At 44.4% G+C, this 72089-nt stretch overlaps 1 protein-coding gene and 1 long non-coding RNA gene across 2 annotated transcripts; one reads left to right on the plus strand and one right to left on the minus strand.

Annotated features, from left to right (window-relative positions):
- Positions 1 to 4357: 4357 nt before the first annotated feature.
- On the minus strand, positions 4358 to 24655 carry MRPL20 (mitochondrial ribosomal protein L20). Its single transcript, XM_073602959.1, has 4 exons — positions 24498 to 24655; positions 22760 to 22870; positions 10676 to 10753; positions 4358 to 4905 (listed from the first exon to the last, which is right to left on the minus strand). The coding sequence occupies exons 1-4, from the start codon at positions 24582 to 24584 to the stop codon at positions 4732 to 4734; spliced, it is 450 nt and encodes a 149-aa protein (XP_073459060.1). The 5' UTR covers positions 24585 to 24655; the 3' UTR covers positions 4358 to 4731.
- Positions 24451 to 39152, plus strand: LOC141111032 (uncharacterized). Its single transcript, XR_012236364.1, has 3 exons — positions 24451 to 24831; positions 30197 to 30389; positions 39092 to 39152. It is a non-coding gene; the product is annotated as an uncharacterized lncRNA (long non-coding RNA).
- Positions 39153 to 72089: the final 32937 nt, after the last annotated feature.

Genomic DNA, 72089 nt, shown 5'->3' on the forward strand with positions numbered 1-72089 from the left:
TTGGGACCTGAACCTTGTTTTGTTGGCCTTACAAAAGCATTAATTTGAAGACATTTGGGATAGTCTCCCCTCTCCACTTTGTCACAAAAAGTGACCTTCTTGGTGGCCATCACTTTTGCCTGTCAAGTGTTTGAGCTTGCGGCTCTTTCCTGTAAGCAGTCCTTTTTGGTGTTGTATATAGGGACAAGGTGGTGCTATGCCCAAGGCTATTTTTCTTCCCTAAGGTGTTTTTTTTTTTTTTTCTCACTATAATGAGGCTAGTCTTATCTTCCTTTGTGCTCTCATTCAAGAGAGATGGCCCTCCATTGCCTGGATGTGGTCAGGGCTATTATAGTTTATCTCTTGGCCACAGCATCTATTCGGAAGTCTGATGCTTTGTTCATCATTCCAGAGGAGTCTAGACAAGGTCAAGCTGCCTTGTCTTCCACCATTTCAAAATGGATTTGTAGAAAGGTGATCCAGGTCTATGCTCTTGCAGGCTGGAAGGCTCCAACCATTACAGATCCGGGGCTTTTCATCACTCTGCTTCTGTTGTTTAGGTTTGTAAGGTGGCTACTTCATCATCAGTTCACACATTTACCAAGTTTAATAAAGTTATCGCTGACACCTGCTTTGGCCGCAAAGGGGGTTGGTTCCTAGGTCTGCTATTTGGTTGTAGGCCCACCCTTTCTTCTGAGGTAGGATAGGAAGTGAGGCATTTAGGCAGTTTTTACCTGACGCTGGGTCCACACTATTTTCACATGCGGCACATAGCAGGGGTCTGGTGCATCCCCGTTCACGGTCCGATTTCAGGGTGCTAGTTGTAATCCCAGAATCTAAACCTCCCATTCAGGCTCCACATCTAATTTCGGTCTAGATCTTGCCGTCTTGACCTCTGTAACATTTCCACCCCACCCCCCCTTTTCTGACGATCTCTCCGCTGGCTTCTACACACCCAGCAAAAAAAATAAATAAATAAATCCAAAAACCTAATAACAGAACACAGTCGTCTACATCACCAATCTTGGTCTCAATATATGACCCAAACAGTCCACCCAAGAACTCCTGCTCTCTAGCTCCCTGGTCTCCTCCTTCCATGCACTCCTCTTGGACTTCTCCAGAGCTTCTCCCATCCTCTGGAATTCTCTACTCCAATCTGTCTGGCTATCTCCTACATTGTCCGCCTCTAGGTGATCCGTGAAAACTCATCTCTTCAGGGAAGCCTCTACCTTTTGTATCACTTGCCTCACCATTGGAAATTGTAAGCTGGTCAGGAGCAGAGCGCTCTCATGACCCTCTTGGCAAACGAAATATTTGAGGGGCACACCCTAAAAGATGCATTAAAGATGGTGCAGCCATAAGACCATACAGCAGAACAAAAATTATTACAGCGCACACATGCAAAAAAGACATTTACCTCCAGCAAGGCTAGTTTAAAACACCTAAACATTTTAAAAAAATATGGGGATTTGGTCATACCATATTGCTATACGGTGCTTAAGCCCACTTACTGCGACAAAGTACTCCATGATTAGTGGGTCCTACACTATCCATAGATTGGGAGATCCTGCTTCTCTGAACCATGAGAGCAATACACTCTTCTATACGGGAGAACTTTGAGGTCTCCACCCATGACACAAGTGGACACTAATGAGAGGTACTTATTGAGGGAGTGGGGTGCTCCTCACCCAAAAGGATTGTCAGAATACATACAATAGACAAACAAAATTTTTGTTCTGCTGTATGGTCTTATGGCTGCCCCATCTTTAATGCATCTTTTAGGGTGTGCCCCCCCAAATATTTTGTTTGTCTATTGTATGGATTCTGACCAAAACCTTTTGGGTGAGGAGCACCCCACTCCCTCAATAAGTACCTCTCATTAGTGTCCACTTGTGTCATGGGTGGAGACCTCAAAGTTCTCCCATATCGAAGAGTGTATTGCTCTCATGGTTCAGAGAAGCAGGATCTCCCAATCTATGGATAGTGTAGGACCCACTAATCATGGGGTACTTTGTCGCAGTAAGTGGGCTTAAGCACCATATAGCAATATGGTGTGACCAAATGCCCATATTTTTTGATAATGTTTTTTGAAAATGTTTAGGTGGTTTAAACTAGCCTTTCTGGAGGTAAATGTCTTTTTTGCATGTGTGCGCTGTAATATTTTTTGTTCATGACCCTCTTGGATCGCATCGTATTGTAACTTTAATGTCTCCTTTTATTTTGTAAAGCACTGTGCAAACTGTTGGTATTTTATAAATTTGGTATATTAATAATATAATAATCTGGTTTACTCCCTGTGAAGAAACGCCTGTCAACATCCCAAAGGGCTCATTCTCAAGGGCAGCTAGGGGATAGTAAAAGCAGGTAGTTGAACTGTGGTGTCACCCCCCCCCACAAGTAGGGTACGCCGTTACTTAGGACTACACACAAATATAAAAACAGCATGCTGCTTTTAGCAGGTGGTACCACTGTTGAACACAACCAACTTAGCATAGTGGGTTGGCATTTTCAGTGTTAAAGCAGGCAATGAGAAGCCAACATATTGTCTGCTCATTGCTTTTCAAACACCCTCTGAAAAGCGACCCAACATGGGCACAGCCCATTACTTCCAAAAGGCACTCAATCCATATGAATGAGACAGAGCCACAACTACGTGCAATGCATGTGGTTGCAGTGCAGTGGGTCAGCATTTTTAGGGTTAAAGCAAGAAAGGAGGCGGCAACATACTGCTTCCTTACTGCCTGTAAAATGCCCATGAAAAGCAATCCAATACGTATTTTTTCAGAGGGGGCAGCAGTATAATCACACAAATGAACAAGCCCTTCGAGCCCATTCACACTTAGTGCAGGTGTGCTATGCTGTGCATGCATTACCGTGCTTGTAAGTGCGGCTCCCCCTAAATACTTACCTGAACCCGATCTCCGTCCAGCACTGTGCACGTCTGCAGCAGTCTCCCCCCTCTCCTGGCTCAGCTGAGAGTAGCAGAAGCAATTGGCTTTTGCTGCTGTCAGTCAAAACCTGTGAACAGAGAGCGGGGGGCGGGGCTGAGCCGGGCTGTGTGTCTGAATAGACGCACACAGCCTGGGTTGGAAGCATGCCCGCACGAGTGCCCCCATAGAAAGTGGCTTCTTAAGGGTCCACTGAGTGTGGGGGAGGGGCCAGGAGCCCTGGGTGGGGTTGGGAACGACCCAAGAACAGTAGGATCGGGGCTGCTCTGTGCAAAACCATTGCACAGAGCTGGTAAGTATAACATGTTTATTATTTTAAAGAAAAAAAAAACCCCAGGTGGTTTACAATCACTTTAAAGGCAGCACATGCAATTTATTATTATTATTATTTTTTTTTTTAAATGTAAGCTGCAGTCCTGCTTTAAAAATTCTTCAGCACCAACCTAAAACTAGACATTGAATGAAAAAAAATCTGTCAACAGACTGAATGAAAAACTTGAAGGATTCCACCATCCACACAAACAGGGTGGACAGAGAAATCGGTCTATGGCTAGCTTAAAGTTATTGCAAAGGTTGGGAAAAAAAAAAAAAAAAAAAAAAAAACAACAACACTAAAAACAAGCATGTTATACTTCCCTACTCTGTACAATGTTTTTGTAGAGAGCAACCCCAATCCTTTTTTTGGGTCCCCCACCCGTGGTCCTAGCTCCTTCTACCTTCAGGCATAGAATGCATGAAAACAAAAAACCTTCTCTCTTTAGAACCACTTTAGGGCCACTTTCACACTGGTGCAAAGAAAAATAATATTGCGTTTTTAACAATTTTTTGATGCGCTTTTGGTGCATTCCCATTGAATTCCAATTTTTCCAAATGCAGCACACTGATGTGAACAGTTAGATTTAGATTAGATTTTAAAGAGGAATCATTTTCATGGGCTTTTGTCAGGCTGGAAATGATAGGCAGCTGAGAGGACTAGCTCTAGATCTCTGTGATAACCTCCAATTGGCTGTCACAGTGATCAGTAACTATACAGTCCACCCCTATAGTCTTTCTCCTCTTGAATGGAGAAAAAGATGTATTATATTTTTTCCTCTAGCAAGGAGAAAAAGACACAAAACAAAAGAAAAGTGTGTGTAAAAAATAAAATAAAAAATAAAATAGCTAGAGCAGGGTCAGTGTCAGGGTTAGGCTCAAAGGTCAAGATCAGTGTGTTTTAGGTAGTGCTAGAGGAGATCACTAGCTAGGCAAGCCTGCTATAACATGCCAATAAGCTGTGCATACTATTTTTTTTTCTTCAGAGCTACTTCCACTCAAGATTTATTTGGACCATGGTCTTAAAAGGGGTCAAAATGACTGCCCAGAGCTGGGCTTCAAAGCAGAAAAAGTGCAGAACTGCATGTAACAAAACAGCCTGGACTGTAACACACTACTTGGCCCTTTAAGACATTTTATTACTAATCATAGAAAGAGATAGATGCACAAATAAGTAACAAAACCCTGTATGCCATCATCTGACATGCAATGTATTTGTTTGGCATGTGGTTCACTCCAGACGAGGAAGCCCACATAGAAAGTGGTTCAGTTAACCAGTTAAAACAAAGTTCAATTCAAACATATGCAGGTGTTTCCTGCACTGGGGAACGTTTTGATGTCCTGGGTTGGGAGGAAAAACAGAAATCTGTAACAAAGAACAGACTCCTGCGAGTTCTTACTGTCCGTGCATCAGTACCAAAGAAATAAACACCTTTAACGTGATCTCTGCAGCAGCTCTGTCCAGTTTATAAATACAACTCCTTATCCTGAACTAGCGATAATGGACCACACGTGAAAATATTCCTTTAGGCTCCTTCCCATCTCCAAGGGCAGATGCCAAGCCTTCTTCACCTCTTCTTTTGGCCAATGCCGCCAGTGATTTGAATGTCTTGGGTTCATATATAGCCATGTCGGAAATCACCTTTCGGTTTAAAGCTACCTGACACTGAAAGATAGGAAAAGAAAATGAAAAACTAAAAACAAAAACAGTAACAGATGACAAACAGGCTATACCTTCTATTTGAAGAACACTCTGCAGTGTTAAATTGGTAGCGATAAACCGCTGCAGCTGAAATATTGCTGTGGACACTTACCACATGCTTTTCAACTTTCCCCCTTAAAGCAGGATTACACTCCGCAAATACTTACCTCAGTCAGCGTCAACACCCTCTCGTGCTTCTTTAGCGTTCTTGATTGGCTAGTGGGGAATGGAGTAACTCCCACGCATGCAGACAGTAGTGCATTCATTTCAGTGTTGAGGTATGCTGGAAATGTACAGTGAACTAGGTGATGAGCAGCTCAGCATACACTCTAAGGCTACTTTCACACTGGGGCGGTGGCTTTACCGCTGTTATAGTGGTGCTTTTCGACTCTAGCTGGGCAATTTTAACACCCGCTAGCGGCTGGATAAAGGGTTAAAAGCGCCCGCAAATCCCTTTGCAGGCGCTTGCGCAGCGCTGCCCATTCATTCCAACGGGAAGGGGCGGTGTATTCACTGCCCCAAAAGATGCTGCTTGCAAGTGTGAAAGCAGTTGAGATTTCACACTTGGGTGGCTTGAGAGGCGCTTTACAGGCGATATTTTTAGCGCAAAAAATGCCTCAGTGTGAAAGGGGTCTAAAGGAGACTGCAAACAGGCAGGCAAGATTGCAAAACTGTAGTTTGTTAACTTTAGCATATTTACCGTGAGGGGAAAAAGTATTTGGTCCCTTGCTGATTTTGTACATTTGCCCACTGACAAAGAAATGATCAGTCTATAATTTTAATGGTAGGTTTATTTTAACAGCGAGAGACAGTACAACAAAAATATCCAAAAAAATGCATTTCAAAAAAGTTAAATTGTTTTGCATTTTAATAAGTGAAATACGTATTTGATCCCCTATCAACAAGACTTCTGGCTCCCAGGTGTCTTCAATACAGGCAACGAGCTGAGATTAATCTCAGCTTGTTCCCTGTATAAAAGACACCTGTCCACAGAAGCAATCAGATTCCAATCTCTCCACCATGGCCAAGACCAAAGAGCTGTCGAAGGATGTCAGGGACAAGACCTACACAAGGCTGGAATGGGCTACAAGACCATCACCAAGTAGCTTGGTGAGAGGGTGACAACAGTTGGTGCGATTATTCGCAAATTGAAGAAACACAAAATAACTGTCAATCTCCCTCGGTCTGGGGCTCCATGCAAGATATCACCTTGTGGAGTTTCAACGGTCACGAGAATGGTGAGGAATCAGCTCAGAACTACATAGGAGAATCTTGTCAATGATCTCAAGGCAGCTGGGACCATAGTCACCAAGAAAACAATTGGTAACATGCTGTGAAGGACTGAAATCCTGCAATGCCTGCAAGGTCCCCATGCTCAAGAAAGCACATGTACAGGCCCATCTGAAGTTTGTTAATGAACATCTGAATGAATCAGAGGAGAACTGGGTGAAAGTGTTGTGGTCAGATGAGGCCAAGTGTCGTGGTCAGATGAGGCCAAGTGTCGTGGTCAGATGAGACCAAAAATCGAGCTCTTTGGCATCAACTCAACTCGCCATGTTTGGAGGAGGAATGCTGCCTATGACCCCAAGAACACCATCCCTGCCGTCAAACGTGAAGGTGGAAACATTATGCTTTGGGGGTGTGCGTCTGCTAAAGGGACAGGACAACTTCACCGCATCAAAGGGACGATGGACGGAGCCATGTATGGTCAAATCTTGGGTGAGACCCTCATTCCCTCAGCCAGGGCATTGAAAATGGGTCTTCCAGCATGACAATGACCCAAAACACATGGTCAAGGCAACAAAGGCGTGTCTCAAGAAGAAGCACATTAAGGTACTGGAGTGGCCTAGCCAGTCTCCAGACCTTAATCCCATAGACAATATATGGAGGGAGCTGGAGGTTCGAGTTACCAAATGTCAGCCTCGAAATCCTTAATGACTTGGAGAGGATCTTCAAAGAGGAGTGGGACAAAATCCCTCCTGAGATGTGTGCAAACCTGGTGGTCAACTACAAGAAAACATCTAACCTCTGATTGCCAACAAGGGTTTTGCCACCAAGTACTAAGTCATATACTTGTTTCACTCACTAAAATGCAAATAACATTTATAACAGCTCACTGTTAAAATAAACCCACCATTAAACACATTTTTTTTTTATATTGTGAAAGAATGTTACGCCGAGTAAATTCAAAACAAAAACAAAACAAAAACAAAACAAAAAGAAGGGGAAGAGATCAATATGGACATGAATAAAACAAAAATATACCCACGATGGACCCCCCCCACCACAAAAAGCAACAAATGTAATAAACAAAAACCCAAAACACAGGCACAAAGACATAATAAATAAATAAATAGACAAAAAAAAAAACAAAAAAAAAAAAAAAAAACACACACACAACAACACATCACATACCAAAAAAAGAGAACCAAAACTAAGTAACAGAAGGGGGGGGGGGAGGGGGGAATAAAAAAAAATAATAAAAAAAAAAAAAAATATTATATATATATATATATATATATATATATATATATATACACATACACATACACACATATATATATATATATATGAGAGGTGGAGGGAGCACATCATTCTCCGAGTCATCCTTTGCCCCTTTTGTTTGTTGGGCACCCCCGCCCCCCTGTTTGTTTTTTTAAGCCGATTCCAGTGTTTCTCATTAAATTTGCCATTGTGGGTTGAGATTACCCTCTGGTGGATGTATATGTAACTTATGATAGGATTTAAAATTTTTCTTTTACTTCATAGATACCCTGCCAGTAGCATTCACTCCCGATGAAGTGAATTGTTGTTCACGAAACGTGTTGAGATTTGTGATGTTCTTTGTTTAATCACTGAAATTGTATGAAAACATCTCTTAAAAGTGGTTGTAAACCCTTTACAGCCACTTTATACTACAGGCAAGCCTATAATTAGGCTTACCTGTAGCTACACTGGATATCTCCTAAACCTGCATGTTTTAGGAGATATCCCTATATTTGCATGCGCCGACGTCATCGACACATGTGCACTTAAAGTGGAGTTCCACCCAAAAGTGGAACTTCCACTCATCAGATTCCTTCCCCCCCTCCGGTGACACAGTTGGCACCTTTCAGGGGGGAGGGGGGTACAGATACCTGTATATTACAGGTATCTGTACCCACTTCCGGCATAGATAGCCGCAGAATCTGCGGTTATTTACGCCACTTCCTGCGCCCTCCCCGCTGCCTGCTGGGAAACACACGGGTCCCAGAGGCAGCAGGGACCATCCGTATTGCGCTGCGCGACTCGCGCATGCGCAGTAGGGAACCGGGAAGTGAAGCTGCACGGCTTCACTTCCTGATTCCCTTACCGAAGATTGAGGCGGCAGCACCCGAGGACGGAGAGACGGTTCGGCCTCGGGTGCCGACATCGCGGGCGCTCTGGACAGGTAAGTGTCCATGTTTTAAAAGTCAGCAGCTGCAGTATTTGTAGCTGCTGACTTTTAAAAAAAAATTTTTTCGGCAGCGCTCCGCTTTAAGCAAACTGAAGCAATGGCATGTTCTACTGTACTGTAGGTTGCTTCAGTTGTACTGTGCCACCACCGGCGCCTCCCGCACGCAAGTAACGTCATTGCGACTCCGGCCAATCACAGCGCCGGAGCCGCAGTACCCGCAAGTAACCCCCGGGAGCAAAGTCGGCCGCCGGAGCGGTGAACAAGGATCGCTGCGGGAGCTTAGATCTAAAGGTAATTCATAATATGCATACTAGCTCATTATGCCTTTGTCTTGCAGGTTTTTTTTTTTTTTTTTTTTTTTTTTTAGGGTTTACAACCACTTGAAGGCTATTTGGTGGGATACTGTAGATATGGAAATCAAATTATCCTTTATGCGGTCATCATGAATGTAGAGTTAACTGGAATACATCAAATCAGCTTTCTGTTTTTAATGAATCCCCTAAGGGCACTTTCACACTGGCAGCACCTGGGCATTGGCGGTAAAGCGCTGCTGTTTTTAGTGGCTCTTTACCGTCGTTTTTGATATCAATAGGCAGGAGCGCTTTAGGGGCGGTGTATACACCAGTCCTACAGTGCCTCAAAGATGCTGCTTGCAGGACTTTTTTGAGCGTCCTGCCAGCGCACCGCTCCAGTGTGAAAGCACTCAGGCTTTCACATTGGAGTGAAAGGAGAGGCTATTTTTAGCACTATAGCGCCTGTAAAGCGCCTCAGTGTGAAAGGGGTGTAAGCATGTTATGGGATTTTTTTACTTTTTGACTAAATGGCTATTTTATGTTCAGCTTACCCTGTTGTTGGTGATGTAGCTTGTCAAAGTCCCATTGCCAGTTGAATTTGTTTTTAACTTTAGCTTTACTTTACAGTATAACGGGTAATCTAAACCCAAGGACAAAAAAAATAAAAAAGTAATATATTGCAGCTTACCAAACCTTCGATGTAATGGCTGCATTCATTTTTTTTTTTTTTTTTCCAGACTAAAGATCGTTTTCAGCAAGCACAGAAAATGATGCTGCCAGAAATGCAGTGTCCTTGTCACTTCCTCTTAAGATAAACTGATAGATAGATATCTATCAATGTTATCTTTCTTCCCTAAACTACAAATCCCCCCTCCTTTCCCATCAAAGCCCAGGTTCACACTGAGCTGCGGGAATAAAGCCGTGCAAGTTCTGCTGAACTCGCATGATTTCACTCCTGCATGTCAGTCCCGATTTCGGCTGTGATTTCACAGACATCTGTGCGGGTTTCTGGTGGGGGGAGGTGTAATGAGCAGGGAGAGGATTTGTATACACAACAGAACGTATCTGCGAGTCAGATGCTTTCCCATAGAAGATAATGGGCCTGCAATTCGCACCGCAATGCCTAGAAAAACACACTTTTTTTGGGCAATGGGGATGCAACGCACATATGTGAACCAGACACATTGGAAAGAACAGATTTTAAAATGCTCTGCGAATTGGATGCGGTGTAAGCCTAAAAGTCTTTTGGTATGATCAGTCATATTTTCAATATTAGTGCTATGCATAGAAGTTCTTAAAGTTTTACCTATTAACATACATTGAATAAATTATTCACATATGCGTATATGAAAAACATTTTCTTCAACATTGCACCTGAATGCAAGTGACTGCCTTTATACATGTACAGTTTCTGTAGCCTTAGGATGCCAATACATGTTTAGCGTTCATCTAAACTCAAAAAACAAAAATGTAATATATTGCAGCTTACTAGTTCTTAGTTGTGGTGGCCGTATTCATTTTTTTTTTCAGGCTTTATCTTTTTTTTTTTTTTTACCTGGTGATCATGCCAGCACCACAGTTCCTGTCCTAAAGTGACAATGTGCACTCACCCCACTGTATTCATAAATGAGCAGCATTGTCACCCTCGGCTGTTCTGATTTGAACTACAAATCCCTCCTCTCTTAATTTCCATTTTATAGGGAAGCATTGTTTTGTATTTAGCAGAAGTTAGCTGAGAAAACTCATAACAGTGTTTGAGATTTCAGTTCAGTGCACAGAACAGGATGAGAAGAGTAGAATCAAGAGGTATTTTTCTGTACTTGCAGAAAATGTACTTAGTGTAAAAAATAAGAAAACTAATGCTGCAATCACATCAAAGAACCGATGAGCTGTAGTAGCTTATATTTTTGTTGTTGAGTTCAGTCTGTAAATGCTTGTTAGTAATTTTGTCTGAAAAACTCACACCTTTGACCAGCTTTAAGATATTTGAAAATCAAAGACTCACTTTTACCAAATTACCAACAAAGTTATGGTACTTCATGCCATGTTCCTGAAGGGCACCAGTAATTCGTGTTATCCACATCTGAAAGATATAATACCATGATTAGTATGCAATGCATGCTATATCCATTCTTTCACTGCATACTGCACAATCTAATAAGGATATTTAAGTCAATAAAATTTTTTTTTAGCTTACACAAACACAATCTAATTAATTTTCGGTAAAATGCCAAGTAAATAAATATCACACATGTCACGTTTTAAAGTTGCATACGCCTGTGGAATGGCGACAAACTATGGTACCTAAAAATCTCCATATGCGAAACTGTCAAAGCCTTTGACCAGTTTAGAGTTAAATAGGAGGTCTGGTGCTAAGAATTACTGCTCTCACTCCGACGTTCGCGGTGATGTGTGGTGCAATCACCATTTACATGTGCATGTAGGACCTACATATGTGTTTGAATATGTGCATTAGCACAGGAGGTGGGGGCACTAACGTTTTTTTATTATTTTTTTTTTTAAACTTTTTTTTATTTCCTTACATTTTCAGTTTAAAGATTTTTTTGATCAACTTTTTTGCCTACACACGGAATGAACAACATCCCCTGTGCTAGCATGGAAAGTGACAGGTACTCTTTACTGAGAGATCTGGGGTCAAAAGCATTAGATCAAACAGAGATTGGTTTGCTCAGATGCTTTACAAGCCGGTAAAGGCTTGTAAACATCAAACTGAAACCGGAAGTGACAAAAACCGCGTCGCCTCTCGGCTCCTTACATCAGAGAGGAGCCGGGATGGATGTAGCTTCCTCCTCTCATAATTCACAAGGGTCCCAAGCGGCAGCAGTCCCGTGCTCCACAATTGGACAGGAGAGGCCAGTGAAGGCGGCAGCATGAGGAGGGGCCCAAATACATGCCTTGTAGAAATGATTGAGTGGCTGTAGAACTGCTTGGATCACTTCTACATTAAAGCCCATCACTGGCTGAAAATTTTAGCACAGTGGTGTAGTGGGTAGCACTTTCACCTAGCAGCAATAGGGTCGCTGGTTCAAATCCTGACCACGACACCATCTGCCTGGAGTTTGCATGTTCTCCCTGTGCCTGCGTGGGTTTCCTCCGGGTACTCTGGTTTCCTCCTACACTCCAAAGACATGCTGGTAGGTTAATTACACCCTGTCTTAAAAAAAAAAAAAAATTGCCCAAAATACGTGTGTTTGCAAGCGCGTCGGGACCCTAAAGGACTGCAGATGGACACCGGCAGCAAAGCGCCCTGAGGCGATTCAGTTCGCATAGGTATCGCTATACAAGTCATTCATTCAAAAAGGATGATGGCTGCAGCTACCCAACTTTTGATATTTTCAGGAAACTAACCAGGAAATGGGGAAACGCGTTGGATTATTTTGGCCATAGGTGTGTTGCAGGGGTCAACATAGCCACTAATAATATTCTGTATCTGGTGCACCATCACCAAACTCCATATTCCAACTACCTCAATATCAGCAAGTAGTTTATACAGTATATAATATACTCTTGTACAATAGTCCACCTTAAAGCGATTGTAAAGTCTTGTTTTTTTTTCTATAAAAATAACAAACATGTCATACTTTCCTGCTCTGTGTAGTGGTTTTGCACAGGGCAGCCCAGATCCTCCTCTTCTAGGGTCATTCTTTGGCTCTCCTGGCTCCTCCCTCCTGTCAAGTGCCCCCACAGCAAGCAGCTTGCTATGGGGGCACCCAAGCTGAGCCACAGCTCCCAGTGTCCATTCATGACACGGAGCCCCCCCCCCCAGTTTGGCCCTGCTACCTCTCCCTTCTCAATGACAGCAGTGGGAGCCAATGAATGACCGAGGCACTCGTGGACATCGCTGGATAGAGATGGAGCTCAGATAAGCATTAGCGGGGTGCTGGTGTGGCTGCTGCACACAGAAGGATTTTACCCTATGATAGCAATAGGTAGTGACAGGTACTTTTTTTTTTTTTAAAAATAATTGGGGTCTATTAGACCCTACATCTCTCCTAGCCCCTCAAAGCACCTGATCACACCAAGATGGGTGTGATAAAACTGCTTTCCCAATGGCGTGGTTTATATCCGGCAAAACCCAAGTCATGAAATGCTTGTTGCTCGTACCAGGGAGGACATGCGAAAAATGCCTCTCATGCAGCCGGCTCACTGCATTTGCATTGGGAAGTTGGGCCACAGCACCGTTTGGAAACAGGAGGGCTGGGATGATCTCTTCCTGGAATTTTAGGAAGGTTCCAGTTCGTCCTGAAGCTTTGTATAGCACATAAGCATTCAGCAGAGCCAATTGGAATAAATATACAGACACTTTTTTGTACCAGCGTATGGCCTTACGGGCAATTAAGATCGGCGCCAACATCTGGTCATTGAGGTCCACCCCTCCCATGTTAATGTTGTATTCCTGGACACAGAGGGGCTTCACAACAACACCAGTCGTCGTTGGAATTTCGACTGTCGTATCTGCGTGAAGGGAGGACAGAGCAGGCTCTCTCCCTCCATCTAAGTCGGGACTCTACAAGCCAGCGAGGGAAGCCCCGGCGATTAGATCGCACAGTGCCACATGCTCCAATCTGATGATCAAACAAGTGATTCCACAATCAAAAAAGTGACTAAATAATAAGTCCCACACAATTTTACCAGCACTCCCTATGTAGTCTGGGTAGTTTTCCGGCTCCAAGTGACTATCTCTTCCCTCGTAAACCATAAAACTATATGTATAGCCTCTGTCGCCCTGTTACAGAGCTTATACATCTTGACCCCATATCTGGCACACTTGCTGGGAAGATACTGTTTGATAGACAAGCGGCCAGAAAATGTAATCAGAGACTCAACGCAGACAACTTGATGGGGAGTAAACAAGGCTGCAAACTGTTGAAGTGGTTTACAAGGGGGCCGAATTTTGTGGAGCCAATCAAATTCAGGGTCACTCCGAGGACGACAGAGTTCATTGTCATTAAAATGCTTGAACCACAAGATCTGCTCATATCGTGTCCTGGTCATGCAAGCAGAGAACACGGGCATATGGTGAATTGGGTCAGTGGACCAATATGACCGCAACTCACTTTTTTTATGCCCATGACGAGGGATAGGCCCAGGAAGGTCTTACATTCGGATATTTTTAAAATGACATTGGCTGTATGGTTGGGGTCATTGTCCTGCTACAGAATACATTTGGGGCCAATCACAAACCTCCCTGATGGTATGACACAATGGATAAGTATCTGCCTGTATTTCTCAGCATTGAGGACACCATCAATCTGGCAATGTCGAAGACTGTAGATGCAGTGGTCAGCTAAGCCAAACTTAATGCAGCAGATTATCCATTTAAGATTCTGGTCTCAACTGTGCATTCTATTTTTAGATCATGGATCTATTTTTAGATTCTGGTCTCAACTGTGCCTCCACCAGTGGTGGTGTTCTGTGGCCTTTGTGTCCTTTGCGGTCTCCTCTGGCGGTTGGCGGTCTTTGTTTGGCATGGGAGCTGCGATATGCCAAAGGAGGAGATTCCTGTCTCCTACTGTCCCCCCCCCCCCCCTTCGTCCTATGGACCTTGTGGGGGGGCCACCAGCATATCGGCGTCATGTTCCTACACCCATTGGGTGGCATCCGCGATGCACTGTCACCCAGTGGCAGTGCAGTTTGTCATCTTGGATGGACGGGAGTCCACTGCGCATGCGTACTCCCATTAGGCAGCTGACGCCCCAATCCATCCTCGCATGGCGTTGGGGGTGGAGCGGACTGGACTACTTTGGGGATATAAGTCAGGGGTGAGACATGGCTGAGATCACTTCCTTCACTCACCAATACTATGCACACCAGAGATTTCCATTGCTGTTCAGCTGTTTGTATATCAAGGTAAATACACTCTCCCCACCCTAGCACTCACCTGGTACTTTATCTGCATTCCCTGCACTTTTTTGTTTCATTTACAACACTGCTTTTCACACAACCCTTTCCTCTTTTCTTTCCCAAACATTTTTTCAGGATTTACTTTCTTACCCATGGTCTCTATGTCTGCTCCATTATTGGATCAGGTTAGTCCACATATGTTTTTTCCAAATAATTGTACAACTTTTGTCTACTCTGCTTTTTTTAGTAAGGCTTGACACATATACTTATGCTAGAGTACACATGCTCTCATACAAAAATACTATTACAATATACAACTTGATGTTCATTTTATTAAATTTGGCAAATCAATGAGACATATACATCTATGTTTACAGCTGATATCTATCAAGCTACATTCTGAGACAATTAGGACCATCCACCATCACCTATGCCATGTCTGCCGCCTGGCATCCCCCCTGGGAGTACCCATGTCCGTCTTCTCCCCCTCAGCTCCCATGCCACACTCTGGCTGCTCCTGTCCATTTGGGGGTTCAGCAATGGAGACTCTGGTTTCGTTCATTGGTAATTATTGGGCCGTGTTGCTCTGGCCCATTCTGCCATTGTTCTTTCATTTACCACTGCGAGACATTTTTTTGTCTATTTAGATACACCTTATCCGCATCCACCCCTGATGAGCAAGCAATGATCTCACGAAACGCGTGTCGGGTTTTCTGATGCGTGCATTTGTATATACTGCATTGTATTACGTTTGTATCAACTTTACTTATTCTCTTTATTATGTGCAAATCCATTGGCTGAGCTAATATGCTATATTTCATGTATGTACATTCATTTTAATAAACATTTATACTGCTATTACTCGTTACTCAGTGGATAACTGTGACCACCTCATTTAAAGTCCCAGGGCGACTCTTCTTTTTTGTATATGTATATAGGGATGGAGGTGTATCACTGGTGATTGCAGACCTTTTATTTTTTTTTGCTCCTATGGATCTATTTTTAGATTATGGTCTCAACTGTGCGTTCTATTTTTAGATCATGGATCTATTTTTAGATCATGGATTTTTAGATTCTGCTCTCAACTGTGCATTCTATTTTTAGATCATGGATCTATTTTTAGATTCTGGTCTCAACTTTGCGTTCTATTTTTAGATCATGGATTTTTAATTTTATTTATTTTTTTTTTAAACAATAAGTTTATTGAACATTACTAAGCAGACAAATAATCCAGAAGTACATTGGAAACCAAAACAGGGAACAAACAAAAACCGGAAGAAAAAAAAAAAAAAATATATTAAATCACATACAGTGATCCTATATCATTGGCAAATATGGATGTTGAAGTCAAGCAGTGCAGTAAATGCAGAGAATATCTAATATATACACAAAGCCTATGTCTAATGTATCCAGATTATAGGAATACAACCCTCAGGCAGGATAGAGCAACCCGTCGGAGTCCCCGGGCCAGGGTAGTTTAAATCTAAAACACTCAGGGGTCTGTTGTAAATGTCTTGTGGTTTCACTCCAGAGTTAACTGTTTAGCCTCCACCCATGTTGCCCATATTTTGTCAAATTTTTTGGGGCAGTTCCTGCCTAGGTAGGTTAGTTTGTAGAGCGGCAGGGCCTTATTCACCAAGGATTTCCAAAGTTGACTAGTAGGCGGTTGAGGTTGGTTCCAGTGGAGTATGATCGCCTTTCTAGCGTAGAAGGACGCATAGAACACAAAAAAGTTTTTTCCTCTGGGGGACCTCAAGGTTGTGGCTTATGCCAAGTAGAAGGGGAATAGGGCTATACGGGACTTTCAGTTTCCCTACTAGATTGATATCATCCAGTATCTCCTTCCAGTACTGCACCAGTGCAGGACAGGAACAGACAACATGACAAAAGTCAGGCTCGTCTGAGCCACACCTGGGGCACAGAACCGTGCGGTCGTGGTAGATTCTCGCCAAGGGGACCAGAGAGTAGTGGGCTCGGTGTAAGAATTTAAGCTGGGAGAACCCATCTTGTGCCGAGATCATCAGGGGAAGGAACAGCTGAATATCCTCCTCCCAGTCTTCGTCTGCCAAATTGGGAATGTCTTGTTGCCAGCGTTCAAAAAGATGAGAGACCTTAGATGTATCTAAATTGGCTAGTATATTGTATAGGGTAGAGAGTGTTTTCTGATCATCAGAAGATCGGAGCACTGACTCCAGGTCAGATGTTTGTAGGAGTACCGGGGAGGGGAATTGGGAACAGAAAGCATGGCGTAGTTGTAGATATATAAAAAACATATGGTTTGGGAGGCCTCGACTTTGTTTAAGAGCGTTGAAGGTGGTCAACTGTCCCTGAGTAACTATGTCCGCCAATGTTTTAATCTCATGTCTGGCCCACAGGATCGGGTCTGGGATGGAATGGAAGTAAGGTAGTCGGGGGTTGCCCCACAGAGGGGTTTGGGGTGCCCATGTATTAGGTTTCCCAGTTTTGAGGTGCACAACATCCCACAATTTAAGGGTCGTACCCATAGATGGGGTCACTTGCGGGTTAGACCTGGGGCTCCGATACAGTAAATGCCTTAACTCAGTAGGAGCCAAGCAGCGCTGCCTCCAAAGTAGAAGCAGGGTTGGGTGGTGTCTCCGAAAGCCACCATTTGACCATAACCAATACCGCTGCCCAATAATATTTAATGAAGCAGGGGAGGGCTAGGCAGCCTAATGTTACAGGCAGTTGTAGGGTCGCTGCAGCTATTCTGGGGACCGACCCATTCCAATTAAATGAGGTAATGATGCTATCCAGTCTCTTAAAAAACAGATGGAGGTATGGGTACAGGTGTCTGTCTGAAAAGGTAAGTGAACTTGGGCAGGATTGACATCTTCACCAAATTAACCCGTCCCACTAGAGTTAGAGGCAGGGATTTTCAGGTGGCACATCGCTGAGTCAACTGGGAAACCACTGGGTTCAAATTGAGGGTAATAAATTGTTTAAGGTCTCTGGATTTCTACCCCTAGATATCTGAATTGGGAGACTCTCCGAAGTTGTACCCCAGGCATCTGTGGAGCCGAGCCAGAGTGGAGAGGGAAAAGAATAGATTTTCCCCAGTTGACCCCTATACCCCAGAGAGGACAGGGAGAGCACAGTGCCCATGCGTACCCTAGCCGTCTGAGCCTTGTACACAGCCCTGACCCAGGAGAGGAAGACGGGCCCCAACCCAAATCTGCGCAGGACCTCCCATAGGTATTCCCATTCGACAGAATCAAACGCTTTTTCAGCGTCCAGGGAGGCCACTACCGCATTCCGGCCCTCTCCGTCTCCAGAGGCCAGGACCGTGTACAGCCTCCTCGGGCTGATATCTGTTCCCTTACCCCGCATTAATCCCGACTGTTCCTCATGCACCAGATCTAGTATTTCCTCATTCAAACACTTGGCAAGAATCTTGGTTAGGACTTTAGCGTCAGTATTAAGCAGGGAGATAGGGCGAGCACAATTGAGGGTCCTTCCCGGGTTTAGGTATCACAACTATAATGGCCTAGGCCATGGATGGGGGAAGGGTTCCTTCTTTCAAAGTTTTTATGAGCATTGTGTGCATTCTAGGTGCCACTTCTTCCATATTTCCATATATTGTTTGTAGAATTCTGGGGGGAACCCATCCACCCCAGGGGTCTTACCTGTTTGCAAGGAGCGCAATGCCTGCTGGACCTCCTCCAACTTGATCGGGCCATCCAGTCTGTCCCTTGCAGCAGGGGTAAGAGTAGGGAACTGCACTCGATCAAGAAATTCAAATAGCTCCACGCTAAAAATTACTAACTCCACGCGCATAATTGGAGTGGGTAGCGTGGTAGTGGTGGCCCACCAAAGGTCTTTTTAATCCCATTATTCTGCCCCCCATCAGATGTGTCTCCTGGAGAATGCAGACATGAGGAACATATTTTTTAAGGTAGTCAAAAACCAGCAAGCGTTTAATCTTATCATTAAGGCCTCTAACGTTCCAGGAGAGGGCCTTCAACGGAGCCATATCTGGGGGCGGGGAAGGGGGGGTTTGGGATAAGCAGCGGATATTATCGGATACCCCAGACCCTGAGAGGGGCACATCCGTCAGGCCCAGTGGCCCGTAGGGGCATTCAGGTATAAAGAGGTCGATTAGCAAAACATAGGCAAGCAATATATATCCAATGCATTTACTGTCTGTCTTTCTTCTGCCTGTGCAATAGGGAAACAAAAACAAAGAGAAAAAAAAAAGGGGAGAACTCAAAAGAAAAATTAACATCCAACCCATCCCACCCCACACCCCGATAACCAAATGATAACCAAAGAACTACAGAGCGTTTGAGTATCCAAAGCTAACCCAACTTTACCCATGGGTAATTAAACCTTAGGACAATCTCCTATGGGGGCAGTGTGTAGCAGGTAGCATACCAAGGACACTATATCAACTGTGGGGAACTGATGCTCTGCCATTCACCTTTCCTGGAGGCAAGATACAGAAAAGGGAATCATTTGTAAATTAGTAAATTCGTGTACACTCGTACATCTAAGGCCTCTTTCACATGGACTGTCCGTTCAGGTCCGCCTGTCAGTTTTTTTAGGCGGACCTGAACTTACACTCTATGGAGGTCTATGGAGCGTCGGATGTCAGCAGTGACATGTCCGCTGACATCCGACCCGCTCCAATCCGAAAAAGTGTAACAGAGGAAAAACCTACTTTTCCATCCGTGATCGGATCGGGTGACGACGGACTCTACGGTCCGTCATCACCCGATCCCCCATAGGGGAGAGCGGCGCTCTGACAGGTCCGTCGCTGCACACCTGTCATCTTCCTGCTCAGCAGGGATCGGCGGAGCGATCCCCGCTGAGCAAGCGGATGTTCACGGGGCGCATCATCACTGATCCGCCCCATGTGTAAGAGCCCTAAGCACTTAGCCTGAGCTAAGGGTACATTCTTAGTTGCAGTAAGCAGTGAACAGAGCAATATAGAGAACCATTAGAAGGGGAACCCATAACATTGCAGATTAACAAAGAACTAGGTGTTAGAACAGTATATCAAGTCCACCAACCCTGAGTAACAAACAGGCAGAGGATCCCCTCCACTCATACCCTCTCTCCCCCCCCTCCAAATGTAACAAAACAGGAAACGTTGTACTCGGGCAAAGGAATACTTCCCGTCTGATAAAACCAAGTTCCAGGGGAGGAGATGAGGAATCCCAGAGTCGGGGCCATCGAAAAATCCGGGTGGCGATTAGAGTAATAGCCAGCACACCTACCCCCGGCCAGAAGAGGGAAGGAGGGGGGGGGGGGGGGATCCCAGCCGAGCTCTCAGAGGGTGAAGTGCCATGGTGGGATGATCAGGAGGAAGGAAGGCGGGGGGGGGGGGGAGGGGGGCCTGAAGTCTCTGATAACAAACTCAGCCCTCCAGCAAAGTTCAGCGGCAGGGGGGCCTCCCATTACAGCTCGGCACAGAATTTCCATAAAACTGGACGGTCCCTCACAAGCAGTGGGAGTGAGCATTACCAGGGCGGCATCAGAGACAACATGGCCAAGTGTGGAAGGGTGAGGAGGAGAGTTAAAACAGGAGTGGAGTGGCTTATGATCCCCCCTGTTATCAGGCCCTGGGGAGGGATTCAAGCCATTGGGAAGCCTCTTCTGGGGAAGTAGAGTAGCAGGTTGACTCACCGTCCACAACTCGTAGTCGGGCAGGGAACATCATGTTGTATTTCAGTCCCTTAAGACGGAGCTGGGCTTTAACGTGATCGAAGGTCCTGCGAAGGCGATGCGTCTCGATTGAATAGTCGGGGAAGAGCATAATCTTCGCATTTTAATAGCGTAGTTCTTCCAGTTTCCTCGCCTCCCGGAGGACCAGATCCCGATCACGAAAATTAAGCAGCTTGAATATAAAGGTTCGCTGTGGGGTACCAGTTGGGCCTCTGTTCGATGGCATCCTGTGGGCCCGTTCCACCGCGAAGTAGGATGAAAATGGCGCCTGCGGAGTAGATTTCCGGGTCACGGCCCTCAACCCCCTCCGGGAGACCCACCAGGTGTAGATTGTTCCTACGGTTGTGGTTCTCCTGGTCCCTGGCGTGGGATTCGAGTGCTCTCATTTTAACATGCAGTGTGCGGAGGGACGTGTCATGGTCACGAAGCGTGTCTTCAGTGTCTCCCACCCGCCTCTTCGCCTTCAAGAGCTTGTCACAGTATTTATCCATGTCGTGTCTAATCAGGCCCATCTCCATGAGTTCGATCTTTGCAGTGAGTGTGGTCTGGCAACCCGTTATGGCTTGCATCAAGGCCGTGAACTGGTCTGTTCCCATGGAGGCCTGGGTCTGTCTGGGACGCCATGCTGGGGTTACTAACGGAGGGGTTTTGGGGTCTGGATTCCGTTTCCTACCAGCTCCGGAGTTCCTCCTCTGCATGCCCAACGTTCACCAGTTCAGAAAAGCATGTCAGAGTGATTATAGATCCCGTGTAAATGGATAATTATGCCTGTCAGGTGCAGAGCCTCAGTTCCCCACATCCTCTCAAGTCACCATCTTGACCACACCCCCCATGGATCCATTTCTAGATTCTGGTCTCAACTGTGCATTCTATTTTAGATCATGGTCTATTTTTAGATCCTGGATCTATATTTAGATTCTGGTCTAAACTGTACAGTCCATTTTTAGATTCTGGTCTAAACCGTACAGTCTATTTTTTTATCCAGGAGCGAGCCTGCTTGGGTGCCCCCATTGCAAGGAGGGAGGGGTCAGGAGCGCCAGCTGGGGACCAAAGAAGAGGAGGATCGTGGCTGCCCCGTGCAAAACCTTAACACTAAAATCTCTACATCTACACTAACATATCTAACCCTGTAAAGAAGAAATCAACACACACACCTATTTTGAAGCCAATCCGGTCTAATCTCCAGCGACGGAAGCTTTGTAGAAGACACAGCCGACTGAAATGAATGGGAAGTGACATCACCCATAGACTTACTATGGGGCTTTCGTTGTCGGTTGTGTCCTCTGCACCTGCCCCCACAGCGAAGCCACAGCCGACAGCTCAGCGTGGAATCAGCTTCAAAAAAGGTATGTATACATATTTCTTCTTTACAGGGTTAGTATTAAATCATGGAGGTCTGTAGATGTAGAGATTTGAGTGTTAAGATGGACTTATCCTTTAAGGGGACAGGCACTCCCATTAAAGTGGAACTGATGCTGCCATCTTTCTGAGTGCCGGTCATCTTAATGCCTCTTCATTGGCCAGTGGGGGATGATATCACTCCTGCACATGCGCAGGAAATAATCATCCCAGCACTCTAAGCGGATCTGCACATATGCAGCTCAGTTTAAAACGCTGGAACAGACAGTAGGCAGGCTGGAGGGACATTTTATTGCAGAAGAGACCGTGCATGCAATAAAAGCCTGCCTGCTTGTGGTTTCTTACAGTGGAACCTCAGTTTCACTTTAGGATCTAGGTTTGACATCCATATACAGTACTAGGACTGAAATTTTCTCTAAAGGTTTTAAAGAAGCTTGGTGAGAGCTTGTTGTACACACACACACACACACACACACACACACACACACACTGCTCTTGTACAAGTTGAAGTTTGCGTGAACCAGGCTTTATGGTTTACACTCCAACCACATGGTTCAAGCTTAGCCGTTATTATAGGTCTCAAGGTCAGTACAGGGATGCATTAAGGTGGACCTTCAGTCATTTTTTCATCTTTCCATCTATTAAATCCTCTACCCTTGTTTTAACTTTGGATAGTAAAGCATTTTTTTTTGCCAGTAAATACCTTATACAGCACACTTGTTTGTCTTGTCAATAGCCTAGGCTTATGACTTCACGCACAGCTCTCTCTCGTGAGAGTTTGCCAGGAAGGGAGGGGGGGAGGTGAGTCATAGGAGGGATAATCAGAGCTGCAGAGCAGGGGGTGTGCCTCGGTGTAAATCTAGGAAGTGAACAGGCAGCAGCTTCAGCTGCCCACAGTTAAAATGGCTGCAGCCAGACTTAGTGAAGGGAGATTTCTGCAGCATATTTGGCAAGTACAGAATCACAATATATAAAATATGCAAAGTGGTTGGAGGGAAGCTTCAGAATGGCAAAGGTGTTTTTATTACAAATTATGTGAGCAGACTGCAGTTCCTCTTTAAGGAAGATATTTCTGAAGAAGCATTGTAAGTTTGCATGTAGCGGTCAACTACATTTGCAAATGCATACAAGCAAGATCTCTACTTCTATTACATGTTAAAAACAAAGTATTGCATTTTACCGTTCTCATGATGCGGGGTTTTACTTTTCTGGCTTTTGTTGAATACACAAAGGCTCTGCGCACAGCTCGTACCGCCAAACTATAACAGCGATTCTTTCGGCCTCGAAAATGCTGCAAAGGAAGAAAATTTGTGGTAAAGATGTAGGCATTTGCCATCATATAAAGGACACTTTCTTAAATGAATTAAAAATCCATTTCCCCACATGTGTAAAATAGTAAATGCAGATTTTGCTGCAATACTCATCTCCTCCCAAGAGCTGTCACTGAAGAATCACTCTCTGGTGCAGTTCCGATTCTCTTCTGGAATGAATGATGCCCAGTGCCACCTGTGAGCCCAGGCTGGCTTGGACTTGTCTCTTAGGAGTGCATCATTATGTCAGCTTGGTGTCACCATATTGCTGCTAAGAGTAGCAATCAAACAGCATAATAGAAGCACCGAGGTGTGCAGAACCAGCCACTGCCGAGGTCAGAGAAGAGGAACATTAAGTGGCCAGTCAGTATTGATATTCAGGAAATGGGTGGAGTTGGGCTTTAAAAGAAAGTGTATTGCAAAAAATACTGCCACTTTAAAATAATTTCCAGGCTTAGGGAACTTCTACAAATGATTATATTTACACCTCAACAGACATTATCATGAAAAGTGACTTGCAGTTATAGAGATAAAGAATTAGAAGTGTGGTGTACTTGATACCCAGGGCTGCGCTACACAAAAATATTAATTTTCAGTAAAAATTTTCAGAAATGAAATATTTTAATAATGGCCAGAAAGAAAACAGACAGTGAAAACTGTAATGGTCCCTTAAATTGGTGGTAATTAGAAAAGTGACACCCCCCCCCCTTACGTTGATGGCCATTAAAGTGCATTGGTGGTCAGTGGCAAGAACGCTCCTGGCGCCCGCGGTCAGTGGGAAGAACGCTCCTGGCGCCCGCGGTCAGCATGATCCTGGCGCCCGCGGTCAGCATGATCCTGGCGCCCGCGGTCAGCATGATCCTGGCGCCCGCGGTCAGCATGATCCTGGCGCCCGCGGTCAGCATGATCCTGGCGCCCGCGGTCAGTGGGGGAAATACTTATGTTGGTGGTCAATAGGAAGGCTCTAATAGTAGTTAGTAGGAAAAATGGCTGTTACATTGGTAGTAGTAAGTGTGAAGAATGCTCCTTTTAGTTACCTGAGAGGCAGAAACTGCTCAAGGAACCCCTGGAAACCTTTGCAGAGGTCCACAGAACAATAACTAACAAAGGGTGTTATAAGCTGTAGATTGTGTGTAGTTTAGAGGGTGGGGGTTGCCTTGTGCAGGTGAGGTGTATGCTTTGCAAAAATCAGAGAACTGCTTATGTATTCTATAGAACCATTAAACCCAATAGGGATGGGATGGGAGGGCACTTGTCTGCGCTGAGCACACTTTGGAGCAGACGGGATCCAGGCAGTCTCTTGATCAGCACTAAGCAGATACTTCTATAGGGATGAATAAGGCCTTCATCGTTGATGAATCCACTCACCTCTACATCTGATGACAGAACACACAATCAGAGGCAGATCCTTCACACCACAATCCTCAGTACCTGCTGTCATATGTGACTTGCTCCAGCCCCATGCATCCCCCTGCAGGCCATCCCAGCTATCTATCAGGCTGGACGATGGGCAGGATGCAGCATACAGGAAGAGGCACGCAGGGCACCCCTGGGGTCACAGAATACATCAGTATCCTCAGACAGGTTCCCCGTGTTCCTCTGACTTACCCGAGCATGTTTGAGCACCTCCTGAATCCTCCAGTACCGATCTGGACCCCGGCTCCGAATCCAGCGTGACAAACTTAGAAACACCATGCTGTGCCCTCTACTTAATGCCCCAGATGCCCTCAACAAAGATGGACTCCGCGTGCCCTCTGACTTTGACACCTTCAGTACGTGCGTCAGACGTCACGCTTTATTTTCCTTCTGGCGAGCTTTATTGACATATTATACACAGAACGCAAACAGTAGTTCTGCTGATTTTCTTTAGAAAGGTGTGGCAGCAGTAGCTGCATATACAGGATGTGTGGTGAGGGAGGGCTGCAGTACAACAGTGTTGATGGTATTAGTGTAATATATTATTATTATGTAATCTCTAGTACTAGTCGAACTTTTGCTGAAGCATTGGGGTATCCTAAACATTCGTATGTATTTGAAGTACTTAGCACAGGTTTTTTTTTTATCTTTTGTTGCATCTTAAACCTGCTGAACAGAACTTCTGCACCCACTGCATGTCTGCATATATGTACTCCAGTCATGTCTGCATATATGTACTCCAGTCATGTCTGCATATATGTACTCCAGTCATGTCTGCATATATGTACTCCAGTCATGTCTGCACATGTACTCCAGTCATGTCTGCACGCATGTACTCCAGTCATGTCTGCACGCATGTACTCCAGTCATGTCTGCACACAGGTACTCCAGTCATGTCTGCACGCATGTACTCCTGTCATGTCTGCACATGTACTCTCATGTCTACACATGTACTCAAGTCATGTCTGGACACATGTACTCAAGTCATGTCTGCACACATGTATTCCAGTCATGTCTGCACACATGTACTCCAGTCATGTCTGCACGCAGGTACTCCAGTCATGTCTGCACGCATGTACTCCAGTCATGTCTGCACGCATGTACTCCAGTCATGTCTGCACGCATGTACTCCAGTCATGTCTGCACGCATGTACTCCTGTCATGTCTGCATGCATGTACTCCTGTCATGTCTGCACACAGGTACTCCAGTCATGTCTGCACGCATGTACTCCAGTCATGTCTGCACGCATGTACTCCAGTCATGTCTGCACGCATGTACTCCTGTCATGTCTGCACGCATGTACTCCTGTCATGTCTGCATGCATGTACTCCTGTCATGTCTGCACACAGGTACTCCAGTCATGTCTGCACGCATGTACTCCTGTCATGTCTGCACATGTACTCTCATGTCTACACATGTACTCAAGTCATGTCTGGACACATGTACTCAAGTCATGTCTGCACACATGTATTCCAGTCATGTCTGCACACATGTACTCCAGTCATGTCTGCACACAGGTACTCCAGTCATGTCTGCACGCATGTACTCCAGTCATGTCTGCACGCATGTACTCCAGTCATGTCTGCACGCATGTACTCCAGTCATGTCTGCACGCATGTACTCCTGTCATGTCTGCACGCATGTACTCCTGTCATGTCTGCACGCATGTACTCCAGTCATGTCTGCACGCATGTACTCCAGTCATGTCTGCACGCATGTACTCCAGTCATGTCTGCACGCATGTACTCCAGTCATGTCTGCACACAGGTACTCCAGTCATGTCTGCACGCATGTACTCCAGTCATGTCTGCACGCATGTACTCCAGTCATGTCTGCACGCATGTACTCCAGTCATGTCTGCACGCATGTACTCCTGTCATGTCTGCACGCATGTACTCCAGTCATGTCTGCACGCATGTACTCCAGTCATGTCTGCACACAGGTACTCCAGTCATGTCTGCACGCATGTACTCCAGTCATCTCTGCCCGCATGTACTCCAGTCATGTCTGCACGCATGTACTCCTGTCATGTCTGCACATGTACTCTCATGTCTACACATTTACTCAAGTCATGTCTGGACACATGTACTCAAGTCATGTCTGGACACATGTAATGTACTCAAGTCATGTCTGCACATGTACACCAGTCATGTCTGCACACATGTACTCCATAATAAAAGACACATTTCAGCCTTGTGGGCCTTGTAGCACCTTCTCTTGGTTTTATTTAATGCCCGCATGTAGGGCTAGGCTGCCCCTGAGGCCAACTGTAGAAGTAATAGAGACATGATTAGGGGAAGGGTGGTCTATACTGCACAGGCTCAGTGTTAGCGAGCTCCCAGGCCCAGACACTGCACCTGCACTAATAACATATGCAGTGGGGGGATCCTCTTCAGTGCCATGGAGCCTGTTAATGCCTCATGCACACACTTGGCATTTAGCCCCATTGTATAAGATGCGGGGGTTTAGGTGCGGGTGGAAGGCACAGGTGCACAGCACAGTCCCGCTGCCAGCAGCTGGTAAAACTCTATTACAGGTTGACAGCTGATGCTGCTGAACAGGACTTGATGGTGCACCAAGTGCTACTCACATTTATGGCAGTATGTGCCTAGGGACTAAGGCCCAGAGCGCAGACTGCTTGCTTTGCGGGTCCCTGGGCCCATGTTACCCTAAGGGCTGGTTCGCACTATAGCATTGAGCTTTTCATGCGATTTGAGGTGCGATTATGGAGTGTTAGTTTGTGTTTTAGTGCGATTTTAGTGCAGTGTGCTTTTGGGTGGATTTTTATGCCTTGTCTGCTGTTGCCGATTACTACCACTACTAAAAAATTGTGGGAAAAACTCACCAGAATTGCTTTGAAAAAAAAAATGCATATATATGGGTTTTTCACACATTTCCATTGAAGTCTATGGGCCACACAATCACACTGCATCGCATCACAGTAGCACATGACCCTTCCCCAATTTCGCAGGGCATTGATGTTAAAGGCCACCATTGAAAACAAATGTGATTTGCATTGTCCTGCAGTTTTCTGCGACTCAGTGATCACTGTCCATATTCCCATTGCACACGTTTCTGGAATGAGCTCTCAAAGGTACCGGGTACAGCAGCGACCACCAGCTGGATACTGGAGCATGAATGACACTGTGTAAAAATGTGCCATGGATCTTCAAATAAGTCCGAATGGTTCTTTTATCGAAGAAAGAATACATTGCAAAAAAATGCAACAAGCCATGCAGGGATATGAAAGGGGATTGGGAGGCGATTCATGCTTTCCTGTTCTTGATTTGTGGATGTTCATTTAAATACTTTGCACAACTGTGTGCACCTATCACACGCCTGACGAAGGGTCTTTGTAAGGTGATCTTTCATCAAGAAAAGAACTGTTCTGACTTATTTGAAGATCTGTGGTGCGCTGGAGAATATTGACACTGTCTCTGTGACTCAAGTCGCTTTACACAAATCACACTAGTGTGAACAAGACCACTGTGTACCGTCCAGCCCCGTCTAGCAGCATCAGCTTTCCGGTTGTCATAGAGTCTTAGAGGCTGACAGCATTACGGATGGGCCGTGTGCCTGTGCATTCTCCCCGCATCTGGGAAAAAGACACAGGGGGCGCCAGGCTAAGGGCAGCATTAGTAACACCTCAGTTTATTAAAAATAAGACAAAGGGCAACTTGCATATTAAAACTTTCAAATAAGCATGTGTATAATCCTGTAGCCAGACATGGAAGGTCTCCCAAGCAGTCTTTAATGGAAAACAGCACCAGTGTAGTGGAGCAATGATGACAGGAACAGAAGGAAGTGACCAGCTGCCACAAGAACCAGCGTGGAACGCAAGATGGAGCTGGGCTGGACGTGACGTCAGCGGGCGGCCGTGCTGGCGCAGAAGGGGGCGGTAGCACGTTTCAAAGCTAGCTTCTTCAGCAGACCAGAAATTAGGTGAAACTTCCCAATGCAAAGAATACCCAAAAACATGCAATGAAATAAAGAACACAGCATTTTTGCTTGCTCAGGATTGGCTGATAAAAGCCAACAGAGCTTCACCTCATTTACTAAGCTCTGGAGCAACTGTACTTGAAAAGTGCTCGGCCTATTTGCTTTTAGTAAACCAACCCCAAAGTATAAGAATTTGCCAGCTTGCAAAATTATCATGGAGGTGGAACTAACAACTAAGTTGTAGAGCTTAAAATTGGACCTTCAGTCATTTTTTCAACTTTCCATTTAAATCTTCTGCCCTTGTTGTTTTAACTTTGGATAGTAAAACATTTTTTTTCTGCCAGTAAATACCTTATACAGCTCATTACCAGTTTCTTGTCTGGTCATTAGCCTAGGCTTATGACATCATGCACAGCTCTCTCTCTCTAACTCTTGTGAGAGTTTGCCAGGAAGGGAGGGGGGTGAGTCATAAGAGGGCTAATGAGAGTTGCAGGGCTGCAGAGCTGGAGGAGTGTGTCTGTGTGAATCCAGGAAGTGAACATGCAGCAGCTTCAGCTGCCGACAGTTAAAATGGTTGCAGCCAGACTCAGTGGAGGGAGATTTCTGCAGCATATTTGGCAAGTACAGAATCACAGTATATATAAAATACTGTGTAAAGTAGTCGGAGGGAAGCTTCAGAATGGCAAAGATGTTTTCATTACAAATGATATGAGCAGACAGCAGTTCCTCAGTGCAACTGCACTGTATCTGAGCACCACAAACCAAAAAACACTTGTAGCCAGGTGGTGGCTAACTTTGTCTGTGTCATCATGAGACATTCTATAACATCAGCTGCAGTGAGCCTGTTTCCCTCTAATGTTCAGCCTGGACACTGTGTCATCATCTCCTGAATGCAGAGCAAGCAGAGACCACAGGTGTAAGCAAGGGATTGTGGGTTTTGTGGTCCCAGGAGCCAGGATTTGCATTGGAGCTAGACTGCTGCAGACTACAAGTTCCAGCCAGCTGGGAGAGAGAGAAGAATGCTGGATAAGGACATAAATATTCTGGTCTGGGGAGGAGTCTTTCTCTTGGGACCACGTCCTTCAGCTGAGAGCAGGGACCTCTGAGGGATGCGAGCAGGCGGCGTGGCCTAGGTGGTGTGGAGAGTTTTCAGCGAGTGAGCGGGGGAGCAGATCCTTTAATGCCAGCTCCCTGTCAGCTGAGTGACTGTTGGGGGTCACTCTCATCGTCACAGGTACAGACCCAGCTGAATCCCAGTGTCGCTAGGTGCATGGCCAGGCACCCCCTGGTTGCAGATTCTTTAGGAGCCTGCTCCAGGACATTCTATTCCCTTGAGCCTTGGTATCCTCAGGATTGGTGAGCGGGCAAAAGCCCACCCTGTGTACATCCCACAAGATACTGCATGCAGACATCTTTATCCCATCTCTTTACATTAAAACCTCAAAAAGGAAACACTTTGCACATGCTATTTTCTGTTGCTGGTTGCCATTGCACAGCAATCCTTCTGGGCCCTTGAGCTAGTTGAGAACACACTGAACATCTACATCACAAGGACTCCTCCACTCTTCTCTTCTCCCCCCACTGAAAGCTTTCAGGGGAACTAGACTCAGAGATTAAGTATTGCATTTCTTCTTTTAAAATTGTGCCACAAAGTTTTTAGGCATCGTGATTTGAAGGGAGCAGTCTGACATAAAACGTCATTCTCTTCCCTTTTATACCTGGGTCATAGGTTCTTTCAGGACCTACTGGTTACTACTGTTAGACTTATTGTTATTTTCTTTGCATTGTATACCCTTTGCATATTTACCAAGAGTAAGAGTATAACACTGAAGGATATCTGCCTTTATCTGCTTCATGAATCTTAAAGTGGTTGTATACCCCCAATGCGGAAGTTGTACCTGTTGGTAAGCCTATAATAAGGTACAGTAAATATAGTATATTTACCTTGTAGTGCGCCGATGATGTCATCCCTCCATGCTGTTTCTTCACTAGCAAGTGCCATGACTGACTGCTCCCGCACGCATGCACGGGAGTGACGTCACGCGACTCCGGCCAGTCACAGAGCCGGAGTCCGCGGCTCCGGAAGGAAGAGGGACGAAGATGGATGCGGGCACCAGCGGGGACAGCACAGGCTTCGTTTGCAGGTAAGTGCCATGCATCCTAGCCAATTATGCTTTTACTTTGCATTGGAACAAAGAGGAAGTAAAACCCATCAGGGTTTACTTGCTCTTTAAGTAAAATACTTGTTTACTTTGCTGCAGGCTGGTGTCTGTGTAATTGCATTATCACTTTGGGACATGTCTGAAACCCAGGGTATCAGAGGTGTCGGGATGCTTGCAAGGTCAGGGCAACCTTTGGGGTCAGTCATCTTCCAGCGGCCCTCATGAGGGGGGTGATACATACTATTTTTTTTAACAACAAGGTTGGTCTTTATTGGAGAAGACATCATTGTACAGTTAAAATTTACAATCAAGCTCTCGTATACAATTCAAAAATAAAAGGATCAAAATACAGAAAGATTCATTTGTGAAACAACATAAATTGCAGAGTCAGATATGAAAAGGAAGACAATGCTAATCATTGCAGGTATCTCTGATATAGCTATCCACGTGCATAGGATCTAGTCTGTCGGGTTTAAAATATTGCTTATCTGGTGGGGGGAGATATTACATTCTCTTACGTTAATACCTCAGAATCTATCCACATGTCCCACTGATCACCCATGGGGCATTAGAACTGTTCGGTCCAGGGCAGCCATATTCGATCAAACTTCTGCGGACATCCTCTATTGGTGTAAGTCATCTTATATAGAGGCAGCACCGCATTGATAGCGGAGTCCCACGCCTCCACCTTGGGGGAGGACGGTGACGCCCACTTCTTAAGAATTTCCTTCTTGGCATAAAACAGCAGTAAGGAGATCAGTATTTTCGTGTACTTAGGCCTCTGGTCATCATCATGGATGCCCAAGAGGGCCAGCTCGGAGGATATCGGCAACGTTAACTGTAGGCGGATATTAATGCTTTCAAAAACGGCTGCCCAGAACTTCGCTATAAGAGGGCAGGTCCAAAACATATATAGATATGTGCTGTCTGGGGATTGACATCTATTACAGTTTGGTGATCTAGTAGGATAAATCTGGTGCAGTCTCTGTGGGGTGTAGTATACCCGGTGTAAGAATTTGGTATGTAGCAACCTGTCTCTAGATGAAATCATCAACTTGGACCCATCTTCAAAGCATTCTTCCCAAGTCTCCCTGTCCAGGCTGGGAATATCAGTCTGCCATTTGGTCCACAGTGAGTGCATCTTAGATGAGTCAGTTTCAATCAGAGCAAGGTACAGAGTGGAAAGGGTCTTTTTAAGAATTTCATGAGCTAGTGTTTCCTAAATAGGGTCTGGTTTAAGGTGTATAGGAGTGGGAAATTGAGCTCTAGCTGCATGCCGCAGCTGATAGTATCTGAATATCATTCTACTAGGGAGCCCAAATTTCTCTGCTAAGTCCTGAAATGAGAGCAATGTCCCTGAGTGAATTATGTCCTTGAGGACCTTAATTCCAAATCTGGCCCATAGTTGTGGGTCAGGTATGGATCTAAAGTGATGGAGGGATGGGTTCCACCAAAGTGGTGTAAAGGGGGAGTACTGACATGGGCGCAAGAATCTCCTTCTAGCCACTGCCCATACCTTTAGGGTCGTCCTGGTGGGCCCTGGGAGCAAAGAGTAAGCCAAAGGACCCCTATAAGCTAAATTTCCTAGTTCCGTAAAGGAGCCTATGATAGCAGCCTCGAGGCATGTGGCGGCATTAGACCTGGATTGTTCAAACCACCATCGCATAGTAACTAGAACCGCTGCCCAGTAGTAGATTAAAAGGTTAGGTAGTGCGAGGCTCCCACAGTGGACCGGAAGCTGCAGAGTTGACCTAGCCAATCTGGGGGAAGATCCCTTCCATAAAAATGACCCAATGTATCCATCCAGGTCTTTAAATAGGGAGCTAGGGAGTCACACAGGGCAATTCCGAAATACATAATTAAATCTGGGTAGGTATAGCATTTTTAATATATTGATGCGTCCCAACAAATTGAGTGGTAAGTCCCTCCATTTAGTGCAATGCTCCTTAAGTTTTGTGATAATGGGCTGGATATTAAGACGACGGAAGGCTTGGAGATCTCTGGACACCACTATCCCCAAGTACTTAAATTCCTCTACCCACACCAGTGGAGTCAATGGCATCTCGTCACGGGCCTTGGAGTCTATAGGGAAGATGACCGATTTGGACCAGTTTATTTTGACCCCGGAGAACCCTCCATACCTATTAAAAATCTCCAGTGCTGCTTGTAACGAGGGACCAGCGTCGTTGAGCTACAGTAATGCATCATCTGCATATAAGGAGATTTTCTCCTCCAGAGGGCCAATCCTAACCCCCCGCACAGCCTCTGTTTCACGTATCAGGACAGCTAGCGGCTCAAGGGCCAAGGCAAAGAGGCTAGGCGACAGCGGGCAACCCTGCCTCGTGCCCCTCCGGAGGAGAAAATATTCCGACAGGGTGTCATTTACACGGATCCTGGCCTTGGGCGAGTTATATAATAAGCCAATCCAATGATACATACTATTTAATTAATATTCAAAGTAAACTCCCCCATCTATGTCTCCATGCGGTGGCCATCTGGAGTAGGGGCAGTTGATTCATGTAGCATTTACTTCATGGAATCCATCTGCCCTTAGCTCAAGCAGGCATGAGGGTGTGCTTAGCTGAGAAAATCCCTCCTCTCCTTCTGAAGACTCCCAAGATGTATGACATCATGTGTCCAGGCATGAAAGCTAGGAAGTAACTGAAGAAATGTAAAAAAAGGGAGAGAAGTGCTCTAGAGGGAGAGAAGTGCAGCTCATTCCTTTCAATCCATTGGGAATCTAATTTAAGATTCTCAAAGAGGTGCATATCTCCTCTAGTTGTAATTGTCAGCTTTGCTGGCTATAGCATAGTGTATGGTAGCTGGAGATGATGCAATCTTTTTCACATCTATATATTTGGCCCCCCTTTGCTGGATTCTGCTCAAAAGTCAGGGCTGGAATGAGACTTTGGACCCATTCATTTCTATGTTACCTTTGGCACGAGCCATAGCAAGGATACTGTCCCGGTCCCTGCAACGAAGCATCTTCAAATCAAATGGATGAGGCAGGATTCTGGGCAGTGGAGGACGAGCAAGAATTCTGTGAACCCTTTCTACCTCAAAAAAGAATGCGAAATTCTGTTTATCAAAAATTTCCAGGAGCCATTGCTCAATATAAGTAGTGGGGACCAGGAGCCCCAGACTTCTGACATTGTTATGATGGAGTCTGTTCTCCATGTCCTCGATTCTGTTATCATGATTTACAGTAAATCATACCTTAACCACTTGCCGACCGCCTCACGTCTATATACGTGAGCAGAATGGCACGGGCAGGCAAAATCACGTACCCATACGTGATTGCTTTTCCGCGGGCGGGGGGTCCAATCGGACCCCCCCCCGGTGCCAGCGGCGGTCGGCATTTGTCTAGGAGCGATGAGAGACGAGGGGGAGACCATCCGATCGTGGCCCCCCCCTCGCGATCGCTCCCAGCCAATGAGGAACATCCCCTGCCTGTGTATAATACACACAGGCAGAGGATGTGATGTCATCTCTCCTCGGCTCGGCAGTTTCCGTTATAGCGCCGAGGAGAGAAGACATGCACCAACACACACACACACACACAGTAGAACATGCCAGGCACACAAAACACCCCCGATCCCCTCCCGATCGCCCCCCGATCCCCCCCCAATCACCCCTCCCCCCTCCCTGTAACACTGACACCAAGCAGTATTTTTTTTTTTTTTCTGATTACTGCAGGGTGTCAGTTAGTGACAGTTACTGTGGTAGGACAGTGAGTGTTACCCCCCTTTAGGTCTAGGGTACCCCCCTAACCCCCCCTAATAAAGTTTTAACCCCTTGATCACCCCCTGTCACCAGTGTCACTAAGCGATCATTTTTCTGATCGCTGTATTAGTGTCGCTGGTGACACTAGTTAGGGACGTAAATATTTAGGTTCGCCGTCAGCGTTTTATAGCGACAGGGACCCCCATATACTATCTAATAAATGTTTTAACCCCTTGATTGCCCCCTAGTTAACCCTTTCACCACTGATCACCGTATAACTGTTACGGGTGACGCTGGTTAGTTGGTTTATTTTTCATAGTGTCAGGGCACCCGCCGTTTATTACCGAATAAAGGTTTAGCCCCCTGATCGCCCGGCGGTGATATGCGTCGCCCCAGGCAGCGTCAGATTAGCGCCAGTACCGCCAACACCCACGCACGCAGCATACGCCTCCCTTAGTGGTATAGTATCTGAACGCATCAATATCTGATCCGATCAGATCTATACTAGCGTCCCCAGCAGTTTAGGGTTCCCAAAAACGCAGTGTTAGCGGGATCAGCCCAGATACCTGCTAGCACCTGCGTTTTGCCCCTCCGCCCAGCCCAGCCCAGCCCAGCCCACCCAAGTGCAGTATCGATCGATCACTGTCACTTACAAAACACTAAACGCATAACTGCAGCGTTCGCAGAGTCAGGCCTAATCCCTGCGATCGCTAACAGTTTTTTTGGTAGCGTTTTGGTGAACTGGCAAGCACCAGCCCCAGGCAGCGTCAGGTTAGCGCCAGTAGCGCTAACACCCACGCACGCACCGTACAGCTCCCTTAGTGGTATAGTATCTGATCAGATCAATACCTGATCCGATCAGATCTATACTAGCGTATAGTTTTTTTGGTAGCTTTTTATTGAACTGGCAAGCGCCAGCGGCCTAGTACACCCCGGTCGTAGTCAAACCAGCACTGCAGTAACACTTGGTGACGTGGCGAGTCCCATAAATGCAGTTCAAGCTGGTGAGGTGGCAAGCACAAGTATTGTCCCGCTGCCACCAAAAAGACAAACACAGGCCCGTCGTGCCCATAATGCCCTTCCTGCTGCATTCGTCAATCCTAATTGGGAACCCACCACTTCTGCAGCGCCCGTACTTCCCCCATTCACATCCCCAACCAAATGCAGTCGGCTGCATGAGAGGCATTTTTATGTCCTCCGGAGTACCCCTACCCAACGAACCCCCCCAAAAAACATGTTGTGTCTGCAGCAAGCGCGGATATAGGCGTGACACCTGCTATTATTGTCCCTCCTGTCCTGACAATCCTGGTCTTTGCATTGGTGAATGTTTTGAACGGTACCATTCACTAGTTGCGTATTAGCGTAGGGTACAGCATTGCACAGTCTAGGCACACTTTCACAGGGTCTCCCAAGATGCCATCGCAATGTTTTATTGATATTATGTTTTATCATGTTTGTTTTTCAGGTCTGCAATTTTTTATACTTTACCGTTTACTGTGCTTTATTGTTAACCATTTTTTTGTCTTCAGGTATGCCATTCACGACTTTGAGTGGTTATACCAGAATGATGCCTGCAGGTTTAGGTATCATCTTGGTATCATTCTTTTCAGCCAGCGGTCAGCTTTCATGTAAAAGCAATCCTAGCGGCTAATTAGCCTCTAGACTGCTTTTACAAGCAGTGGGAGGGAATGCCCCCCCCACCGTCTTCCGTGTTTTTCTCTGGCTCTCCTGTCTCAACAGGGAACCTGAGAATGCAGCCGGTGATTCAGCCAGCTGACCATAGAGCTGATCAGAGACCAGAGTGGCTCCAAACATCTCTATGGCCTAAGAAACCGGAAGCTACGAGCATTTTATGACTTAGATTTTGCCGGATGTAAACAGCGCCATTGGGAAAGCATTTTATCACACCGATCTTGGTGTGGTCAGATGCTTTGAGGGCAGAGGAGAAATCTAGGGTCTAATAGACCCCAATAAAAGAGTACCTGTCACCACCTATTGCTATGATAGGGGATATGTACATTCCCTGAGATAACAATAAAAATGATTTAAAAAAAAAAATATGAAAGGAACAGTTTAAAAATAAGATAAAAAAGCAAAAAAAATAATAAACAAAGAAAAAAAAAAAAAAAAAAAAGCACCCCTGTCCCCCCTGCTCTCGCGCTAAGGCGAACGCAAGCGTCGGTCTGGCGTCAAATGTAAACAGCAATTGCACCATGCATGTGAGGTATCACCGCGAAGGTCAGATCGAGGGCAGTAATTTTAGCAGTAGACCTCCTCTGTAAATCTAAAGTGGTAACCTGTAAAGGCTTTTAAAGGCTTTTAAAAATGTATTTAGTTTGTCGCCACTGCACGTTTGTGCGCAATTTTAAAGCATGTCATGTTTGGTATCCATGTACTCGGCCTAAGATCATCTTTTTTATTTCATCAAACATTTGGGCAATATAGTGTGTTTTAGTGCATTAAAATTTAAAAAAGTGTGTTTTTTCCCCAAAAAATGCGTTTGAAAAATCGCTGCGCAAATACTGTGTGAAAAAAAAAAAATGAAACACCCACCATTTTAATCTGTAGGGCATTTGCTTTAAAAAAATATATAATGTGTGGGGGTTCAAAGTAATTTTATTGCAAAAAAAAATAATTTTTTCATGTAATCAGAAAGTGTCAGAAAGGGCTTTGTCTTCAAGTGGTTAGAAGAGTTGGTGATGTGTGACATAAGCTTCTAAATGTTGTGCATAAAATGCCAGGACAGTTCAAAACCCCCCCAAATGACCCCATTTTGGAAAGTAGACACCCCAAGCTATTTGCTGAGAGGCATGTCGAGTCCATGGAATATTTTATATTGTGACACAAGTTGCGGGAAAGAGACAATTTTTTTTTTTTTTTGCACAAAGTTGTCACTAAATGATATATTGCTCAAACATGCCATGGGAATATGTAAAATTACACCCCAAAATACATTCTGTTGCTTCTCCTGAGTACGGGGATACCACATGTGTGAGACTTTTTGGGAGCCTAGCCGCGCACGGGACCCCGAAAACCAAGCACCGCCTTCAGGCTTTCTAAGGGCGTAAATTTTTGATTTCACTCTTCACTGCCTATCACAGTTTCGGAGGCCATGGAATGCCCAGGTGGCAAACCCCCCCCCCCCCCCAAATGACCCCATTTTGGAAAGTAGACATCCCAAGCTATTTGCTGAGAGGTATAGTGAGTATTTTGCAGACCTCACTTTTTGTCACAAAGTTTTGAAAATTTAAAAAAGAAAAAAAAAAATTTTTTTCTTGTCTTTCTTTATTTTCAAAAACAAATGAGAGCTGCAAAATACTCACCATGCCTCTCAGCAAATAGCTTGGGGTGTCTACTTTCCAAAATGGGGTCATTTGGGGGGGGTTTGTGCCACCTGGGCATTCCATGGCCTCCGAAACTGTGATAGGCAGTGAAGAGTGAAATCAAAAATTCACGCCCTTAGAAATCCTGAAGGCGGTGATTGGTTTTCGGGGCCCCGTACGCGGCTAGGCTCCTAAAAAGTCCCACACATGTGGTATCCCCATACTCAGGAGAAGCAGCTAAATGTATTTTGGGGTGCAATTCCACATATGCCCATGGCCTGTGTGAGCAATATATCATTTAGTGACAACTTTTTGTAATTTTTTTTTTTTTTTTGTCATTATTCAATCACTTGGGACAAAAAAAATTAATATTCAATGGGCTCAACATGCCTCTCAGCAATTTCCTTGGGGTGTCTACTTTCCAAAATGGGGTCATTTGTGGGGGTTTTGTACTGCCCTGCCATTTTAGCACCTCAAGAAACGACATAGGCAGTCATAAATTAGTCATAAATTAAAGGCTGTGTAAATTCCAGAAAATGTACCCTAGTTTGTAGGCGCTATAACTTTTGCGCAAACCAATAAATATACACTTATTGACATTTTTTTTACCAAAGACATGTGGCCGAATACATTTTGGCCTAAATGTATGACTAAAATTGAGTTTATTGGATTTTTTTTAGAACAAAAAGTAGAAAATATCAATTTTTTTCAAAATTTTCGGTCTTTTTCCGTGTATAGCGCAAAAAATAAAAACGGCAGAGGTGATCAAATACCATTAAAAGAAAGCTCTATTTGTGGGAAGAAAAGGACGCAAATTTTGTTTGGGTACAGCATTGCATGACCGCGCAATTAGCAGTTAAAGCGACGCAGTGCCAAATTGTAAAAAGTGCTCTGGTCAGGAAGGGGGTAAATCCTTCCGGGGCTGAAGTGGTTAATGGGCCATCTTATCGTCCACTGCCCTCACTCTGCCTTTAAGTGCAGCACTACGCTCTCATACTTTTTACAAATCCTGCCTCATTTATTCATTTATTTTATTCACAAATCAAGTAGAGCTCAATGTACATTTAAAAAACACATATATAAAGTATCTCACAAAAATGAGTACACCCCTCACATTTTTGTAAATATTTTATTATATCTTTTCATGTGACAACACTGAAGAAAGTATTGAGTGTACAGCTTGTATAACAGTGTAAATTTGATGTCCCCTCAAAATAACTCAACACACAGTCATTAATGTTTAAACCGCTGGCAACAAAAGTGAGTACACCCCTAAGTGAAAATGTCCAAATTGGGCCCAAAGTGTCAATATTTTGTGTGACCACCATTATCTTCCAGCACTGCCTTAACCCTCTTGGGCATGGAGTTCACCAGAGCTTCACAGGTTGCCACTGGAGTCCTCTACCACTCCTCCATAACAACACATTATGGAGCTGGTGGATGTTAGAGACCTTAAGCTCCTCCACCTACCGTTTGAGGATGCCCCACAGATGCTCAATAGGGTTTAGAGCAGAAAAGATATAATAAAATATTTACAAAAATGTGAGGGGTGTACTCACTTTTGTGAGATACTGTATATACTGAGCTTGCTGCACTTTATACTTTATGTATAATGTGTGTTTCTTTTCTTTTAAGCAGACATGGCAACAGTGCTAATTTATCCTTTGGTCATGATTTGGAATGGCATTCAGAGATCTTTGCGTGTGTGGGGTTGGTTGTGAAGGTAAGCGCTAAGCTATTTTTTATGGGCTGGATTACAGAAGATGTTATAAAAATTGTATAAACATTGAATACCTGAAACAATATCTGAAATGTATAGTGCAAAATATAAGTGCAGCGCAATCACTTGCAGATTATTCACTCATAACAAACAAAACTATGCAACACTGTACCCAAACAAAACTTATGTCCTTTTTTCCCCACAAATAGAGCTTTCTTTTGGTGATATTTGATCACCTCTACGGTTTTTATTTTTTGTGCTTCAAACAAAAAAAGACTGACAATTTTGAAAAAAAAAACACAATATTTTATACTTTCTGCTAAAAAATGACTCGGTTAAATTGATGATAGGCAACTCCTATCCTCATATTGATTAGTGGTTCCAAATTAATAATAACTACTGTAGTAGGGAACAGACACAAAAGATACGCTCAGCATCTTTCCAAATAACTGTTCTGCTTTATTATGACGCAATTGAAGGTTTTCATGCACATGATTACGTAGGTATCACATTAATATTACAATTGTACGTTTATGGTAACAAGGGGCGTTACATAGGCAGGCTAATTCTAATCAGGACTCGAAAGAATGTAAACATGTACTGAAAACATTATTAGTGCTGTGTGCACAGTGAGGGCAGTGTGCAATACATACAAAATACAATACAATTATATACAGAACTTACAAATTTCCATTACAGTCTCCCCTCTTTTGATCAATATTTTGATCACTAACCATACCTGCTATAGCCTTTAACATGGAACCTCCACATGCTTAGGTGGAGGTAGTCCTGGCCAAAGAGGCAAAAAAAACTCCATTGTGGAGAAAATAATAGCTGAGCAACTTTTTCATTACCAAATGACTTTTCATTGTAAAAAACAAATGATTGATAAGACATATTTACAGAGTACTGGCTGTACACTCCTGTGGCCAGAATGGCCTTCTAGCTGAATTGTTGGCATGCTGACTTATCAGCATATGTAAACACAGACAATTCTACATAAAATGGAAGACGTACAAAAGACAAATATGACTTCAACATGGCTAAACTACTTTTCATATATATATATATCCCTTACAATTAAGGTAATTGAATCAAAAAGTACCCTAGACTGTGATCACAAGAGGGAAACAAATCAAACAGAGATTTCTTTAATTTAGTCATTTTTGCAGTGTCTGGTGTGGATCCAGGTGACTTTTCCTTCAAGTTTTGCAAAAACTGTACATGAAATAGATGTTGTATTGAGTCTCCAAACATTTCCTTATATATAAATGTCTCCTAACAATCCACAAGTCACCTGGCTTTAGTTTTAGATCCTTCCAAACTTTTAGGATCTGGTATTGGGGTGAAAACACATAAATGAGTTTGTCAAAAACCTTAAAAGATCATCAACATTCTCTGTGAGATCCAAATGGAGGACTTCAGCTGCTGAGACAAAATATAAGCAAGTGAGTAACCTTCTCCCAAACCAAATCCCATAGGGAGAGAGTCTAACATCCCCCTTAGAGGCTTGATAAAATATAAGAAAACATTCAGGCAAAAGTTTTCTAGTTTCTTACTCTACTTTGTCTGCTACATTGTAAACAGTAGGGGGTATAAAAATAAAACCTCAAAACTTCTAGTAAGGACTCTCCTATAAAAATGATTTCCTCTGTTACTCTCTGTACTTTCTGCACTCTATATTTACAAACTACTTCTGATAATACTTTTTACTGTGGCCTTTGCAGTAGCATTTGCCACTGGACATCCAAAAAACATGCCCATACAGACAAAATGCATACTCGTAAGATCCTGACTTGGGCATCTGGATATATCTATTTGTAATCTCTGGAAGGGATGTTCAGCTTTTGGTAACACGTTTGGTAACAGGTAAAACAAGAAGTGGTGTGTTATAAAAACAACTGTGGTGAACCCTGGCTCTATCCCACACTCATTTACTAAGGCAGCCATAACTGCTTGTGACTGATGACATGGTCTGTGTGTCAAGCTGGAGGGAAAAGAGTGGCTGGCAGACATAAATAATCACCTTTTCCAAAGTCCTGTTTCATAAGAAGTTGCCCCCTGTGGACCACTTGTTCTTCTCATTCTGGGGTCCTTAACCTCCCTGGCAGTATGATTATTTCGGATTTTAGGTGCTGAAAGCGGTACAATTATTTTGCATGGAAATTTGGCATTTTATATTGTAGGCCTGTAATTCTTAACAATAACACACTTAAATCTGTTCAAACAAGAGTCTAGTAGATATCCCGGGTATGATGAAGTTTGAAACATAAAAACATAAATTATAATATAATAAATAAATATAAATAATTTAAAAAAAAAATAATATAATAATAATATAATACATTTCCCCACGATTCACTATCGCTCAATTCTGCAAATGTTCTAATTTACTATCGCTGTTTTCTAGCTGGTCTAAAGCCACTTTTGATGTAAAGGGACACTTTTTGGTTGCTATGGACAATCTCCAGTTTCCAGGCAGAAAGAACAGTATATATAATATAAAACTGCATGCAGGGCATGGGCCAAAGCACTGGGGACAAAAGGGATGTGAAAAAATTTCATACAGTACTGTAATCTGTAAGACACCACGGGGACACCACGGACACCATGGGGGACATCGCAGGATCCTGGGGACAAGGTAAGTAAAGCTGCAACAGGATCCTGCAATGTAATCCCGAGTGTGGCTCGGGGTTACCGCTAATGGGACTGAGATTTAACCCCGAGCCACACTCGGGAAAACCGCCAGGGAGGTTAAAGTTGAATTATTAATCCCAGCTATACTGGGCCAGAACTAGGGTGGAATCTGTGAGTTGCACAGACCCATCAAGTATCCGGGGCTGTAATACAGCATCCTTAGTCACCTGGTCTGCTTCCATGTGTGAGTTTTAAAGTTAATATGGCTACCTCAGCAAGAACCTGGAAAGCTGAAAACAGCCGATCAAATTAACTTGGCATGCTTTATTGGTTTACCTGCCGAAGTAAAAACAAACTTCTGGCCCTTCAAATGGAACCAAAAGCTCTCTTTATCTCGACTATCTATATAAATATACATTCTTTTTATAGCTCACAGGCTTTGCTAAAACATGGAGCTCTGCTTCTTGAGCTGGGGAAAAAGGATCCAATGACTTTAAATACAGAGTATCCTTCTGGGTGATAAACTGCATACTCAAATCTACAAAAAAATTTTAATATCTGGGTCTTCGGGGAGTGTGTCCTGCACTACAGCAGCTAAATCCTACGTCATCAATTTAACACATGTGTCTTTCCTATCTTTTGAATAAATGTACGTGTTTTTCATTGTTAGATTTGTACATACAAACAAACTCATATTTTAAACCTTTCATTAGACAAACATTTAGTTAGCTGTATATTTGTTGCGCAGAATGTCGGACCATTAAAAATGAAATGTTTGACCAAAACAATATCTAACTTTGTCTAATAGCACCTTTGCATAAAAGCTACAGCTCTGATATATCGGGGTGAACCCTTCATTACTGGGTCCAGCTTGCATAAATATATTACAATGGCTTGTTTTCTATCATGCTGTTTGTGTAAGAACTACAGTTTCATGTTTCAAAAGACAACTTCATTCTGGCAATATTATAATAAATGATAACAATACCCTGCGGTCATGCAGAGATGCCCATAAATCCAAAATATTCTTCTGCTTATACCACTGTACTTACAAGGAAAAGGGGCAATTAATTTCACAATCCACACATTCTGCTTTGGATTTCAAAAATAAAAATAAATAAAAACAAAAGGATCAATAATCTGTATGATGGACCAGAAAGCATCAAAAACCATAAAACAACTGGCTGCAGGTGGCATCTATCCTAACAGGGTGTGTGGACTTTATGTGATGGGTCTGTTATATTTAAATTTTATTTATTATTACTCTCACATCATGGACTGCACATCAAGTTATTATCAAAAACCTTAAAATTTCATTTTTGTAGAAAAACTTCTTATGTATCCCATCCATCTTGGCTTTGTTAAATATTATGGCAGCTGTATTCCAAATAACAACCTCATCTTAATCTTTTTTTCTCTCAATAAGGGGCTTATTGAATAAATGTAAAATTACAAAATTGTTATCTTAATCTAAACTAATCCCATTTTTAAAATTTCCCCAATAACCTGGATTTCATTTCCAACCAAAGGTTGTCTAAACCAGTTTCAATATATCTATATTATTAATAAAATTGTTAAACTCATATTATAAATGAATACTCATTATTACTTAATTTTCCTTAATGTAAATGCACTGTTTCCACTATCAAAGGATATTCAATTCGTGTAATATAAGGTTAAATGTAACCTTCATTTTACCATGTCTGGAAAACAGATTCAAAAAATAAATTGTGATGACATTGTTTACCATTAGATTCGTTAACCCGCCACATTTTGTTATAAATGTTTTGTCTAAAAAACTGGAATTGGCATGGTGTCCTTCCAGCTTATCACTGACCTCTCATCTCAGCCACATTCTTTCAGGAGAGCGCAAAGGAGGGGGTCACATCTGCGTACATGACACACACAAGCAATAGAACTAAAGGTTCCAGCATTCACACACATACACCAATATCTCTCTAAAATCGCTTACATTTGTACACAACACATGCATATCATTCTCTCACTTTCTTTTAACTCTCATTAACCACTTAAGGACCGCCTCACGCCGATGTACGTCGGCAAGGTGGCACGGGCAGGCAGAATCACGTATATGTACGTGATCTGCCTCCCGTGGGCGGGGAGTCCAATCGGACCCCCCCCCGGTGCCCGAGGCGGTCCCCTTTTGTCCAGCAGTGATCGGAGATGAGGGGGAGACCATCCGTTCGTGCCCCCCCCTCGCGATCGCCTCCGGCCAAACAGATCATTCCTATGCTGCTGTATGCTAAACAGCAGCAAAGGAAATTATGCCATCTCTCCTCGGCTCGGTATTTTCCGTTCCGGCGCCGAGGAGAGAAGACTGCAATGTGAGTGAAAACACACTACACACAGTAGAACATGCCAGGCACACAAAACACCCCCCTTTACCCCCCGATCCCCCCCCAATCACCCCCTAATCACCCCTCCCCCCCCCCCGTCACACTGACACCAAGCAGTTTTTTTTTTTCTGATTACTGCATGGTGTCAGTTTGTGACAGTTAGTGTGGTAGGACAGTTACTGTTAGCCCCCTTTAGGTCTAGGGTACCCCACTAACCCCTCCTAATAAAGTTTTATTTACATTTTTCTGATCGCTGTATTAGTGTCACTGGTGACGCTAGTTAGGGAGGTAAATATTTAGGTTCGCCGTCAGCATTTTATAGCGACAGGGATCCCCATATACTACCTAATAAATGTTTTAACCCCTTGATTGCCCCCTAGTTAACCCTTTCACCACTGATCACTGTGTTACCGTTACGGGTGACGCTGGTTAGTTAGTTTATTTTTTATAGTGTCAGGGCATCCGCCGTTTATTACCGAATAAAGGTTTAGCCCCCTGATCGCCCGGCGGTGATATGCGTCGCCCCAGGCAGCGTCAGATTAGCGCCAGTACCGCTAACACCCACGCACACAGCATATGCCTCCCTTAGTGGTATAGTATCTGTACGGATCAATATCTGATCTGATCAGATCTATACTAGCGTCCCCAGCAGTTTAGGGTTCCCAAAAACCCAGTGTTAGCGGGATCAGCCCAGATACCTGCTAGCACCTGCGTTTTGCCCCTCCGCCCGGCCCAGCCCAGCCCACCCAAGTGCAGTATCGATCGATCACTGTCACTTACAAAACACTAAACACATAACTGCAGCATTCGCAGAGTCAGGCCTGATCCCTGCGATCGTTAACAGTTTTTTTGGTAGCGTTTTGGTGAACTGGCAAGCACCAGCCCCAGGCAGCGTCAGGTTAGCGCCAGTACCGCTAACACCCACGCACGTAGCATACGCCTCCCTTAGTGGTATAGTATCTGAACGGATCAATATCTGATCCGATCAGATCTATACTAGCGTCCCCAGCAGTTTAGGGTTCCCAAAAACGCAGTGTTAGCGGGATCAGCCCAGATACCTGCTAGCACTTGCGTTTTGCCCCTCCGTCCGGGCCAGCCCAGCCCACCCAAGTGCAGTATCGATCGATCACTGTCACTTACAAAACACTAAACGCATAACTGCAGCGTTCGCAGAGTCAGGCCTGATCCCTGCGATCGCTAACAGTTTTTTTGGTAGCGTTTTGGTGAACTGGCAAGCACCAGCGGCCTAGTACACCCCGGTCGTAGTCAAACCAGCACTGCAGTAACACTTGGTGACGTGGCGAGTCCCATAAGTGCAGTTCAGGCTGGTGAGGTGGCAATCCCAAGTAGTGTCCCGCTGCCACCAAGAAGAAGACAAACACAGGCCCGTCATGCCCATAGTGCCCTTCCTGCTGCATTCGCCAATCCTAATTGGGAACCCACCACTTCTGCAGCACCCGTACTTCCCCCATTCACATCCCCAACCAAATGCAGTCAGCTGCATGAGAGACATTTTCTTTATGTCCTCCCGAGTACCCCTACCCAGCGAACCCCCCCAAAAAAGATGTCGTGTCTGCAGCAAGCGCGGATATAGGCATGACACCCGCTATTATTGTCCCTCCTGTCCTGACAATCCTGGTCTTTGCATTGGTGAATGTTTTGAACGCTACCATTCACTAGTTGAGTATTAGCGTAGGGTACAGCATTGCACAGACTAGGCACACTTTCACAGGGTCTCCCAAGATGCCATCGCATTTTGAGAGACCCGAACCTGGAACCGGTTACAGTTATAAAAGTTAGTTACAAAAAAAAGTGTAAAAAAAAAAAAAAAAAAAAAAAAAAAATATATATATATATATGTATATATATATATATATATATATTTTTTATACTTTCCCGTTTACTGTGTTTTATTGTTAACCATTTTTTTGTCGTCAGGTACGCCATTCACGACTTTGAGTGGTTATACCAGAATGATGCCTGCAGGTTTAGGTATCATCTTGGTATCATTCTTTTCAGCCAGCGGTCGGCTTTCATGTAAAAGCAATCCTAGTGGCTAATTAGCCTTTAGACTGCTTTTACAAGCAGTGGGAGGGAATGCCCCCCCCCCCACCGTCTTCCGTGTTTTTCTCTGGCTCTCCTGTCTCAACAGGGAACCTGAGAATGCAGCCGGTGATTCAGCCAGCTGACCATAGAGCTGATCAGAGACCAGAGTGGCTCCAAACATCTCTATGGCCTAGGAAACCGGAAGCTACGAGCATTTCATGACTTAGATTTCGCCAGATGTAAACAGCGCCATTAGGAAATTGGGAAAGCATTTTATCACACCGATCTTGGTGGGGTCAGATGCTTTGAGGGCAGAGGAGAGATCTAGGGTCTAATAGACCCCAATTTTTTCAAAAAAGAGTACCTGTCACTACCTATTGCTATCATAGGGGATATTTACATTCCCTGAGATAACAATAAAAATGATTCAAAAAAAAAAAAAAAAGAAAGGAACAGTTTAAAAATAAGATAAAAAAGCAAAAAAATAAGACGCACCCCTGTCCCCCCCTGCTCTCGCGCAAAGGCGAACGCAAGCGTCGGTCTGGCGTCAAATGTAAACAGCAATTGCACCATGCATGTGAGGTGTCATCGCGAACGTCAGATCGAGGGCAGTAATTTTAGCAGTAGACCTCCTCTGTAAATCTAAAGTGGTAACCTGTAAAGGCTTTTAAAGGCTTTTAAAAATGTATTTAGTTTGTCGCCACTGCACGTTTGTGCGCAATTTTAAAGCATGTCATGTTTGGTATCCATGTACTCGGCCTAAGATCATCTTTTTTATTTCATCAAACATTTGGGCAATATAGTGTGTTTTAGTGCATTAAAATTTTAAAAAGTGTGTTTTTTCCCCAAAAAATGCGTTTAAAAAATCGCTGCGCAAATACTGTGTGAAAAAAAAAATGAAACACCCACCATTTTAATCTGTAGGGCATTTGCTTTAAAAAAATATATAATGTTTGGGGGTTCAAAGTAATTTTCTTGCAAAAAAAAAAAAAATTTTTCATGTAAACAAAAAGTGTCAGAAAGGGCTTTGTCTTCAAGTGGTTAGAAGAGTGGGTGATGTGTGACATAAGCAGATTTTTTTGTCCCAAGTGATTGAATAATGACAAAAAAAAAATATTTACAAAAAGTTGTCACTAAATGATATATTGCTCACACAGGCCATGGGCCTATGTGGAATTGCACCCCAAAATACATTCAGCTGCTTCTCCTGAGTACGGGGATACCACATGTGTGGGACTTTTTGGGAGCCTAGCCGCGTACGGGACCCCGAAAACCAAGCACTGCCTTCAGGCTTTCTAAGGGCGTAAATTTTTGATTTCACTCTTCACTGCCTATCACAGTTTCGGAGGCCATGGAATGCCCAGGTGGCACAAAACCCCCCCAAATGACCCCATTTTGGAAAGTAGACACCCCAAGCTATTTGCTGAGAGGTATAGTGAGTATTTTGCAGACCTCACTTTTTGTCACAAAGTTTTGAAAAAAGAAAAAAAAAATGTTTTTTCTTGTCTTTCTTCATTTTCAAAAACAAATGAGAGCTGCAAAATACTCACCATGCCTCTCAGCAAATAGCTTGGGGTGTCTACTTTCCAAAATTGGGTCATTTGGGGGGGGGGTTGTGCCATCTGGGCATTTTATGGCCTTCAAAACTGTGATAGGCAGTGAAGAGTGAAATCAAAAATTTACGCCCTTAGAAATCCTGAAGGCGGTGATTGGTTTTCGGGGCCCCGTACGCGGCTAGGCTCCCAAAAAGTCCCACACATGTGGTATCCCCGTACTCAGGAGAAGCAGCTGAATGTATTTTGGGGTGCAATTCCACATAGGCCCATGGCCTGTGTGAGCAATATATCATTTAGTGACAACTTTTTGTAAATATTTTTTTTTTGTCATTATTCAATCACTTGGGACAAAAAAAAAAAAAATATTCAATGGGTTCAACATGCCTCTCAGCAAGCTCCTTGGGGTGTCTACTTTCCAAAATGGGGTCATTTGGGGGGGGGGGGTTTGTACTGCCCTGCCATTTTAGCACCTCAAGATATGACATAGACAGTCATAAACTAAAAGCTGTGTAAATTCCAGAAAATGTACCCTAGTTTGTAGACGCTATAACTTTTGCGCAAACCAATAAATATACGCTTATTGACTTTTTTTTTACCAAAGACATGTGGCCGAATACATTTTGGCCTAAATGTCTGACTAAAATTGAGTTTATTGGATTTTTTTTTATAACAAACAGTAGAAAATATCATTTTTTTTCAAAATTTTCGGTCTTTTTCCGTTTATAGCGCAAAAAATAAAAACAGCAGAGGTGATCAAATACCATCAAAAGAAAGCTCTATTTGTGGGAAGAAAAGGACGCAAATTTCGTTTGGGTACAGCATTGCATGACCGCGCAATTACCAGTTAAAGCAACGCAGTGCCAAAATGGAAAAAGTCCTCTGGTCCTTAGGCAGCATAATGGTCCGGGGCTGAAGTGGTTAATATTTCCCTGCCTAAATTCTGCTTTCCTTATTTTGTTCAGATATCTTTTATATCTAGCTTCTATGATCAGACGGGCAGCCAGAGTGCTCATCCCATCTTCCCTCTCTGACAACATATAAAGTATTCTGTTTTAACTCTCATTTCTCTGTTTCTGACTTTTACTAGTTGTAGTGCCTGACCCCAAATTCATCCCACAACTTAACATGAAAATGTCCCTTTCTGTCTAGTGTTAATGTCACCCTTGATCCATCCTGCTCACATAGATAGCTGTTTCTCTAGCTGTTTACTCTGCATGATTCTTAGTCCCTGTGGACCTTGGTAACCCTGTTACCCATTGTGGATCCCTGTCCACTTTGACCATTAATCTAGGGGCTCAGTATAGGCAGAACCGCACCTTCGGTTCATATATAGCGCTCCTCTTGCACTGGGCATTTTTGAGGGTCTCTTACCCTTCATTCCCTTACTTAATTCAATGCCCATAGTGACTGGCCAGTCTTCTCTACATGTGCCTATACCCTCTCGCCTCTAAACAACTTTATCTATAACACTTCCGATGGACAATAGACAGGGACAACATAACATATAACCACCAATCAATACAGTTCGATTAAGGGGAGTAAAATAGGTACCCTTTGTCCCGAAAATGCCTTACCGATCAAGGAAGTCTGATAACTCAAATTTAAGCAAAAGGCTTACCTCAGCCGGCTGATTATCAAAAATTCCCGGATCGTCTCAAGCTCCTCGTTTCGGATACTCAGGGTCACCTGGAAACCCCTCCTGGCTGGCTCGCCATGCTGACTCGGTTAAATTGACGATAGGCAACTCCTATCCTCATATTGATTAGTGGTTCCAAATTAACAATAACTACTGCAGTAGGGAACAGACACAAAAGATACGCTCAGCATCTTTCCAAATAACTGTTCTGCTTTATTATGACGCAATTGAAGGTTTTTATGCACATGATTACGTAGGTATCACATTAATATTACAATTGTACGTTTATGGTAACAAGGGGCATTACATAGGCAGGCTAATTCTAATCAGGACTCGAAAGAATGTAAACATGTACTGAAAACATTATAGTGCTGTGTGCACAGTGAGGGCAGTGTGCAATACATACAAATTAGAATACAATTATATACAGAACTTACAAATTTCCATTACAAAAACATACCCAATAAAAAATGTAAAAAAATCAAATTTCTTCATCAATTTAGGCCAATATATATTCTGCTACATGTTTTTGGTAAAAAAAAAAAATCCCATTAAGCGTATAATGATTGGTTTGCGCAAATATTATCGTGTCTACAAACTATGGGATATTTTTATGGCATTTATATTTTTATGTTTACTAGTAACGCCGGAGATCAGCGATTTTTAGTGGGACTGTGACATTGCGGGGGACAAATCAGACACTAAGTGACACTTTTTGGGGACCAGTGACACCACTAATACAGTGATCAGTGCTAAAAAATGCATTCTCACTATACTAATGACACTGGCAGGAAAGGGGTTAAAGAGGTTGTGAACCTCCCTCTATCATTTGTACCTATAGGTAAGCCTAGACTAAGGCTTACCTTTAGGTACTGTAATTATCTCCTAAACATGTGCCGTTTAGGAGACATTTACTATATAAAGCACTGATGATGAAGGAATGGCCACCCATGCTGTTTCTTCAGAACTCAGAGCCGTGATCGGAAGCTCCTGCACGCATCCGCAGGAGTGATGTCACGCAGCTCTGGTCAGTCAAACAGCCGGAGTCCGCGGCCCCAGAAGGAAGACAAGCGAAGATGGATGCGGCCTGCAGCGGGGACGGCGCGGGCTTCGTTTGCACATAAGTGTCACATACTGTGCTAGAATGCGATGCATACTAGCGCGTTATGCCTTTACTTTGCAGGGAAGAAAAAAAAAGAAAAAAAAACCCAGAGTTTCCTTCCTCTTTAACCACTTAAGCCCCGGACTATTTGGCTGGCCAAAGACCAGAGTGTTTTTTGCGATTCAGCACTGCGTCGCTTTAACTGACAATTGCACTGTCGTGCAACGTGGCTCCCAAACAAAATTGACGTCCTTTTTTCCCCAAAAATAGAGCTTTCTTTTGGTGGTATTTGCTCACCTCTGCGGGTTTTACTTTTTGCGCTATAAACAAAAAAAAGAGCGACAATTTTGAAAAAAAAAAACAATATTTTTTACTTTTTGCTATAAAAAATATATAAAAATTTTTTTTTCCCTTAGTTTAGGCCGATACGTATTCTTCTACATATTTTTGGTAAAAAAAATTGCAATAAGCGTTTATTGATTGGTTTATGTAAAAGTTATAGCATCTACAAAATAGGGGATAGTTTTATGGCATTTTTATTAATAATTTTTTTTTTACTAGTAATGGCGGCGATCAGCGATTTTTATCGTGACTGCGACATTATCGCAGACAGGTCGGACACTTTTGGCGTTATTTTGGGACCATTTACATTTATACAGTGATCAGTGCAATTAAAAATGCATTGATTACTGTGTAAATGTGACTGGCAGTGAAGGGGTTAACACTAGGGGGCGTTGCAGGGGTTAGGTGTGTCCTAGGGACAGATCACCGCTCCCGATCACAGGGAGTGGTGATCAGTGTCAGTGCCACTAGGCAGAACGGGGAAATGCTTGTTTACATCGGCATTTCCTCGTTCTTCCTTTCCGTGAGACGATCGCGGGTGTCCGCGGGACCCGCGATCACACTCACAGGGCTCGCGGCAGGGTCGTGCGCGACCACACGGTGGCAAGTTTAAAGGGACGTACCTGTATGCCCATTTGCCTGTCCATGCCATTCTGCTGACGTAAATGTTCGTGCGGCGGTCGGCAAGCGGTTAAGATCAGGGGTGATCAAAGGATTAAATGTTGTGGTACCACAAGAGGCTGCATCTTTTGCCAGACCAGACTGGATTCAGGGTCCTCACTTTCTGGTCTTCCTTCCACGCTTCCTTCCTGGCTGTGGCTCTGCTGTTGGAGATGTGGCAGGAGGAGGAGTAGGACCTGGAGGAGGAGGAGGACTAGGAGGACCTGGAGGAGAAGGAGGACCTGCAGGGGGAGGAGGAGGACCATGTGTGAGTTCACAAAGGTGTGTATCAGATGTAATTTGGGCCCTCAACCCCTTATTAACCCCCCTGGCGGTTTTCCCGAGTGTGGCTCGGGGTTAAAATTCAGTCCCATTAGCGGTAACCCCGAGCCACACTCGGGATCGCATTGCAGGATCCTGGGGCGGCGTTACTTACCTTGTCCCCGGGATCCTGCGATGTCCCCCGCAGTGTCCGTGGGCTCCGTCCTCTGCCCGAAGCCTCTCTGTGCCAGGCTCCGTTCCCTGCGAGCGGCGCAACGCACGGGGGCGGAGCCTGGCGGCAAATTAAAAAAACTGTAAAAAGCATAACACATACAGTACTGTAATCTTACAGATTACAGTACTGTATGAAATTATTTCACATCCCTTTTGTCCTCAGTGCTTTGTCCTATGCCCTGCATGCAGTTCTATATTATATATACTGTTCTTTCTGGCTGGAAACTGGAGATTGTCCATAGCAACCAAAAAGTGTCCCTTTACGTCAAAATTGGTTTTAGACCAGCTAGAAAACAGCGATAGTAAATTAGAACACTTGCAGAATTGAGCGATAGTGAATCGTGGGGAAATTTATTTTATTACTATTTATTTTTATTTTTTTTAATTATTTATTTTTATTTATTATATTATAATTTATGTTTTTGTGTTTCAAACTTTATCATACCCGGGATATCTACTAGACTCTTGTTTGGACAGATTTAAGTGTGTTATTGTTAAGAATTACAGACCTACAATACAAAACGCCAAATTTCCATGCAAAATAATTGTACCGCTTTCAGCACCTAAAATCCGAAATAATCATACCGCCAGGGAGGTTAAGAGCCTCCAACATTAAGGACTCACACATGAGTTGTTGTCCCTCCTCCATCCTCTGCATTTTACAGGCAATGATGGCAGCGAAGTCCTCCTCCACGGTGTGTGGCGCTCCCAGGGCCTCTGTAGCCTTCCAAAAGAGACCTATGGCAGCCTCCTCTAGGGTACTCCTCCTCCTGCCACTTTCTCTTTCCAGTTGTAGGGGAGGGAACAGCATATCAGGCAGCCTGCTCGGTCCGGCCACCTCCTGGCTGAGACTTCCCTGTGTATGAAAAAGGGACATGGTTGTAATGTTTTGCATCATGAATCACAATCATAAATTAGTACTCCAAACTAACATCTAGTTAACATCATTGATTGGACAAGCAGAAATATTTTGAGAAATGCTATACCTGGCTCAAGCTGGGCTCCTCCACATGTTGTTGCCTGGAAGGCCCAGGTTGGGCGTCAGAAGCCTCAGCTGGGGGGGAAGGAAGTGTGGAAGGAAGACTGGAGAGGGATGACCTGGGTTCAGTCTGGCCTGCCAGAAAATGCAGCCTGTCGTAGTACCACATCCTGGGGACATAGATGTCATCTGCTGCTCCGGATCTCTGCGAATCCAGGACTTTGTGGCGCTCCCTTACATATGTGCTCCTCAGGCCACCAATTAGGATCTTCAAATATGTGATGTCTGCCGTGGGGATCACCTGCTTCACAATTTCCAACAATTGATCCAGCGCTGCCTTCCTCTTTGTTTGGTTCCTGTAATGTGGGTGGTTGATCTCCCACAGACAAGGCAGCTCCCTGAACATGTCAATGAATATTGCCATGAAGTCACTATCTTGAAAGATATCCATTTTCACTGCAAGACACAACACAAGACAAACCGTAATGTCAGCCAAAACTCTCCTAATCTTGTTACAATATCGGCCTCAATCTAGAAGCAGTATAGGCACAAGTATTTCTCTTACCTTCGTTCTTACGATCGGCGCCTCCAATGCTCCTTCCTCCGCTCACAGATCGTACGTAATACGCACGTGTGTTTTACGCGTTATACACACTGCGCATGCGTGTAACTCCGCCCGCCCCTGACGTTCTTTCTAGTCTATTCCCCGCCCCTTTTCGTTCTGCGCAGTGGGGGAAGAGCACATGGCGGATACACAGCAGGTGCATGCTAATTACAGGAACGAGGAGGAGAAGGAGGAAAGCCCGGATCCGGACACGTCCCGATCCAGAAGGAGATTTAAGGCCACAAATATGTCCTTTGGGGAGATGTTGGAGATGGTGGACATCCTGAAGAGGGCCGACTATGATGGAAAGTATGGGCCTTACCCCAACCCCAATATCAGAAAGGCCAAGATCATTGCGAAAGTGGTCAAAAGTCTGCACCGGAATTTCGGGGTACGACGATCGAAAGATCAGCTCAGGAAGCCGTGGTCGAACCTGAAATTAAGAGAGCCCGAGCAGTACAGAAAGATCCGGAGAGTGCTGCAAAAAAGTAAGTAGTTGTGCTGTGTTCCTATTCTTTTTGTCTTTATTACGTTCGTGCTGCTCCATATGCTTTTCTTAATTGTAGTTTAAAATGGCAACTTTAATGTTCATGGGCCCATTATTCGTTCGTATCAAACATTTTTCTTTCGGCCTCTAAAACACCATTGTTTATGCCATATGCATTTTCCTACATTTTTTAGGGCCTACTTGTATGAAAAATATTTGGTTGTGTAGATGGGTTTGTTACTAGAATGAAATGCAAACTAGATTCTGTGTAAGGAGAGGACACTCAGCAGCTGTTTTCACATCTGGACACTGGAGCACTAGTGTGGGACACCAGAACACCCTTTTTGTTAGGGGGACCCACACAGGTGCTCCAGTGTATACTATAGGGGGGTCTCCATCTGTGAAGCTTGTACAAGACAGGTAAAGTATTGCAGCTTGACAAAGGACAAAAAAAATGCTACATCTTGGAACTCTGCCCAAATAGACAATTGTACCCCACTTCCAAGCAATGTTTCCTATTTATAGCTCTGCCATCAAATATCTGTGTGCTAAGTATACCATTTTTGTTTTACATAGGGGAGAAAAGACTCGGAGGACACCCCTCATCCGAGGAGACCAGAGACCCCCCACCTCTGGAAGAAGGGGAAATCCCCCCAACCCAAGAAGAGCAGGAGGAAGAAGACGTGGTGGAACTAGTCACCACAACAGGTGAGTGTCTGCGACCACAGGCTCAGGTAAGAGATGGATGCCAGCAGATTTTTGATACCTGTTTTTGTTTGGTTTCTATCTTTGTAGGTGATCGTGATGTTGTGTATCCAGATCCTTTCACATCAGAAAGTGCCCAGATCCTGATCGGGGAGATCATGGGGTGTTATTTAGATTTGGAAAACATCCAGAAAAAAATCAATGATGTTATTCAAAAAAAATAAGAACATCATTGATGTTTTGGGGCGAATTTAAAACCCCACAAAATCCCTTTCTTTTTTTGTGTGCTACAATGTTAAAAATTTATTAGCGATGTTTCGAAAAAGCCAAATTTGGAGGATGCACACAGTGTGCCAACATGTGCTATCTGCCATCACGGGAGATCAATGGACGCGTTTTGGGGGTGCAACCCCTTCCTCAATAATAAAGTAGTGGTGAGGAAGGGGTTGCTCCCCCAAAACACGTCCCTTGATCCCCCGTGATGGCAGCTAGCACATGTGTACATTCGTAAATTGGTGTGCATCTTCCAAATTTGGCTTTTCAAGGGGTGACTTCACCCCATCTGAACGCAATATCAAACACAGTTCCTAAATACTCATGTCTGATATTGCCTTCAAGTTTTACCATATGTGAACTTTGTAAGTTCAATTTTTATGTCTTTCTTGTTGGTTTTACACAGGCCTGTTTTATCTTAAATGGACATTTCTATTTTTGATAATGCCACCCCAAAAATTGTTATACAACATGTTGGTTTGTTTTAAAAACCTTTTCTAAATGCACATGTGATTGTGCAGGTATTAAAAAGTTTGTTAATCAAGAATGTATGGATTATTGTCTCAACGCTACAACACTTTTGTGGTGATGTAATTGCTGTTTTCTGTGAAAATGGGGGTTATTTCCTAAAGGCAAATCCTCTTTGCACTACAAGTGCAGTTTCAGTGCAGTTTCAAGTGCACTGGTAGTGCAAAGTGTCTACGCCTTTAGTAAATAACACCCAACAGTGCTTTGTATAAAAGGTTACACAATCACGCCATTTTCAAGACTCCCTACATTGCTGTCAGGGTCAGCTAAAACAAACACAAGCAGTAAATGTCACCAAAGATTAGCTTTTTTTTTTTTTTTTTATTTGATAAATGCTTCACAAATTGTCTGGCATATTGATGGCCCCCCTACCCGCAAAGAACTCAAGATATCTTAACCGGACATCACGGGCACTCAGGGAGGGCAAGCCAGGACGGCCACTTTCAAGCACCGTCAGGGTTGTATCATATAGAATTCCGGCCTCAGGCCCAACTGAGCCAGCATAGTTGGCAGAATGTTGGCATAAAAAGTTATGTAGAACACAGCACGCCAGGACTATATGATTAAGTTTATACTCCGCCATATGGATGGGTGTCAGAAATAGGCGGAACCGGCTGGCGATGATTCCAAATGTGTTCTCCACCACTCTTCTGGCTCTGGCCAGCCAGTAATTAAAAACCCCCTGTTCCGGGGTGAGGGTCCTCATCGGGTATGGCCGCATAAGATGGTCCCCCAGCGCAAATCCTTCATCCGCAACGAAGACGAATGGGAGTCCTTCCACATTGTCCTCTGGAGGTGGCAAGTCCAAGCTGCCATTCTGGAGACGCCTGTAGAACTCCGTCTGGGCGATGACTCCACCATTGGACATCCGGCCATTCTTCCCCACGTCCACATACAAGAAGTCGTAATTAGCCGACACCACCGCCAACATCACAATACTATTGAACCCCTTATAGTTGAAACAGTACGACCCCGAGTTGGGTGGTGGGACGATGTGGACGTGTTTCCCATCAATTGCCCCTCCACAGTTAGGAAAGTCCCACCGCTGGGCAAAGTGGGAGGCCACAGTCTGCCATTCCTGTGGCGTGGAAGGAAACTGTTGAGGAAAAAATAAATAAATTAGTATTTTTGCACATAAACATGGCAAGCACATTAGACACAAACATTCTTGGCCAACCTCCAGATAGCATTTAGTAAGGGGAATTTAACAACGCCAAAGTATAAGGTACACCTATCATATTCCCCCTCCCCCCCTCTCATGGGCCATTTCTTACATTATAGGGGGGGGGGGAATCTTGGACAGGTAACCCTCTCCACTTCATTGAGAGCTGAATGCCTAAATACAGGGTATTACTTGGAACAGCCCCTCCTTAGTTACAATATTGGCAGCCCACTGGACAGGTAAGAAGTGTGATAATACAAAGATATAAATACACACTGTACACATTTGAGGACATTTGGACATTCTGCTATTACCTGTCAAGATAATAATAGGATAGAAAAACTTTAAACAGTACCATTTGAAAGTATACAGGCAGGCCCTTGCACTACATGCTTTGGGGAATTCATCCATACATCTGAGCACTAAAGAGATGGGTATAGTGTGTATGGGTTTGGCAAAGTCAGCAGATAGATGATTGAGGATAGATAGAGAATTGGGATCAGCTGACTTAGCAGTTGGGGGGAGGGAGGGTTACTAAAAATGATTTGGGGACACCACAAAAAAAAAGCCTCTGCCACTCTGCCTGAATTTAAAGCACAAATCACATTTCAAAACATTTTAGGGGTGTTTGGGGTAAAGCACTACTATGGAGCTGACAAAATACATTGTTAAGTGACTACATGAGGTGAATATAGGGCAGGAGAGCATGCTGGGGAGGTTATTGAAGGCCAATCTGTATGAAGGACTAAAAAAATAATTACATAAAAATCCAGCATGCATGAGGACAAAGGGGACATTCATAGCATATTACAATCATGGTAATTAGGGAATGAGGAAAGAAATACAATATATTATCAAACATTCAATACAATAAAATGTGATATAAAAGGATAAAAATCTTACCTTCATATACTCCTTCTGCAGGACCTGGATGATAGCAGAACAGGTCTCTGGGATAATGATCCCCAGAGCCTGGGGGGAGATGCCTGTCGAGAACTTGAGGTCCTGCAGGCTTCTCCCTGTCGCCAAGTACCGCAGGGTAGCGACGAGCCTCTGCTCCGGAGTGATGGCTTGCCTCATGCAGGTATCCTGCCTGCTGATATAGGGGGTCAGCGAAGCCAACAAACGGTGAAATACTCCTGTAAGTCCCCGAGGTATGTGGTTCCCCGTTGAATTTATCTGTCCTCCCGGGATATGGCTCCATTAAAGATCTTGTCCTGGAACGTCAGAGGTCTTAACCATAAAATCAAGCGCTCTCTAGTTTTTGATTACCTTAAAAAATATACTCCACATATCTGCATTCTCCAGGAGACACACTTGGAGGGAGGTAGAGTACTGGGACTGAAGAGACCGTGGGTGGGACACCATTACCATGCTACGCACACTAGTTATGCCAGGGGGGTTAGTATCTTGGTCCATAGATCTCTCAACTTTGAACCCCTAGATGTACTTATAGATCCAGAAGGCAGGTATGTGCTGTTACATGCTGTTATTGACACAATAGCCATGGTGGTGGTGGGTGTCTATCTGCCGTCTCCGGCTAATATTTCCCTCTTACAGAAAATGGTTACCCTGATTGCCCAGTTCCCCACGGATAACGTAATCCTAGCGGGAGATTTTAATATCCCTCCGAACCCCTCTCTAGATAAACTGTCCCCGGACCCCGCCACTGATTCGGCGTTGTTCCGCTGGTCCCAGACAATGGGATTGGAGGACGTGTGGCGATGGAAACACCCATCGGATCGTATGTACACATGTCACTCCTCCTCATATAATACATTATCTTGTATTGTTATTATTATTATTATTATTATATGAGCTTGTATGGGACTGTATGGGACACCTTTAAAGCCTACATTAGAGGTTGCTACATGTCATCCATAGCCAAGGAACGTAGAAATGACGCGATGTTATTGGAGGCAGCGGAAGCTAAGGCCCGAGATTTAGAGACTAGGTTTGCCCTTACCTCTAACCCTATTATAGCACAAGATATGAGGGTGGCCTAACGGGAGGTTAGGCTACTCAGAGTGGCCAAGGCAAATAAACGCCAACTGGCCCAGACACATAGAATCTTCGAGCAAGGGGACAAAACAGGCAGGCTTCTAGCCTGGCTGGCCAAGGAACAATCCTCGATCTCCACCATAGCCCGTATCGGAAAGAGTGATGGGACTCTAGTATCCGACCAGGTAAATATTAATGCTTGCTATGCTGACTACTACTCAACTCTGTACTCTTCTAGGACACACTACTCTCCTGACGAGCTCTCAGACTTTCTAGACAGGGTGATGCTTCCGGTCCTTACAGACGCAGCGAGGGAGAGCTTAGATGCCCCAATAGCTTTGGAGGAGGTTCAACAGGCCTTGGGTTCTATGCAGACGGAGAAGACCCCGGGAATAGATGGTCTCCCTTCCGAATTCTATAAACTATACAGTGGTGAGGTAGCCCATAGGATGCATGCAATGCTTACGGAGCCCCTACGAACTGGGGAGCTCCCACTATCTATGGCACAAGCCATTATAGTGGTTATACCCAAACCAGGGAAGGACCCCCAACTATACCGACCCATATCCCTGCTTAATGCTGATGCAAAAATACTGACCAAAATTCTTGCCAGACGCCTGAACGATGTAATACTTACCCTTATTCACGAAGACCAATCAGGCTTTATGCCGGGGAAGGGCACCGATATAAACATTCGTAGGTTGTATGCAGTCCTAGCCTCCGGAGAGGAGAATATGGAGGACGAAATTGTGGCCTCTCTAGACGCGGAGAAGGCCTTTGATTCTGTAGAATAGGGCTATCTCTGGGAAGTACTCCGCAGATTCGGATTCGGTCCAGTCTTCCTCTCCTGGGTCAAGATGGTGTACAAGGCCCCAACGGCCAGGGTATGCACGGGTACGGTACTCTCTTTGCATATGCATAAATTGGGGGAAGTCAGTCCTGTTCCCTCTCCATGCTGGCTCTGCTTCCTTGCAGGCAGATGGGCAGCTTAGTAGAGTCTCTCAGTTTAAATATTTGGGTGTAGAAATACATGGGGATTTAAAAAAATATATAACCCTCAACCTAAACCCAGTGGTCAATCACCTCTCCCAGAGATGCGCCACATGGAAATCCCTACCTCTAACACCAGTTGGCCGCGTTAACTTAATCAAGATCGGTATTACACAAATTTACTTATTTATTCCGTCAAACCCCAATCTCTATATCGATAACCTTCTTTAAACACTTGGACAGTATTGTTACCTCATTTATTTGGAATGGGAAGGCTCCTAGAATAGCTAGATCAACTTTACAACTGCCAAGTGTGTTGGGGGGACTGGCCTTGCCCTGCTTTCTGAAATATTATTGGGCGGCGGTCCTGGTGACTGTTAAGTGGTGGTTCTCGGAGGACCCGACCAATCTCGCTTCCAATATGGAGGCGGCGTTGGTTGGTTCGTTTGCGGAATTGGGGAACTTGGTTCATAGAGGCCCCAGATCCAATCTTCATGTGACTCTTCCCATGAAAACGACTCTTAAGGTTTGGGTACGGTCCAAAAACAGCTTAATGGACCCAATGACTGGTCCCCTGCGACTCCTTTATGGGGCAACCCTCGTCTGCCTCACTTTCGTTCTATTCCTGACCCGGTCGTGTGGGCTAGATATGAGGACAAAACTTTGGGGGATATAGTAGCACAGGGCCGACTGGTCTCTTTCGATGCCTTAAAAAGAGATAAGGATCTCCCGAATCATATGTTCTTCAGATTCCTTCAGTTTGCGCCATGCATTCCGGTCCCAATTCCCTGGCCCGCTGAATCTGGAGGGGTCGCCTGTGGAAAATACACTTAAATCCCCAGATACTGGGAAAACGCTGTCCACACTGTATAATATATTTGCGTCCCATGACACATCTAGAGTGTCCCAGTTGTGTGAGTTATGGCGGAGGGATATTCCGGAACTGACGGATGAGGACTGGAAAGAGGGGATTCAGCAATATTTACCCCTTACAATCTCGGCTAGAGATAGGTTCATGCAACTGAAGTTTCTCCATCGTGCATATTACTCTCCAGTACGTTTAGCGAGAATCTACCCTGATAGGTCGGCGAGATGCGCTAGGTGTGGCTCGGATGACGCTGACTTCTTCCATACAGTCTGGTCCTGCCCTGGTGTGAAGGAATTCTGGGAAAATATACTTGCTGATATTAACTCTATTGGGAGAGTGATGATCCCATACAGGCCGATCCCTCTTTTGTTAGGTATTTGCGACTTCCCGGAGGTCCCATGGGGGAAGAAACTATTTATCTTCTACACCACACTATATGCTAGAAAGGCAATCCTATTACAGTGGAATCAGTCCCAGCCACCCACCAGACAGCTTTGGCAGTCCTTGATAAATAGGGCATTACCATTATATAAAATGACATATATGGGAAGAAATTGCCCTAAAAAATTTGGGAAGATTTGGGCAGCATGGGTGAAGGCAAAACATCTAACTATTGACTGAGGCCCCCGGGTCATGGCTCACGATAATTGATATAAACTATTCCTCACCAATAAATTTCTGGGTCTCCTTATGAGAATGTGGGATTAAAGTGTACGAACTAAAGGTAATCAATGTGACCCCCTATACCTCCACCCGGGATGGGTGCAATGTTCTTGTTAACATATTGTTGCTTTGACTGCTACTCCTACATTTGTTAAGAAATGTAAGAAAACTTTGTAAGATGTCTGTATCTATTATCTAATCTGCTATAAATTGTTTGTTTTGGAAAACCTTAATAAACTTTTTTGTTAAAAAAAAAAAAGAAATGAATGGGTTAAATGGTAAAATGAATGTTAAATAAGTTCATGTATCAGTTAATTAAGGGTTCAAATTACCTGTGCACACAATAAACCTCTTATCTGCTTAGCTGCAGCACTCTCATCTCACAAATCACTGTCTGTCAGGGAACTGAGGAGATAAGACAGCTACTTTTACTTTTGCTAAAATAAACAATACACTGAATGGTCACTGTGATTGGCTTCTGACTGGCTCCTGATCATATAGCTCCTGATCATATAGCATCAGCAGCTCCTCTTTCTACACACATGGGAGCCTCACAGAGCTGTGCATGTGAACAAGCAAGGGAGATAAGCAACTGCATGGAGTGCAGAGGAAGAGATTTATTAGGCGTTTTTAACACACCAAAGGTAGGCAACTGGATAAGGATGGGGTGGCCGGCTTCCTGGCCCGCTCCTTAGCAACCAGCTAAATACAGTGAATGTTAAAAAAAAAATCCTTAAAACGCAAATCGCGGCAAAATATCAGTAAAAATGCAGTACTTGCGTTTTGGATGCAGGTCCATTGAAGTCTTTTACATGCAAAACGCTGCATTTTGCGGGAAAAAAGTCCCCGACCCTTTCCAAAAATGCAGAGGCACAAAAATGCATTGATGTGAACGTTTTCCATAGGAACCCATGTTAAAAAAATTCCCTGCATTTCTGCAAAATGCAAAAAGCATCAAAAATGGCATTTGTGTGAATCAAGCCTTAGGCCCTTTGCACACGATGTCATCTAGCTGCAGTACGTCTCTCCTGGCATTTTAACCACTTCAGTCCCAGAAGATTTTACCCCCTTCCTGACCAGATAATTTTTTGCGATTCGGCACAGCGCCGCTTTAGCTGACAATTGCGCAGTCGTGCGACGTTGTACCCAAACAAAATTTACGTCCTTTTTTTCCCACAAATAGAGATTTCTTTTGGTGGTATTTGGTCACCTCTGCGGTTTGTTAAATCTACCATTGAAAGTGTATTTGTTGTATCTGTAGCCATGGGGGTTGCTGAATGTAGTGGTTCACCTGTCACCCTGCCCAGCCAGACATCCCTCTCAGAGACACAGAACAGTCCATAAGCTTTATGCGCTGCGCTTGAGTAACCCAAAAAGTTATAAAATAAAAATATAAAAAATATATCTTCATCAGGGGGATATCAGGGGCATAGCCCCCTGATGAAGACACGTGATCCCTGTGTCGAAGACGCGTAGGGGAGGGGCCAGGATGGAGAGAGCAACACGGAGCACACACAGCAATAGTCCACCACAACATACCGCACCATACGTCCAGCGATTTTGTATCTTATTATTTGGAGGCTGTTATAGAATGGTGCACTTACGCACCAGCACCATGTGAGTACCCCAATGTGGGGAGCGTTTTTATATAATAAATCTCTTGGCTATATTACACTATAGAGTTTGAGCATATTAGCTTAAGGGGGCCACAGAAGTGCACCGGAGCATGGTTTGCAACACTCAGGATATTTCGGCATGATGATTGATATCACAGTTGGACATCACCTGCACGCACTGATTTGACATCTTAGTTGGACATCACCTGCACGGACTGATTTGAAGTGCTAATAGAATTTCTTTTTTCCCCACTTGTTCTTTTTTAACAATTTATCATGGCAGGCAGGATGCCTTGTATGGAGCACTAAGCACTCTTTATACCTTTATGGGCACTCAAGATGTTTGTTATGGAATAATAAGCACTTGTCCTATCTATGCACTTTATCGTTTAGTTCAATATTTAATTTCATACACTTATTTTGCATATTGCACTTTATGTATTATTACTGTACCATTTGATTTACACGCACATAGTTGAATTTGATTTTTATATTTTTTATATTTTTATTTTTTATTTTTATTTTATAACTTTTTGTCTTACTCAAGCGCAGCGCATATTTTCTAGTTGTACCTTTGCACGATATATGAAACGTGATCAGTGCACGCAGCTGGAGGTAGTACATGTCGGGCATAGGATCAGTGTGGCTCACAAGATTCAATTTTAATTTAGTCCATAAGCTTTGTTTTTGTTTTTTTTTATTGAGGGGATTGAACTTGGATGGGAAAATGGAAATTATGGGATGCCCAGGAACATTCAGTGCAACTTGCTTGGGGCTTGCTTGCTTAAAGGGTTACTAAACCCTTGTTTTTTTTTTTTTTTTAAATAACAAACATATCATACTTACCTCCACTGTGCAGTTAGTTTTGCAAAGAGTGGCCCCGATCCTTGTCTTCTGGGGTCCACCATCGGCGCTCGCGGCTACTCCCCGCATCGGGAAACCACCTAGGAGAAGCGCTCTCCTTGGGGGTCCCCGTGCGGGCGCGCTCCCGAGTCCAGCATTTGCATCCATAGACAATGACTGCTGGACTCAGCCCCAGCGCCCAGTCATTGGATTTGTTTGACAGCAGCGGGAGCCAATGGCTGCACTGCTATCAATCTATCCAATCAAGAGCCGAGACAACGGGCAGAGAGGGGGGACGCGTCTCCAGAGTGGGAATTACAGGGCTCAGGTGAGTAAAACTGGGGGGCTGGTCAGTGATAGAAGTTTTTTCACCTTAATGCATAGTATTACAACCCCTTTAAGACCTCTTATCTTTCACTCCTCCAGCACTTCACTTGCTGCACACCGTTACTCCTCCAGCACTTTCCTTGCTGCAGACTGTTACTCCTCCAGACTAGCTAACACCGCATGGTTAGGCCTGACACTACTTCAGCCAGACCTCAGTGAACTGCCTTTTGTAGGCAGGGACCTCGGGCTCTTGTGGTGTAGAAATAGTTTAGGTGTTAGCTGTCCTCGGTTCAGCTACCAATCCCAGATAGCTCTCTTCAGGCCCTGCCAGCCAGCCTGACTGCAAAGACCTCTTTCCACTGCCCTTTCCACAGTCCTCTCTTCTGGTTCTGCATCCATCTCAAACTGCAATCTCCCAGTTCTCTCAGGCATGCCTCCCCAGTCCTACCGACTGTGCTCACTCACCAGCCCTCATGGCTGTGACCAGTTCTCCTCCCCGTTGACTCTTAGAAATGTTCTCTCCGGCTGTCCTCTACTTGCTTTCTCATGTGCCTCTCCTTCCAGGATCTCTTCCCTCCTCCTGGATGCACCCGAGCCCCGGCCCAGGGTCACCCCCCAGACTAGGAAGCTCCCCGTGGGCCCCAACAGCCTCCACACTCTCTCACTCCAGCTCTTCCTCCCGACAACTCCCCCCAGCTGGGCTGACCCCAGGTATTTGAGGAGGCCTGCCCCCTGCCAATCCAAGTTGGGGATTGGTCGAGGCTCCACCAGCTCCCAGATAGCTCTCTTCAGGCCCTGCTAGCCAGCCTGGCTGCAAAGACCTCTTTCCACTGCCCTTTCCACGGTCCTCTCTTCTGGTTCTGCACCCATCTCAAACTGCAATCTCCCAGTTCTCTTAGGCTGCCTCCCCAGTCCTCCGGACTGTGCTCACTCACCAGCCCTCATGGCTGCGACCAGTTCTCCTCCCTGGAGACTATTAGAAGCGTTCTCTCCCACTGTCCTCTACTTGCTCTCTCATGCACCTCTCCTTCCAGGATCTCTTCACTCCACCTGGATGCACTCGAGCCCCGGGTCACCCCCCCAGACTGGGGAGCTCCCCATGGGCCCCCGACAGCCTCCACACTCTCTCACTCCAGCTATTCCTCCTGACAACTCCCCCCCAGCTGGGCTGACCTCAGGTATTTGAGGAGGCTTGCCCCCTGACAATCCAAGTTGGAGATTGGTCAAAGCTCCTCAAGGTACCCCAGGCAGCCCCACCTCTCCTCTTCTCCCTTCCTTCCAGCATCTTCTAGAAAGAAGAGGGAGACAACAGTGATGCTACCTGTGAGTCACCCAGTCCTGTCCTAGGCCAGTCGCAGCCCAGAATGAAAACAAACAGGCCTAGCCACCAGCTAGGCATGCCTAAATTTTCCTAGTCTCCAGAAAAAAATCCTCACTCTAGCTGCTACATATCTATTAGCCAGTGCATCCCATTGGATAATACATTTTAAAGAGCGAACAAAAGTCCTGGATGGCTTAATGCCAATGTAAAAATGCATATAAAAGTAAAAGAGAAGGCCTTCAAAAAATACAAGGTTGAGGGATCATCATCAGCATTCAAATTTTTTAAAGAATGCAAAAAGAAATGTAAGGGTGCAATTAGGGCAGCTAAGATAGAACACAAAAGACACTAGAGGTCGACCAATATGGGTTTTTCTCTGGCCGATGCCGATATTTAGAAATCGCGGTGGCCGATGGCCGATATATGATGCCGATTTTTTTTGGGCTGATATTTTTTTTTTCTTTTTCCATTCATCTCATAAAATCTAACAGTTAGACCCCTTTCACACTGGGGTGTTTTTCAGGCGCTTTTGGGCTAAAAATAGCTCCTGTAAAGTGCCTGCAACATGGCTCCCCTGCAGTCTCAGTGTCAAAGCCCGAGTGCTTTTACACTGAGGCGATGCACTGGCAGGATGTTAACAAAAAGTCCTGCAAGCAGCATCTTTGGAGCAGTGTGCACCGCTGCTCCACCACTCCTGCCCATTGAAATAAATGTGCACCACTGCCGAAGCGCCTGCAAAGCATTTCGGAAGCAGCGCTTCAGGGGCGCATTTAACCCCTTCCTCGGCCGCTAGCTGGGTTATAGGCGCCACGCTAGCAGCCAAATAGCGCCGCTAAAATAACGGTAAAGCGCCGCTAAAACTAACAGCGTTTTACCGTCAACGCATGCCTGCTCCAGTGTGAAAGCAACCTTAAGTAATAAGTGATACAGAAATTTTTTTACATTTAAACATTTATTAAACCAAACAAACCTCCAATCAGTTCACTTGTATGTATAATTTAGATAAAAAAAAAATAAAGATAAAATAGAATAGAATATAATAGATAAAAAAATAAAAATAACTATATCTTAAATATTAAATTCACAAAAACAGGTAATCAAAACTTTTGGACGAAAAAAAATCGGCTAACTTTACTGCTTTTTTTTTTTTTTATTTCATTAGTGTATTTTTTCCCAAAAAATTGCGCTTGAAAGACCGCTGCGCAAATACTGTGTGACATAAAATTATGCAACAACCGCTATTTTATTCCCTAGGGTCTCTGCTAAAAAAAATATATATAATGTTTGGGGGTTCTAAGTGACTTTCTAGCAGAAAATACAGGATTTTTACTTGTAAACAACAAGTGTCAGAAAAGATTTAGTCTTTAAATGGTTAAACTGAGAACTCCACATGAGTTCAGCTCATTGATAAAAGAACCTGAAGAGATACAATGTTTCTTCTTATCAGACTTGGCAGGCTGCCCAGGGAGGAGAGAAGTCACTCCTCCACAGAAAACTTCAGGCAACTTGCATTGACGCGCTGAAGTTATAATCGGCCTTTTTTATCAGCACAATCGGCTGATGCCGATTAAGTGCCGGTTCACACTGATGCGAGTTCATTACGAATTTGATGCGTCAAGAACATTCTAAATTCGCATGTCATCCATAAAGTCATTGTTTTCAATGACCGTCGTTCACATACATGCGTTGCGATTCCCCTACGAATGCGATGCGATAAAAAAAAGGGTCTTGTGCGAGTTTACTGCGTTGCGTTGCGAATTTAGCCTCCATAGACATCAATGTAAATCGTTCTGGAATCGCATTGTTGGTTCAGATATGTGCGAATTCCACCACACTACTCTCCACAAAAACCAGGAAATACACAGGAAGTTAACACTTTTTTTCTTTTTCCATTATGATTCCATTGGCTAGAACATCAATCGCAGCTATGACCAACTCCTGAAATTCGCGGTAAAATCGCGGTAAATTCACGGTAAAATCGCACCTCACACAGGACAAAAAAACGGAACAAATTCGCAGCGCAGCAGTGTGAACCGGTACTAAGTAAAAAAAGCCAAATATCGGCCGATATATCAGTCAACCTCTAAAAGACATAGCGGAGGACAGCAAAAAAAATCCCAAGAAATTCTTTAACCAGTTGCCGACCGCCTAACGCAGATATACTGCGGCAGAATGGCACGGGCAGGCAAAATCACGTACCTGGTACGTGATTGCCTTCCCGCGGGCGGGGGGGTCCGATCGGACCCCCCCGGAGCCCGAGTCGATCGGCTTTGGTCTGGGAGCGTTCAGTGATGAGGGGGAGGCCATCCATTCGTGGCCCCGCCGTCACGATCGCTCCCAGCCAATCAGAATCTTCCCCTGCCGAGCCGAGGAGAGATGACATCACATCCCCTGCCTCTGTGTACTACACAGAGGCAGGGGATGTGATGTCATCTCTCCTCGGCTCGGCAGTTTCCGTTCCGGCGCCGAGGAGAGAAGACTGAAATGTGAGTGCACAACACACACACATCCCAGTAGAACATGCCAGGCACACATATCACCCCCCTTTACCCCCGATCCCCCCCGATCACCCCTCCCCCCCCCCCCGTCACACTGACACCAAGCAGTTTTTTTTTTTTCTGATTACTGCATGGTGTCAATCTGTGACAGTTAGTGTGGTGGGGCAGTTATTGTTAGCCCCCTTTAGGTCTAGGATACCCCCCTAACCCCCCCTAATAAAGTTTTAACCCCTTGATCACCCCCCGTCGCCAGTGTCGCTAAGCGATCATTTTTCTGATCGCTGTATTAGTGTCGCTGGTTACGCTAGTTAGGGAGGTAAATATTTAGGTTCGCTGTCAGCGTTTTATAGCGTCAGGGACCCCCATATACTACCTAATAAAGGTTTTAACCCCTTGATTGCCCCCTAGTTAACCCTTTCACCTCTGATCACCGTATAACTGTTACGGGTGACGCTGGTTAGTTTGTTTATTTTTTATAGTGTCAGGGCACCCGCCGTTTATTACCTAATAAAGGTTTAGCCCCCTGATCGCCCGGCGGTGATATGCGTCCCCCCAGGCAGCGTCAGATTAGCGCCAGTAGTGCTAACACCCACGCACGCAGCATACGCCTCCCCTCCGATCAGATCTATACTAGCGTCCCCAGCAGTTTAGGGTTCCCAAAAACGCAGTGGTAGCGGGATCAGCCCAGATACCTGCTAGCACCTGCATTTTGCCCCTCCGCCCGGCCCAGCCCAGCCCACCCAAGTGCAGTATCGATCGATCACTGACACTTACAAAACACTAAACGCATAACTGCAGCGTTCGCAGAGTCAGGCCTGATCCCTGCGATCGCTAACAGTTTTTTGGTAGCATTTTGGTGAACTGGCAAGCACCAGCCCCAGGCAGCGTCAGGTTAGCGCCAGTACCGCTAACACCCACGCACGCACCGTACACCTCCCTTAGTGGTATAGTATCTGAATGGATCAATATCTGATCTGATCAGATCTATACTAGCGTCCCCAACAGTTTAGGGTTCCCAAAAACGCAGTGTTAACGGGATCAGCCCAGATATCTGCTAGCACCTGCGTTTTGCCCCTCCGCCCGGCCCAGCCCACACAAGTGCAGTATCGATCGATCACTGTCACTTACAAAACACTAAACGCATAACTGCAGCATTCGCAGAGTCAGGCCTGATCCCTGCGATCGCTAACAGTTTTTTTGGTAGTGTTTTGGTGAACTGGCAAGCGCCAGCGGCCTAGTACACCCCGGTCGTAGTCAAACCAGCACTGCAGTAACACTTGGTGACGTGGCGAGTCCCATAAGTGCAGTTCAAGCTGGTGAGGTGGCAAGCACAAGTAGTGTCCCGCTGCCACCAAGAAGAAGACAAACAGGCCCGTCGTGCCCATAGTGCCCTTCCTGCTGCATTCGCCAATCCTAATTGGGAACCCACCACTTCTGCAGCGCCCGTACTTCCCCCATTCACATCCCCAACCAAATGCAGCCGGCTGCATGAGAGGCATTTTCTTTATGTCCTCCCGAGTACCCCTACCCAGCGAACCCCCCCAAAAAAGATGTCGTGTCTGCAGCAAGCGCGGATATAGGCGTGACACCCGCTATTATTTTCCCTCCTGTCCTGACAATCCTGGTCTTTGCATTGGTGAATGTTTTGAACGCTACCATTCACTAGTTGAGTATTAACGTAGGGTACAGCATTGCACAGACTAGGCACACTTTCACAGGGTCTCCCAAGATGCCATCGCATTTTGAGAGACCCGAACCTGGAACCGGTTACAGTTATAAAAGTTACAGTTACAAAAAAAAGTGTAAAAAAAAAAAAAACCCACAAAAAAATATATAGAATAAAAAAAAATAGTTGTCGTTTCTTTGTTCTCTCTCTCTATTCTCTCTCTATTGTTCTGCTCTTTTTTACTGTATTCTATTCTGCAATGTTTTATTGTTATTATGTTTTACCATGAATGCTTTTCAGTTATGCAATTTTGTATACTTTACAGTTTACTGTGCTTTATTGTTAACCATTTTTTTGTCTTCAGGTACGCCATTCACGACTTTGAGTGGTTATACCAGAATGATGCCTGCAGGTTTAGGTATCATCTTGGTATCATTCTAAACAGCGCCATTGGGAAATTGGGGAAGCATTTTATCACACCAATCTTTGTGTGGTCAGATGCTTTGAGGGCAGAGGAGAGATCTAGGTTCTAATAGACCCCAATTTTTTCAAAAAAGAGTACCTGTCACTACCTATTGCTATCATAGGGGATATTTACATTCCCTGAGATAACAATAAAAATGATTTAAAAAAAAATGAAAGGAACAGTTTAAAAATAAGATAAAAAAGCAAAAAAATAATAAAGAAAAAAATAAAATAAAAAAAAAAAAAGCACCCTTGTCCCCCCCCTGCTCTCACGCTAAGGCGAATGCAAGCGTCGGTCTGGCGTCAAATGTAAACAGCAATTGCACCATGCATGTGAGGTATCACCGCGAAGGTCAGATCGAGGGCAGTAATTTTAGCAGTAGACCTCCTCTGTAAATCTAAAGTGGTAACCTGTAAAGGCTTTTAAAGGCTTTTAAAACTGTATTTATTTTGCTGCCACTGCACGTTTGTACGCAATTTTAAAGCATGTCATGTTTGGTATCCATGTACTCAGCCTAAGATCATCTTTTTTATTTCATCAAACATTTGGGCAATATAGTGTGTTTTAGTGCATTAAAATTTAAAAAAGTGTGTTTTTTCCCCAAAAAATGCATTTGAAAAATCGCTGCGCAAATACTGTGTGAAAAAAATATTAAACACCCACTATTTTAATCTGTAGGGCCTTTGCTTTAAAAAAATATATAATGTTTGGGGGTTTAAAGTAATTTTCTTGCAAAAAAAATAATTTTTTCATGTAATCAAAAAGTGTCAGAAAGGGCTTTGTCTTCAAGTGGTTAGGAGAGTGGGTGGTGTGTGACATAAGCATCTAAATGTTGTTCATAAAATGCCAGGACAGATCAAAACCCCCCAAATGACCCCATTTTGGAAAGTAGACACCCCAAGCTATTTGCTGAGAGGCATGTCGAGTCCATGTAATATTTTATATTGTGACACAAGTTGCGGGAAAGAGACAATTTTTTTTTTTTTTTTTTTGCACAAAGTTGTCACTAAATGATATATTGCTCAAACATGCCATGGGAATATGTGAAATTACACCCCAAAATACATTCTCTTGCTTCTCCTGAGTATGGGGATACCACATGTGTGAGACTTTTTGGGAGCCTAGCCTCGTATGGGACCCCGAAAACCAAGCACCGCCTTCAGGCTTTCTAAGGGTGTAAATTTTTTATTTCATTCTTCACTGCCTATCACAGTTTCGGAGGCCATGGAATGCCCAGGTGGCACAAACCCCCCCCAAATAACCCCATTTTGGAAAGTAGACACCCCAAGCTATTTGCTGAGAGGTATAGTGAGTATTTTGCAGACCTCACTTTTTGTCACAAAGTTTTAAAAATTGAAAAAAGAAAAAAAAAAATTTTTTTTCTTGTCTTTCTTCATTTTCAAAAACAAATGAGAGCTGAAAAATACTCACCATGCCTCTCAGCAAATAGCTTGGGGTGTCTACTTTCCAAAATGGGGTCATTTGGGGGGGGGGGGGGTGTGCCACCTGGGCATTCCATGGCCTCCGAAACTGTGATAGGCAGTGAAGAGTGAAATAAAAAATTTACACCCTTAGAAATCCTGAAGGCGGTGCTTGGTTTTCGGGGCACCGTCAGCGGCTAGGCTCCCAAAAAGTCCCACACATGTGGTATCCCCATACTCAGGAGAAGCAGCTAAATGTATTTTGGGGTGCGATTCCACATATGCCCATGGCCTGTGTGAGTAATATATCATTTAGTGACAACTTTGTGCAAAAAAAATTGTCACTTTCCCGCAACTTGTGTCAAAATATAAAATATTCCATGGACTCAACATGCCTCAAAGCAAATAGCTTGGGGTGTCTACTTTCCAAAACTGTGATAGGTAGTGAGGAGTAAAATCAAAAATTTACGCCCTTAGAAATCCTGAAGGCAGTGATTGGTTTTCGGGGCCCTGTACGAGGCTAGGCTCCCAAAAAGTCCCACACATGTGGTATCCCCGTACTCAGGAGAAGCAGCTGAATATATTTTGGGGTGCAATTCCACATATGCCCATGGCCTGTGTGAGCAATATATCATTTAGTGACAAATTTTTGTAATTTTTTTTTTGG

The sequence above is a fragment of the Aquarana catesbeiana genome, linkage group LG10 (genome assembly GCF_042186555.1).
Source record: "Aquarana catesbeiana isolate 2022-GZ linkage group LG10, ASM4218655v1, whole genome shotgun sequence".
NCBI lineage: Eukaryota > Metazoa > Chordata > Amphibia > Anura > Ranidae > Aquarana > Aquarana catesbeiana.

What these genes read in the sequence shown, in the direction of transcription:
- MRPL20 (XM_073602959.1), bottom strand. Translation starts at nt 24,584, where the DNA reads ATGGTGTTTCTAAGTTTGTCACGCTGGATTCGGAGCCGGGGTCCAGAT. An exon ending in AACCCCGCATCATGAGAACG is followed by an intron (nt 10,754 to 22,759) that starts GTAAAATGCAAT and finishes TATATCTTTCAG; the next exon opens with ATGTGGATAACACGAATTAC. An exon ending in TTGTTGGTAATTTGGTAAAA is followed by an intron (nt 4,906 to 10,675) that starts GTGAGTCTTTGA and finishes CCTATCTTTCAG; the next exon opens with TGTCAGGTAGCTTTAAACCG.